This window comes from Acomys minous (assembly GCF_964271855.1).
Source record: "Acomys minous genome assembly, chromosome: 10".
In the NCBI taxonomy this organism is placed as follows: Eukaryota; Metazoa; Chordata; class Mammalia; order Rodentia; family Muridae; genus Acomys; species Acomys minous.
In genome coordinates, this window is record NC_140491.1 from 119772318 (window position 1) to 119844406 (window position 72089).

The window sequence follows — 72089 nt, forward strand, 5'->3', positions numbered from 1 at the left end:
TTGTATGGAAAATAATTTTAAGGTATTTGTCTGAAATTTGCAACAGTTCCAGAGTCAGGTCATGCTACCTACAACAGAAAAAAGATCTACTCTCAAGGCAGTGCTGACTCTGTATTGGATTTTCATGATATCCAATTTCTTTTCTCTCAACGTAGACAGTGTTTTAGGTTTCAGTGTATCCTAAACTTAGGCTATCAAGGTAATTATTTTTATGTGATTCAAGTGTGACAGTAAAATCCAACACTCTATTTTAATTCCACAAGCATGCAGGGCAGGTCCTTATGATACTTTCCCTCTATTGTAACAAAACTATTCCTCTAGTCAATGTCTTAGACGCACAAGGTAGGGAGTACAGAATGTGTTCTATGAATAACTGTTAGATCTGATTCTCAGGCTTATGCAAGGAGAGAAAAAAACCTTATTAAATCCTATCATCAGTTGATATTGAATGATGATGCTTATGGTGTATTGCCTTGTCCCCTGACTAAGGGCTGAAAGATAATGAAAAAAGAAGTAGATACACACGGGTATAGAAAAGCTAGGGTATACTGCATCTTGCTAGCAACCAGAACGTCAGCACTGGGTGAGGGGTAAACTAATCTCAGTAGGAGGGACAATCTCGGGCTTTAAACATCCAGGCAGAGGGAAGTGAAAATAGCAGTTGTGAGTTTTTGTGCGCACTGGTCAGTCTTTGGGAAACACTTGTACTTGGACTAGAAGAATTCTTTGTCAACATAGCACAGCCTATATGGCAACTGGCTTTGTTAATTTCCCAAGGGCCTGGGGTCTCAGTTCTTACCCTGAATGTGTCTCTGTCAACAACGCACATTCACTCAGGGCTTCCCTGACTCAGGCCTTCTTTGACTTTTTATATACCCTTCCGTCAATCCAGCTTGGTGAGGTGCACTTGCCACTCTTTACAATAAGAAAAAATAGGTTCAAACATACAGAGACACACCTGCCTGAGAAGCAAGGGATAACTTGGTCTATAACAAAAACACGTGGCCCATGAACAGGCTGTGTCCAGGAACCAGAGTGAAAGTGGGGAAGTAGAACTTCCAGCAACAACTGTAAATTGACTTTAGGGCATAATAAATGCCTCAAAAACATTTACAATTAATATTATTGATAGGAAAGTGATAAGACAGAAATCCCCTCAGTAGCTACTTTAATTTTTTTCCCTATGAAAGTCATTAGTGAGAGCCTCCATCTCAGGCTTAAAAGCCGTCTTACAATCTTATAGCAAAGCCAGACTACATTCATTACTGTTTATGTTTCTCGAGGATTGGGCTATGCTCCTCCTGTATCCTTAACTACACATGGTTCTGTACGGCCTCTTCCAGGAAATGACAGCCATGGCTTTGTTTCAAGATGTTATGACCATCTTGTTTATTCCTTTGTCTCAGGAAGTTGTTATAACCAACTTGTTATGCCTGTGCTCTGCTTCTGTAACAATTCCGAGCCGGGCTTATTTGCCTGTTAAATTCCCCACTGGCCAACACCTAATCCTGAGCTATAAACACTTTATCTCTCCCATATTCAGTGCTGGCCTCTTGAACCCCGAGTTAGGGACAGACAGCTGTGTATAGAAATAAAGCTTGCTTTAGCTAATTTGGCTGTGATTTGAGTGAGAGGTCTTCTGTTCTTGTCTGGTGGAATGAGGAGGAGATGGGCAAATTCTGTGTGTGCAACAAATTCATATTGCCTTATTATGTTTTGTTTAAAGTTCTGGAGAATTTTAATAAAAAGTCAAATGTGGAATTGTGAATCCCTGAATCATGATGCAATGAAAGAAAACTATGTAACACTGCATAACTAATTTTTAAAAAATAAGCTTTATGGTTGTGCAATATTCAACTAAAATCTATGTTCCTATCATTTTTACCCTTATTTGATTTGGATCATTTTATATATTGCTTTGAATGTTCTCATTGTGTAAATACAAATTGGATTGTTTAAAAAGAATTGGGAATAATTCACTTCAAACAATTCACCTGGCCTTAGATATGGGAAAATATCTGGCAAATTATAGGTTATTTTTACTCAATAGGTGAGATCTAAGTAAATCAGCACTGTTGATGTAAAAACAATAGCTCTCATTGTAAAAAGAAGGGTTTATTCTAGAAAAATTTTGAGTGACTGACTATGGCTTGGGAACACACATTTTGTTATCCCAAATCTATGTTACAAAGTGTTTCATAATTTTTTTTATAGTTTTGTAGACAAATAAAATCATAAACCAAGGCAATTTCAAAATTCATTGCTGAATACACAGGGAGGCAGGTACAATGAGTTGGAGGGAGCTATTCTCTAGGACTAAAATGCTATCTGAAGACATTTTTAGCTTTTGGATTGACAGAAGATAGAGTTTGGCTAAGTGAATAGCTTCTACAGTTCTTACTTATTACAATGTGTTGGGTCACGCAGAGCTGGACAAAGCATGGCTGTTCCAGAAGGCTAAAACTAGCCAAAGATAAAGGAATTACCCTCCAAACCTGCAAGGTTCCAATCTCTCCACAGTACTGAGTTCCAATGGTTCCTAATGTTTCCACAGATAGACTCCCTTAAGGAGTTTCTTCACAGACAGACATGGTTTCTTTACAGAGATTGTTGTTCAGAGTACCATAAGCGTTTCTACTAAAAATAAGAATTCCCTGTTTTTTAAAAAAGAAATCTACATATATTTTGAGTGGTTAATATGGTGAAAACTAAAATTATTTTCATTAAACACACATAACTAATTAGACTGCTTATGAGATAAGGATGAACTAAATCATGGGCTTTATATGTTTATTTTGTGCATTTTAAAGTTAAGAATATCATACCACCAATGATTACATAAAAAGCTATTGTAAAATTGAAATAACCCACAGGAGAAAAATATATCACCACACTTTATAAAGTTAATAAGAGTATACTGAGTACCCTAGTCAGCTGACCTACAGCTCCTCCCTGGAGAAGATTCTTGGTGGAAAGACAAAGAATTTTTTTTTTAATTGAAAAGGCTGATTTTACAATACACCTGGTGCCAGCCAAGGGGTTTTTACAGTGTAACCTTTGGTCTTGCAAATGTTCAGAAAATCTCACTCTTCCAGAGGAGCTAGACTGTTTATTGCACATCAGGATCCTTTCTCAGCAAACAAACAAACAAACAAACAAACAAAAGGATGTCTCTTTTGTGTAAAAACACTTTTTTTTTTCTGAGTAGTTAGGAGTCCTTTGCTTACATTCAGTTGCGGCTTCCAAAGGGAGAAGTTGAGGTGTCAGAGCAGCCTGACTTTTCTTAAGCTATTCCAGCACAAGAACCGAAAACTAAGCAAAAGTCTATTCGTTGTAGCGTTATGCTAAATAAGAATACTACTTAACATGAATGGTAGGCCTACTGTGTTCAGGGAACAGTCAGTTTATTTGCATTTCCTATTTTCCTGACGATAGTAGAAGCACAGACTAGAAGTACAACTCGATGCTACGATGGTTTCATGAGGTTCTGGGTTCAAATTTCAGCACCACTAAGCATAAATTTTTAATCGTTCAATTTCAGTGAATTATGCCAAGACATATCATTGCATTTTTAGAAGAGAAAACAGGGTATAGAAATAGGAAATCACATACGCACGATAACAATTTCTGTTCATAGCAAAACTGCAAAGTAAATTGTTTAGAGTCCAGCTCACAATAGTACACTGGTATAAACAGGCTGTGAATTTCAAGGGATGAGGCACACCAGTGGTCAGTATGGTACAATGTTGCTCATCAAATATTTGGTGTTAAGAGTACTCAGGTGAGGCAGGAATTATTAAGGACTTGCTTACCCTGCCTCACAAATATGTCTGTCAGATATATTGGGCCAGAAGGCTGAAGATGATGCTCCAACGTTAAAGAGAAATTTGGGTGACTATTCAAGTAGCAAACTTTCTCTGTCATTTTTACATGTGGAAAGTTGATTACCTGCACTTAGTTTTACAATTAAGCTAGTTGTTTAGGGATCAAGATGTTTTATGTCTAGATAGACGTTTAAAGTTGATAACGATGAGATATGATAGATATTGATTTACATTCAGAATTTTAGACATACCAAGATAGGAAAGATGTTTCTTCAAGTTGTCAAATGCAAATAGCCAAAACACTAAGTCCTGACTGTGTCATGGTTTTTCTTGCTATAGGTAGTTTTTGCATATATGTGTAATAATATAAATGTATACATAAAAAAACAATAATAAAAGGACTCTGGTAGTTCAGATCTTTTCAGAAGAATAAGGAACAAGGGAGAGGTTGGGAGATACTAACTTAAAACAAACATAATTCTCATGATTAAACTTTAAAATTATTTCTATGTGATTATTTTCATAGCAGATTTATTCACACTAGACAGAATCTGAAAAATACCTAGATGCCCCTCAACAAAAGACTGGATAAAGAAACTTTGGTACATTTATACAATGGAATACTATTCAGGTATCAAAAACAATGAAATCTTGAAATTCACACACAAATGGATGAAATTAGAAAATATCGTCCTGAGTGAGATAACCCAAAACCCAGAAAGACATACATGGTATATACTCACTTATAAGTGGCTGTTAGGCCAATAGCCCAATGTATATGTCCCCTGAGAGACTCCATCCAGTGGGGACAGATACTGAGACTCTCAGCCAGACTCTGACAAGGTGCTGGGAGTTGTATGGAAGAGTTGGGGGATAGAAGGACAGCTGAGGGGGGTGTGAGGAACACCACAAGAGACTATCAAGGATTGCTTATCTGGACCCAGGTGGGCCAGCACAAACTGATGCACCAACCAAGGATTTAACAATAGAGACCCTGGACCTTGTGTTCAGATGTAGCTGACAGGCAGCTCATTCTCCATGTGGAAAGGAAGATGGGAGAGCAGGGGATTGCTTTTGACAGGAACTTTGGTGCCTGTGATTTGGATCATTGTCCCTTGGTGGAGAGGCCATGTGGGAACACAGAGGTAGGGGATACAGGCTATCCAGATGGGAGCTGATAGGCTTCAGTCAGACAGTGGAGGAAGAGGACTCCACCTGTCAGAGGTCTAAGGGAGGGGAGTAGGGTGGAAGACAGAAGGAGAGTGGGTACAGGAGGATAAGAGTGAGGGGATTACAATAGTGATGTAATGTGAGTAAATTATAATAAAATATCATTAAAGAGAAAAAAATATATTTCATACAATTGAACTTAAATCATTCCATATCCCATAGCGTCAATGCAAACTCAACTTTGCAACAGTTTCTTAAAGTAGTATTAATGTTAATCTGAAGGAGATGGAGATATCCCTTGGTTTGTTTCTCTTTTTTCTCCTCGATTTTGATAAATAAAAATAAATGCTACAAAATTCACAAGATTTCTATCATATGCCAATTACTGGAAATTACAGAGTAAAGATGATACATGTCTTATATGCATCTGAGGATTCATCATATAGGTGGGACCTCTGTCTTTTTCCAGCGTTGTGATTGTGGATGGCACACAGTTGAAAGACACCTGAACTTTTGCCCAGTAGTTCTTAAATTATCTGATAGCTAAAGATAACTTTTCTACAATTCTCTTCAGGGCACTTTTTACCTCCTGATTTCTCAAGCTGTAGATCAGTGGGTTTAACATGGGAATCACTACCACATAAAACACAGAAGCAAATTTGTCTGTGTTCAGAGAATGGCTTGACTTGGGCTGCAGGTACATAAAACTAACTGTCCCATAAAATATGGTGATTGAGGTCAGGTGGGATGCACAGGTGGAAAAGGCTTTCCTTCTTCCTTCAGCAGAATGAATCCTCAGGATGGCAAAGACGATGAAGACATAAGAAACAAGCACAATCACCAGGGAGCAAAGGGTGTTGAAGCCAGCAATGACTAGCAACATCATCTCTTTGACATGAGTGTCAGAACAGGCCAGAGCAACTAGAGGAACATCATCACAGTAGAAGTGGTTGACAACATTGGAGCCACAGAAAGATAAGCGGAAGGTCACCACTGCCTGTGCAAGCCCCACGGTGAATCCATAAATGTATGTGCTGGCGATCATCTGAAGACAGAGCTTCCTAGGCATGAGGACTGCATAGAGAAGAGGGTTCCAGATGGCCACATACCGATCATAGGCCATGATTGACAGCAAGTACAGTTCACAAACTACAAATGTGACGAAACAACACAACTGAGTGGCACATGCATAGAAGGTTATGCTTTTAACTTCACGTAGAAAGTTTAACAGAGTGTTTGGGGTGACAGAAGAGGTAAAGCAAAAATCAATAAAAGCCAGATGGGTGAGGAAAAAGTACATGGGAGTATGAAGCTGAGGACTCGTTTGAATTAACACAATCAATCCAATATTACCCACAACACTAGTTAAGTAAATGACTAGAAATACACCAAAGAGGCTGACTTGAAGGTCTGAGTCATCAGTGAGCCCCACAAGGATGAACTCAGACACAGCTGAGTGATTGCTTCTAGCCATTGTAGACAAATGTTATCTGTGCTAAAAGTCTTCAGAGGTTGCAGTGTTGACCTATAGTCAGAAGTCAATTCTGATTCACTTTACAGTAAAAAGTCATAAGAAGAACTTCATATGGCTTCAGCTTTCATAATACCACATGTCACAGGTAGATTTATCAAAATATGGGTTGCTGTGGAATTTGTATAAAAAGAGATTTAAATATTTTTGCCATATTGAACAATCAAACACATGCCTGTATAACTCTTCTAATATATATTGATATATAGATAGAAAAATTGAAATATAGATGAAGAACGATAGGTAGATAGATAGAAAGAAAGATAGACAGATAGATAGATAGATAGATGATAGATAAAGGGAAATATGCTGAGTTATTTGAAAGTACAACAAGCCATTTTTGTAATTACTGGATAGATTTACAGAAAATTATTGTAATTTTATAATATTTTAACTATCTGGTCTAATGAATTATTAAAGCTGAATTCATGAGGGCAATATGTGCCAGATCATTAGGAAAATTTTGGTTACTTATCATCTCTGCACATTATAATCAGACGGTTTTGATTTTCATTTTCATCTTTTGTAAAAAAAAAAAACACAAAAACAAAATAAAACAACAACAACAAAAACTCCATCATTACAGTCCTCTTCATTGTCAGGTGTTTATATGTAAATTATAAAGAGGAAATCATAAAATGCATCATTTTGTTTATTTATTAAACCAATAGGAAATGGTTAAATCATGTTAGAAGTTGATATCTCTAACATTATATGAAGAGAGATTTACAGCTCCTAACCATGTGTTCTACAAACTACCGACTTGCACAGCAGTTTTTCTGTTTATTTTAATTATGCATGAATATTGTAGAGGACCAGAATAGTGTTCTATTTTTAATATATAAAGTTATATTTTGTTTCTGAATTACTTTATGTCTCATATTTTTTCTTATGGATTTTTTCAATTATTGCCAACCGAATACAGGATATGTCAAAAACCCTCTCATATCTGGTTTCTACTAATAACTTCTACTAATAACCACTGCTTTCTTTGTGTTTCTTAAGTAACAGATATTCTGGGAAATTCCCCGGACCTCAGTTCACATTTTGTCTTCACTTTTCAGCCTATTAAGTTCTCATCTTTATCTTTGTTAACATATATTTATTCTAAGTTTGCAACCATTTTTTTTCCTCTCAAATTTCATGAAGTTTCACATTTGACTTATATGAATCAAGAAAAATTTACCATCACCTTCCATGGTTTGTAAAGTCAGCAGAGTCTTTTCACTTTTACTTTCTGCTGTAGCTCCTCTTCTCTAGCCTATATTCAAATCAGTCCTCTTACTTTACTGTTCTTTAATCAATTCATGTTACTCAAGTCCATTATTGGCTGAATTTAATCAAGTCTTTGTGACAGATTTTTTTCACATATTATAAGACAAATGTATAGATCTCTAAGACAAGTATTTTTTTGTAAAATGTGGTTGCATATATGCAATGATCTGTTACAATACTTCAATCAGATATTTTATAGGCAAGCAAATGCATCATAGTGGAAGATGGGATATCAATAAAACTACCCTCTGCTTTATTTACTCACTTTGGAGAATTTTATCCTAATTAAGTGAATTATGCCACCATCTATACAGTTTTCTTCATGACAAAGCTACTAATGTATTTTATACAATCATCCAAGTTCTACCAAGAAACAAGTCTCTTTCTAGGATCCACCACATCTCCTTTATTTAAGCCAGAAATCACAGTTTATGACAATCACTATTATATTGGCTTCCGGTTCACCTCTGTTTCTCTGTAAGTATGGTACTTTGAGTGTACTTTATAAGATGCAAGTCTTAGACCTGGACTATAGCTAAAATTTACTACCATTCTTAAAGTTTTTATTAATATTTTTTCATAGATTATTTGTAGTAGTTACAATATGCTTAACTCAATACACACCACAAACCCTCAATAGTTAGTGTTATACACTATAGTCTTAATGTTATTTAACAAATAGATACAATGTTTCCAGTTCTCTAAACCCCATTACTACTTCAATTACTTGTTTTTCATCCTCATGACTTATTGCTTTTATGAAATCTACAGCAAGCCCCATCCAGTGTACCTTGAAAGAACTGTGTGGAAGCCAACACCATTTAGCGTTGCTTTCATATGTGAGTATATTTTGTATGATCTCTTGGTCCCTCTAGAATATTTCCCTAAATTGCATCATTTAAAGAATTTCTGAACTAAAATATAATGACAGTTTGCAAGTGAAGCAATTACGCTATGGTTGATCTTTTGGGATGTAATTTATTTAATAGGCAACAATAAATACTTGAATGATGATCACTAGGAAGAAAAGGATAGTAAGTATCATTCGTATAAGTAAGGTATAAATAAATAAAGAACAAACCAAAACAAAAATCTTTATCAAGTTGTGATGTGCTTTTAAAGGGTTTGCATATGTGTTATACTTGGAAAATAGGAAAGTTACTTCTCCACATATTATTTCTAAGTAAATTACATGGGCCTCTGAGAATCTATAAATCATTTATTGTTTAATTGTTTGAAGAGTAATACCTCACTTTATTTATTTGCTTACATTTTGAGACAGAGCTTCGCTATGCAGCCCATACTGCATCCCCCTTCAGCCTCTCAAGGGCTGGAATTAGAGACATCTGTATCCATGCCTTGCTTAAAATTTGATTCCTTTTCCCAAATCAAAAACATATTTTCACAATTTCTTTTTTCTTTCTTTTCTTTTTATTAAATACATTTATTTTATTACACATGTATAAAACAAACTACTTAAAGCAGGGAGAACCATGTGACAATCATGACTTCTATAAATGTTACATTCATAGTGGTTTGACTATTTGTATTTGTCCAGGCTGAAGTAAACATCTTTCCTGTCTTGTTGCATCTAAATTTCTGAATGAAATTCAGTATCTATCCTACCTCAACTCTAATAACTTAACTTCTTTATCTTGATCTAAAACGATCTTATCCCCTAATAAACTAAACTTGATTGTAAAACTTTAATATCTGGCCTTCAATGTCCCTCAGAAACTTGAGAAGGAATAAAACTTAAGTTCCTGAGTGAACCAGCAGTACAGGTTAACAGCTTCCAAAATGAACAAATTAACGTAGTTTACTGTCTGAACAGGCCCCCAACACTCTCTACAACGTTGGAGCCTCATCTTTGGCTTTCGGGCCCAATATCTCTGCCAGATTTATTCACAGGGTAAAAACTATTGAGGACTTCTTTACTCTGTCTTGGCATGAGAATGACGTAGAGCAAAGGGTTGCAGATGGCCACATATCTGTCTTAAGCCATCACAGACAGCAGGAAGACCTCACACATAGAAAATGTGGCGAAGAAACACACGTGAGCAGCACATCTGTAAAACGATATGCTTTTACCCTCATGCAAAAAGTTCACCAGAGCATTTGGAGTGACACAGGAGGTATAACAAAAATCAACAAAGGCCAGATGGCTGAGGAAAAAGTACATGGAGGACTGAAGCTGTGGACTGACTTGGATTAACAAGACCAATCCTAGGTTACTCATGACAGAAAACAAGTAGATGATTAGAAGGATCACAAGGAGAATGACCTCAAGTTCAGGATCTTCTGTAAGTCCCAAGAGGATGAACTCTGTCACTGTTGAGTGGTTGCCTTTGGTCATTCAAGACATGCAGGAAACTAAACAACTCTCTACATAATTATACCTGGGTCAGGGAAGAAATAAAGAAATTAAGTACTCTCTGAAATTCCATGAAAATGAATGAACACCATACCCAAATTTGTGGGCTACATTGAAAGCAATGCTAGGATGAAAATAAATAGCACTAAGTGACTTCATAAGAAAATTGGAAACATCCCATAGGGAAAAAAAAAGAAGTAGAAACACACAAGAGGTGTAGATGTCGGGAAATAGTCAAACTCAGGGCTGAAATCAATAAATTAGAAACAAAAGAAGAATTCAAAGAATCAATAAAACTGGTGCTGTTAAAAAAAAAAATCAACAAGACAAATGTTAGCCAAACTAAAAGGAAGAGAGACACTATCCAAATTAACAAAATCAGAAATGAAAAGGGAAATATAACAACAGACACTGAAGAAATACAAAGAATCATAAGATCATACTTCAAAGGCATATATGTCAAAAAATTTGAAAATCTAAGGGAAATTGGCAACGAACAATTCTACTAGCAAAAACTGAATCCAGATCAGATAAACAAATTAAATAATCCTATTTCTCCTACAGAAATAGCAGTCATTAAAAGTCTTCCAAACAAAAATAAGACCAGGGCCAGATGTTTTCAGCTCAGAACTATATCAGACCTTCAAAGAAAAGCTAATACCAATTCTCTTCAAGCTACTTCAAAAGATAGATATGAATGGGACATTACCAAACTCACTTTATGAGGCCACAGTCACTTTGATACCTAAATCTCACAATCAGAAATGTCCTGATGTCGTTATTTATTGCGTCTCTGTATTCTACTTTCTTTTCTTTTCTTTTTTTCTATGTATCAGTTTTTTATTTTCTTTTTTTAAATTTTATTTTATTAATTTATTCATATTACATCTCAATGGTTATCCCATCCCTTGTATCCTCCCATTCTTCCCTCCCTCCCATTTCCCCCTTACTCCCCTCCCCTATGACTGTTCCTGAGGGGGATTACCTCCCCCTGTATATGCTCATAGGGTATCAAGTCTCTTCTTGGTAGCCTGCTATCCTTCCTCTGAGTGCCACCAGGTCTCCCCCTCCAGGGGACATGGTCAAATATGAGGCACCAGAGTTTGTGTGAAAGTCAGACTCCACTCTCCACTCATTTCAATCCCCACTCCCTCTTTCAGGTGAACCCTGATTAGATTTTTCCTGCGGGCTGGGACCCGACATTAGTTTTGTAAGAATCTCTTTCAAATTCTATTAATTATACTTTATTAAACACTTATATTGAATCTTCTAAAAATATCATAAGAAACCTAATGCTTTAACTTAAATTCACAATTCTGTAAGCATGAATTTTGTCTAAAATCTAATTATGGCTTTTGATTTTACAGAGCAAAATTTCGCAGCGGCATTGTGGAAAAAAATTAATTTTATTATGTTTTCTCCCATTTGCTTTGGAGGAAATACTTGATTGCTACAATAGAATAGTGCCCCTTCACGATTCTAGTTAAGTGATTACTTGAAAATGAGGATGTAACTTGTACAGTTTGTCTTACAATGAGGAAAACACAGAAGGAAATTTAATAACTTTAGGATACCTCAGGGAGGTTGAAATCTAGAGTGACTTAGGAAATTATAAATCACCAAGATAGTTTCAGAATGAGCTCACTAGAAGCCAGCTTATTGCTAAGAAGGTAAGTTGGATGGAGTTTGGGTACCAAGATACAATCCATCCTGCTGTGTGCACCCATTTGCTATTAGAACCCTTCTTTGGTGAACTGTTGTATTAGATGAAGTCACATTGTGCTCCCTCTATGCCCTCCCTCCTTTTGTGCCAAATGCCATCTCAGACACATTCCTTGAATGACACCAAGCTAACCAGACTGTTTCCTAGATCTTATCTTCTATTTTTCCATAGTTCTCATAAAAAAGAATTAACATTATGTGATGAATGGAGCAGAGATTTGTGATCAGGCAAGATGTCTGAAATAATTTTATGAGCATCATAGCTTTCATTTAAGTGTCGGTAACCATAACACTATAACACTTTTACTCTTTGGTTTTTCTATTAGCAGTTGAAATATAAAATAATTTATCTTTTTTTTTTTTGGTTCTTATTCAGAGAGAAATCAAGTTTGGACTCAGGGATGTCTCTTTTCTTTATCTTTCTTCCTTAGGTGTTGATAGAAGTTGAAGGTGAAGGTGATAGGTGAAGATAGGTGTTAAAAAGAAAGAAGGGGGAATACACACACACAAACACACACACACACACACAACACACACACACACACACACACACACACACACACACACACACATATATATATATATATATATATATATATATATATATATATATGGATGACAGGTCAAAAAGTAGATATTGAAAGTACTCCTCAACTTAAGGTTTTTACTGTCACTCACCATCAAGGTTATTTTTAATTCATTGGTATAGAATTTTGTATGTTGAAGCAAAATAAGTTTACTTTTTCTACATTGGAATAGAATTCAAATTCAAGATTATTCTTCACACGCATTAAATATAATCTACTCTAATATGAGGTACTATACCCATACAACTCAATTAAATTACGAGGTTTACTTCCAATACTTTGGAAGTGCTATTGCAGGCTGCTTAGGATAATTAAGTAAAGCAAGTGAATTATTAGTTGATGAACTCATGTCAATTACTAGTCTATTTTTATCACAAGAATACACAATCTAGATTTAACAGATAGATATGATCCTATAGATAGATAAGGTAAAATAGATAAGGTCTTCAAAAACCTCAAAGACCTACATAATATGGCATATGAAGATGTTTTTATGGTTTTAAGGATCCCTTGACAATAAGAAGGTTAGCTCCTGGCATCACTCATCCTACCTCAAAGAAGATGATGGGTACCAAAGCACCTCCTTATGGAGATGGCTTCGATGCAGGCAGAGTCAGCAGCCACACTCTGCCAAGAGAGGGTAAGCAAATCTTCAATAGTTCCTGCCTCACAAATATATTGCCAGATATAATGGACCAGAAGGCTGAAGATGATGTTCTAATGTTATAGAGAGTCTTGGGTGACTGTCTAGGCACCAAACTACATCTGTCATTTTCTCATTTGAGAAGTTGCTAACTTACTCTTTTTATTTATTCAGATAATTAATTTTGTCCCCTTTTAAGTCTCTGATAGGGTTGAAGACCAGGCAGTTTAGTATTACTATGAAGCTTAGTTGTTTACAGGTTAAGGTGATTTTATATCTAGAGAGATGTTTTTAGGTTGATAGAGATTAGATATGGTAGATATTGGTTTACATTCAGACTTATAAACTCACCAAGATCAGAAAGATGTTTTCTCCAAGTTTTCCAAATTCAAATAGCCAAACATTTATATAATTCCTGCTTGTTTCGTGGTTCTTGTTGTATGTAGTTTGTTGTAAAAGTAAAAACAAACAAACAAACAAACAAAAGAAATAAAAAGAGAAAACATCAATCCTCTTGGCTACTAGCCTTGGCCTTTGAGTGGTACAATTAGAGGCATATACCACCATATCTGAAAATTTTTAGTACTCAAACAAAGATTGATTCAAATAATAAATTTTGAAATCCAAAGTGAATTAATAAGTTGAACTACCATTTACTGCTATAAGGTCTGTCAAAGTGTTTTTGGTTCTAAAGAAGGCTATAGAGAAATAAGTTTCAACCAAGGACTTTCCATTACGTTTTTATAGCAGTCTGTATGATGTGTACATGTTTGGCTCATGTGTACAGCTGGTGAGAGCTTAATGGGAGACCGAGGTTGATCTTCTGTGCTACACAGTGTCCATAAGTTGTAGCTCAGTTGCTAAGGTCTGGTGAGGAGAAACGGCTGAAAGAGCATTGAAAGATGTCAGTGTGGAGAGTCCTGGAAAATGCCAACAGAGCCCCCAAGAGCACGCAGGAGTAGCAAATAGAGCAGAAAGCATTTGCCTAACTCATTGCTTTCATTCTTTTTTTAAGTTTGTAAATAATTTTTCTGTGCAAAGCATCACGGCTAAATCCAAGGAATCGAAGTTATTGAACAATTGGTTTAAAGAGAAATTTAATTTTCACAGCAAGTATATTTCAAAACTAAATGAACTAATAGAATCTGTAGTGACCAAGAGAGGACAAAGTAAGTGAAGTAGTCAATATTGAAAAAGAAGTTGTAGTTGATCATGTATTTTTAGTGAATGGTGAACTAGTTGTAGAACCAAACAATATTTTCCTCAACTAATACAGTTTAGTAAACACTGAAATTTTCTGTTTATAATATCTGCCAAAAAGGTATTTTTATGTGTCACAATTTAAGAAATGAATGAAATAGAGAATTCTTAGAATTAAAATTCTTAATATAAAATAATTAAATTAATCTCACCTTTCAGTTTTATGAATGACTAAAGCCAAAGTTGACTTATGTTTGACATTTATCTTATTAATATAATTTATACTATATGGCTGATATCTTGAATAAAAGAATTAGTTAAATGTTCTAGTTTTTAGAGAACAAAATGTCTATCTACCTTGGGAACTGGCAGATGGCTCAGGGGCTAAAAGGTCTTGTCAATAAGCTTGACAGTGTGAGTTCAGCCCTTAAGAACCACAAGGTGTAAGGAGAGAGATTTTTGCCATCTGTTATCTCTGAGACATGGGTTTCACACAACATATGAGCACACATGTGAGCACAGATGAAAACAGACCGACAGATGTATTGATAGATACATGTCTACAGGCACATAGATAAAGAGTAAAGTGTCTACTTACAAAAGTAAGTTTGTAAAAGAGAATGTTGGCACATAGATGCATCCCCAAGTCAAAGAAGGCTGAAGCATGTGATTCATGTGTTTGTTGCTAACTTGAGCTGAAAACCAAGTTTCAGGGCAAAGAACAATAAAAGTATGCTGTAAATAGACGAGGCATGGATGAAAAATATAAATTATGTGTGTGAAAGCAGAGAAAGGTGGGTTTTTAAAAATAGAAGGCAGTTGAGAACCATGGGTACTGATTTATTCTGTGGTAATTCAATTTCAAAAAGAAAATAAGGAAGTGGAAATCATTTGTTGTCTTAAAACTATTCTTGTTTCCAAGTTCTGGCTATTATGAATAAGGCAGCTATGAACATGGTTGAGCATATGTCCCTGTTGTGTAGTAGTACATCCTCTGGGTATATTCCAAGGAGTGGAATAGCTGGGTCTTGAGGAAGCCCTATTCCCATTTTTCTGAGAAAGCACCTCTATAGAAGAATGGATAAAGAAACTGTGGTACATTTACACTATGGAATACTACTCAGCTATTAAAAACAAGGAATTTCCAAAATTTGTGGACAAATGGATTGAACTAGAAATTGTCATAATGAGTGAGTTCACACAGAAGCAAAAAGAGCTAAATGGTATATACTCACTTATATCGAGACACTAGTCCAAGGTGTACGTCCCCATGAAAAACTGTACCTACCAGAATAGTGGGTAAGAGGGGAGGACATCCTATTGAAACTTTAAGTGTGAGAAGCCTGGGAGAAAGAGGAAATGGAAGGATCCAATGGGTCCTGGAAAACTACAGGCGAGTCTGGGCCCTGGGGCCCTCCACAAACTGTGGCAACAGCCAAGGAAAAAATAGGCAGTAAAAACCTTGAACCCCTACCCGGACTAGCCGATGGACATTCTCCACTGTTGAGTGGAGAAGGAGATCTAACTTTCACACAAACTCTGGTGCCCCATATTTGAACATGTCCCTTGGACGGAGATGCCTGGTGGCACTCAGAGGAAAGATAATAGGTCACCAAGGAGAGACTTGATACCGTATGAGCATATTCAGGGGGAGGAGGTCCCCCTCAGACACAGACTTAGGGGAGGGGAGGGGAGTAGGGGGGAAGTGGGAGGAAGGGAGGAATGGGAGGATACATGGGATGGGCTAACAACTGAGATGTAATATGTATAAATTAATAAAAATGTATTTAAAAAAAACTATTCTTGTACTCATCGCATTTATCATATCTATGACCTGAACTCCACTGGCCTGATTGAGACCCAACGTGCACTTGTGGAGGAAGAAGTAAATAATGGTTACCCTCTCTCTCCCTCTCTTTCCCTCCCTCCCTCCCTCCCTTTCTCTCTCTCTCTCTCTCTCCCTCCCTCCCTCCCTCTCTCTCTCCCTTATATTTTAACATTCTTTTTCTTACTGAATCCAGAGTCTACTCACTGGTTAATCTGGATAGGCAGGATTCCTCCTGTCGCTGCTTTCCATGTGCTGTGGTTAAACAGGTACAATGGCATGCTGACTTTGCTTTATAATAGGAGTGGTTAGTGTTTGAACTAGAGCCTGCTATGGGCAGAAAGTACATTGCCCACTGATATGTACCTATCTGTCCAGTCCCTTGATATTTAAAAGCAGCACACAAGTTATGTTTTCATTTTCCACCTCATTCATTTCAAAGGAAAGAATATCATTTCCAGCTACTTCACAACTAATTGTTTCACACCTCATTGGAAACAGGCAGAATCAGCCCTTTGTAGGACAACAGAATAATTAAACAAACAGCCTGAAATGTTTTCAAAACTCTTAGTACATTACTACTTCCAGATTATTTACATAGAAAACTTGAAATAGAAGATGAGAGATATTGATCTATTACAATGCAAGACTACATGTGCTTAATATTTTACAGACTTCAGAAAAATACTCAAATTTCATACACTAATATGAATAGATGTAAGAAATATAAATATAAATATGAATAAGAATTATATATAATGTATACACACAATTAATGATGAAGATGTGCTTCACTAATGCTAGAATCAGTTTTGACATAGATATGCATAGATGGCTAATAAAGCTGGTGTACATCATGAGCAAGTCTCTGAGTTTCATGGATTATGTACACACACACACACACACACACACACACACACACACAATGCGAGAGAGAGAGAGAGAGAGAGAGAGAGAGAGAGAGAGAGAGAGAGAGAGAGAGAGAGACAGAGAGAGACAGAGAGAGAGAGAGACAGAGAGAGAGAGAGAGAGAGACAGGCAGACAGACAGACAGACACAAGGACAGAGACAGAGACAGATAGACATGTGCACATATGCATAATTATACACATAAAAACATGAACACACATAAACATGCAAGCACATCCATATACATACACATATTTGCATACACACATGCACACATATATACACATATACATGTACCGATGGCATTCCAATGAGTCATAGAGATCAGCGAGAATAGTAGCTCTATCACTCAGCATGGTTATTTAAATAAGACAACATTAAATATCATCTGTCTACTGCCGAGTATTTTTGCATCAATGGGTGGTCCAAGGCAATTTATCAGTAATTCTCTTCAGGGCACTTTTTACCTCCTGATTTCTCAAGCTGTAGATCAGTGGGTTTAACATGGGAATCACTACCACATAAAACACAGAAGCAAATTTGTCTGTGTTCAGAGAATGGCTTGACTTGGGCTGCAGGTACATAAAAATAATTGTCCCATAAAATATGGTGATTGAGGTCAGGTGGGATGCACAGGTGGAAAAGGCTTTCCTTCTTCCTTCAGCAGAATGAATCCTCAGGATGGCAAAGACGATGAAGACATAAGAAACGAGCACAATCACCAGGGAGCAAAGGGTGTTGAAGCCAGCAATGACTAACAACATCATCTCTTTGACATGAGTGTCAGAACAGGCCAGAGCAACTAGAGGAACATCATCACAGTAGAAGTGGTTGACAACATTGTCGCAGAATGACAAATGGAAAGTTGCTATTGCCTGTGCAAGCCCCACGGTGAATCCATAAATGTATGTGCTGGCGATCATCTGAAGACAGAGCTTCCTAGGCATGAGGACTGCATAGAGAAGAGGGTTCCAGATGGCCACATACCGATCATAGGCCATGATTGACAGCAAGTACACTTCACAAACAGCAAATGTGATGAAAGAGCACACCTGAGTGGCACATGCATAAAATGTAATACTTGCGACTTCTCGAAGAAAATTTATGATTGTGTTCGGAGTAACTGAGGATGTGTAGCAGAAATCAACAAAAGCCAAGTGGCTGAGGAAAAAGTACATGGGTGTGTGAAGCTGAGGGCTGACTTGGATTAATGCAATCATTCCTAGATTACCCATGACTGTAGTTAAGTAGATGACTAGGAACACGGCAAAGAGGATGACCTGAAGCTCTGGGTCATCAGTGAGCCCCACAAGGATGAACTCAGACACAGCTGAGTGATTGCTTCTAGCCATTGTAGACAAATGTTATCTGTGCTAAAAATCTCCAAAAAGCCTTCAGAGGTTACAATGTTGACCTAAAGTCAGAAGTCAATTCTGATTCACTTTACATTAAAAAGTCGTGAGAAGAACTTCAGATGGCTTCAGCTTCCATATTGCCACTTGTCACTGGTAGATTTATCAAAATATGGGATTCTGTGGAATTTGTATAAAAAGAGATTTAATTTTTTGCCAAATAGAACAATCAAACCCTCATTTATACACATATTCTGAAATAGATAGATTGATATATAGATAGATAAATAGAAAAATAGATGAAAGAAAGATAGGTAGTTAGATAGAAAGAAGGAAGCACAAGCTTGGATGCAGGCAGAGTCAAAGGCCAAACTCTGCCAAGACAGGGTAAGCAAGTCCTCAATAGTTCCTCCTACACAAATATGTCTGTCAGACATATTGGGCCAGAAGACCGAAGAAGGTGCTCCAACATTATAGAGTTTTGGGTGTCCATTCAGGTAGAAAACTGTCTCTGTCATCTTTTTATGGAAAGCTACTAACCTGCACTCCTGGTATACTTTTAAAGATTTATTTATTTATTAATATGTATACACTGCTCTGCTTGCATGTACTCCTGCAAGCCAGAAGAGCTCACCATATCACATTACAGATGGTTGTGAGCCACCATGTGGTTGCTGGGAATTGAACTCAGGACCTTTGGAAGAGCAGGCGGCGCTCTTAACCACTGAGCCATCACTCCTGGTATACTTAAGTAATCAAGTTTATTCCTTCTTAAGTCTCTGAGGGAACCGAAGACCAGGTAGCTTAGTTTTACAATGAAGCTTAGTTGTTTAGGGGTTAAGATGTTTTTAGGTCTAGATAGGTGTTCTAAGTTGATAATGACAGCATATGATGGAGATTGATTTACATTCAGAAATTTATATCCACCAAGATAGGAAAGATGTCTTCTTCCAGTCTGTCTATACAAATAGCCAAAGCACTAAGAATGTAACATTTGTATAATTTCTGATTGTATCATGGTTCTTCTTGCTATAGGTAATCTATTGTATATATGTGTAATAATATAAATGTACATGTAAAAAAATAAAAAAATGAAAAAAAAAAGAAAGAATCCTTTATAAGTAAGAGATTTGGGGGAGAAAAGGATGATTTACAGATTATTGGACAGGAAGATGGTTTTGTGTTCAGGGTTTGGGTTGGAATCCCTGGTTGTAGAGGTGGTAATCAGATTCAAATGAGGAAGAACGGACATGGTTAGATTACTATGACAGATACAGTGGAGATCTGCTTTCCAAGCAAGCTCAGTTTCAGTGTGAACTAAATTGATTTGTGAGGCTATTGACTATATACATGTATGGAAATGTAAAGGCCCTGACCCAAAAGAGCCAGTGACAGTCCACTCCTGGCTCTTAGAATAACATTTCTTGGTGGGACCACAGTCTTGGTTGAGGAAATAGAAAATTCTGTCATCACCTGTGGTGGAACTTATAAGGACATATATTTAAATGTTTAGTTCCCTGTAGGTGAGATTTCAGAAGTTCATGCTATCCCAATTGGTTCTCTCCTTGTGTTTTGTGCTTGTGGATCAACGTAAGCTCTCAGCTCCAGCTCCAGTGCCATGCTTCCTGTCCTGATGGTCCAAAACCATAGCCTTCTGGAATGGTGAACCCCAAATGAATTCTTTCTTTTATAAAAGAAAGAAAGATAGATACATAGATGCATAGATGATAAAGGGAAATGTGCTGAGCGTTATTTGAAAGGGCAACAAGCCATTTTTGTAATTACTGAAAAAGTTTACAGAAAATTGTTGTAATTTCATAAAATGTTAATTATCTGGTCTAGTGAAGTCTTAAAGTTGGAATTCATGAGGGCAATATGTGCCAGATCAGGAGGAAAACTTCGGTTACCCATCATTTCTGCACATCACTGTCAGATGGCTTTGATATTCAGTTTCTTCTTTTGTAAAAAAACAAAATAAAAACAAAACAAAACAACAAAAAAACCCACCATCACAGTCCTCTTTCAGGTCAGGAGTAGTATCTGTAAATTAAATATAAAGAGGAAACCATAAAATGCATTATATTGTTTATTGTTTAAACCAATAGGAAATGGTTAAATCATGTTAGAAGTTTATATCTCTGACATTATAGGAAGACAGATTTACAGCTCCTAATCACGTGTTCTACAAACTACCAACTTACACAGCAGTTCTTCCCTTTTATTTTAATTACCCATGGATATGGTAGGTGACCTGAATAGTGTTTTATATTTAGTATGTAAAGTTATAAAGTTATATTTTGTTTCTGTTTTATTTTATATCTCATATTCTTTTCCTATGCATTTTTTGATACTTTTCAACCTAATACAAGATATGGCAAAATGCTTCTCATAGTCTCACCTAGCTTCTCCTAATGACTTTGCCCGCTGCCCCTGATGTCCTCTGTGCTCCTTGAGTAACAGATTCTCTGGGAAATTCCCGGGTCCTCAGTTCACATCTCATCTTAACTTTTCAGCCTACTAATTTCTCATCTTTATCTTTGCTACCATTTGCTACCATTTTCATTCCTCTCAAATCAAGAGAAATTTACCATCACCTTCCATGGTTTGTAAAGTCAGCAGAGTCTTTTCACTTTTACTTTCTGCTGTAGCTCCTCTTCTCTAGCCTATATTCAGATCAATCCTCTTACTTTAATGTTCTTTAATAAATTCACGTTATTCAGGCCCATTATTGGCTGTTTTTAATCAAGTCTTTGTGACAGATTTTTTTCACATATTATAAGACAAATGTATAGATCTCTAAGACAAGTATTTTTTTGTAAAATGTGGTTGCATGTAGGTAATGGTCTGTAACAGTGCTTCAATCAGATATTTTATAGACAAGCAAATGCATCATAGTGGAAGATGGGATATCAATAAAACTACCCTCCACTTTATTTACTCACTTTGGAGAATTTTATCCTAATTAAGTGAATTATGCCACCATCTATACAGTTTTCTTCATGACAAAGCTACTAATGTATTTTATACAATCATCTAAGTTCTACCAAGAAATATGTCTTTTTCTAGCATCCACCACATCTCCCTTATTTAAGCCAGAAATCACAATTTATGACAATCACTATTATATTGGCTTCCGGTTCACCTCTGTCTCTCTGTAAGTATGGTACTTTGAGTGTACTTCCTAAGATGCAATTCTTAGACTTGGACTAAATTTACTACCATTCTTAAAGTTTTTATTAATATTTTTTCATAGATTATTTGTAGTAGTTACAATATGCTTAACTCAATACATACCACTCAATTCTCAATAGTTAAATAAATATTAAATAAATAAATAAATATCTATTTCATAAATAGATAAAATGTTTCCAGTTCTCTAAACCCCATTACTACTTCAATTACTTGTTTTTCATCCTCATGACTTATTGCTTTTACGAAATCTACAGCAAGCCCCATCCAGTGTACCTTGAAAGAACTGTGTGGAAGCCAACACCATTTAGCGTTGCTTTCATATGTGAGTACACTTTGTATGATCTCTTGGTCCCTCTAGAATATTTCCCTAAATTGCATCATTTAAAGAATTTCTGAACTAAAAATATAATGACAGTTTGTAAGTGAAGCAATTACATTATGGTTGATCTTTTGGGATGTAATTTACTTAATAGGCAACAATAAATACTTGAATGATCATCACTAGGAAGAAAAGGATAGAATCATTCATATAAGCAAGGAATAAAAAAAGAAAGAGCAAGCAAAAAAAAAAGAAAAAAAATTTATCTAGTTGTGATGAGCTTGTAAGGGGTTTGAATATGTTTTATTATACTTGGAAAATCGGAAAGTTGCTTTTCTTTCTGTTCTTTCTAAGTAAATTACACGAGCCTCTGAGAATATGTAAATCACTTATTGTTTAATTGTTTGAAGAGGAATGCTTCATTTTGTTCATTTGCTTACATTTTGAGACTGAGCTTTACTATGCAGCCCATACTGCATCCCCCTTCAGCCTCTCAAGTGCTGGAGTTAGAGACATCTGAACCCATGCCTTGCTTAAAATTTGATTCCTTTTCCAAAATAAAAAAATATACTTCACAATTTCTTCATAAAGCTGATTTTATGTTTTTTTTAAATTTTTATTGAAAAATAAAATCATTCGTATTACATCTCATTTGCCATCCCATCCCGTGCATCCTCCCATTCCTCCCTCCCTCCTGCTTTCACCCCATTCCCCTTCCCTATGACTGTGACTGATGGGGACCTCCTCCTCCTGAATATGATGCTAGGGTATCAAGTCTCTTCTTGGAAGTCTGCTATCCTTCCTCCGAGTGCCATCGGGCCTCCCCATCAAGGGGACATGACCAAAAGAGGGGCATCAGAGTACGTGTGAAAGTCAGTCCCTAGTCTCCACTCAACTGTGGAGAATATTCTATCCCTTGGCTAGGTCTGGGTAGGGGTTTGATGATGACTGCATATATTGTCCTTGGCTGATGCCATAGATCGAGCAGAACCCCTGGGCCCAGATCTGCCCATCATAGTGTTCTTCTTGTAGGTTTCTTTGTATCTTATTATATGAAAATAGTTGTTTTGCCTGGGTACATTGCCACGCACCAAGTGCATACAGTGCCCATAGAGGCTGAAAAGGGCTTCGGATCTCCTGGAACTGGGTTGCAGACAGTTATGAGTCACCACATGGGAATCAACTTTTCTGCAGCAGAAGCAGCCTCTCTCTCCTCTTTTCTACCATCTTCTCTAGCCCCGGTCTTGACCTTGGAAGCATTAGAATTCCATATGGGAACAATATTAGTACAGATATCACACGTTGGCCTTGGTAATTAATCTTAGGACAACATAGACCTTTTTTTGTTAGAAAATGCATAACATTTTAACTATACATATATGAGGATATGGAAACTTTATGTGTTCTATTTGAAAATGGTATTCTAAACAATTACAGTGGGTTGGTTGAGTTAATTATTGGTTAAAAGTACCACCATAACCCTATTTTATCTTTTATAACTTTAAACTCTGTCTGACATGATCCATGGTCCAACGTTTAGCGAAGGCCTTGGTAACAAATGACAAAAAGGGAGGGTTGAGTGAGTGCTAGTGTGGTATGGAAAAGTAGATCAATATTTGTCAACAACGCATAAAGGGCTGGGTTCAATTTCCCATAGACATAAAGATCAGTGTGGTGGTCCATATTTAATCCTGGCATTCTGGAGTTAGAGTGGTTCTGAAATTTAAGGTTGCTTCCAGCTGTATAGTTTGTTGAATCCACCCTGGGAAATCAGAAAAAAAATATTACATTTCCACCTCTTTTGCTTATCTGCTTTTTGTCAGGAGCAGAGTCATGCTATACTTTTAGTCAAGGGCATCATGTGGATCTGAGCCAGTTTTCCTGGGGAAAATTATCTTAGGTCAGCTAGTTTAAACGTAGCCCATTAGAGGACACAAACTTATTAGTGGAGCCAGAAAAGGCTTTGCAGCCAGGTCCAGAACAGAAGCTCTGTATGACTCATGACAAATAATAAACTTTGTGTATCATTCTATATTTTTAACTACCTTTGAACTACTTTTATGTCAATATAAAACATATTCACTGGGCAATATGAGAAGATCCTAGCTGTGCATGAGCACAGAGAAGGCTCCCAAATTCCTAAGCAAATCCGAGCTTCTGTGAAGTTTCATGTATGTGCTATATGATGCTTTTGTCTTCAGTAAAGCAAATCCTAAGCCTTTCATGTGACATCATTACTATATAAGTGATACCCACAACAAGATGGTGAGGAGAAGACATCATCAAATCTGTTTCATATTTAAGAATATAATCTGTCTTAATGAAAACCGTAAGTACTAACCATATTGGTAAGTACTGGTGTTTGTATCAGGATCTGCACCTGGAGACCAAGGGGATGAGTTATTTCCTTTTCTTCACAGTGTGGCATCAGGAAGAGGGATGCTTTTAGCAGCAATCGAGATTAGAAGAATAGGCATGTAACTGTCATTCATTATCATTTATGCTTTCATACAGAAGGTTACACCAAAACTGTGCTCCCCACTCCTAGCTAGAATAAAAGAGAGTTGGTTAAGGAAAGAAATAAGTGTGATCTCTCTCTCTTTTGCATTAATGACTTGTGGAGGAGCCCGTGCTTTAAGCTTCAAAAGCTTACAAATCATTGATCTAGTTCACATGGAAGAAAGTTTCTCCGAGGACACAGAAGTGTCATTATTAAGAGCCATGGCTGCTGCATGCATGCCTTTTATTCCTTTGACTAGTAAGTCAGATAACAAAGAAGATTATTATGTTGGTCAGATAACCAACCCAGTCACATGAAGAACTGATGTTTCTACCATATAATGTGGACAATAATTTTCCAATTATATGTTATAGGATTCACTGTAGCATGTCATAATATTTGCAAAACCACAGATATCCACTAGTTGGCATTTTCATAAAGAAATAACACCATAAAGGGAGAAAATGTCAGAAGATATAATATAGGCCTAGTGTACTCCACCAGAAAAATCTAACAGCTTTACAGAAATGTGGCCTGAGGATGAGGCAAGTCAGCATGGAGTTAATCAGTAGATAGATTAATAATAACAGTTCTACCTGTGAAGGATACTGTGTCGCTAGATTTCTTCATGCTCTGAGGATCATCCATGATTTGCATGCTTCTCTGTACCTTGAATAGAGACATTTCTGTGAGGAGCAACTAATTCTCTACACTTTTATGCAGCTGTCTATAGTATACTATAGCATATAGTACAGAGGCTAGAACTATATATTTTCCCCTGTTCTATTCCATTTTCTTCTCAGTATTTATTTTTCTATTATTTTACGTCCACCTAAAAATTAGATACTTCAGCTTTAAATTTTTGTTAATTGTAATTGCTCCTCAGCCAAGAGGAAAGAAACAATTTTTGAAAGAGAGAGGAAAAAAAAATGGAGCCGAAGAGATAGCTCAGGGTTAAGAGTACTGGTTACTATTTTGGTGGAGTCTAGTTTGATTCCCAATATCCCCATGTTGGTCACAAGCTTTTCTAATTTCAGTTCCAGGTTATTCAAAATTCTTTTCATGATTCTGCAGGCACCAGACACATTTGTGGTGCATAGACATATAGCAAGACAAGTCACTTCCATACACATAAAATTGTCTTCTTTTAATATAGAGAGAATTAGGGGAAATTCTGAAAATGGAAGAAGCTACAAGGAAGAAATATAACTTAGCTTATTATTTTTTCATTTCCATGTTTCTAAGCAAAAGCTGAACTATACAGTTCAGATTTTTTACAGATTATAAAATACACAAAATGCTTTATGTGCAGATAAAAATATACATCAGAGTCATGAAGTACCTTCAAGAATACACACACACACACACACACACACACACACACACACACACACACAGACATACTGGGATTAAATAAAATAAAAAAAAATTCTACCAAATCAGAAACATAGTAAGCATTCAGTAGAGCTTAGTTCTTACTATTTGTAAAAGTTTTAACAAACAAACAATTCCCATTGACAATACAATCTTGAAAGTTCAGGTAATTTAAAAAATTTTTTGAGGTTCTAATGTTTTTATTATAGTTTATTAATTTATTCATATTACATCTCAATGGTTATCCCATCCCTTGTATCCTCCCATTCTTCCCTCCCTCTCATTTTCCCCTTATTCCCCTCCCAATGACTGTTCCTGAGGGGGATTACCTCCCCCTGTATATGCTCATAGGGTATCAAGTCTCTTCTTGGTAGCCTGTTATCCTTCCTCTGATTGCCACCAGGCCTTCCCATCCAGGGAATGTGGTCAAATATGGGGCACCAGAGTTTGTGTGAAAGTCAGACCCCACTCTTCACTCAACTGGGAAGAGTGTCCTGTCCATTGGGTAGATCTGGGTAGGGGTTCGAAGTTTACTGCATGTATTGTCCTTGGCTGGTGCCATAGTTTGAGTTTTGTTTTCATAAAATACATTGCTTTTTCATTTTAAGTGTTATGAAAGGTAGAGCTGATAAAAATTGAGCAAATCTGCTCTTTCCCTAGTATGGAAATACTTTCATATTGATTGTTCAAAGCATTGGTGCTTATTATATTTTAAATGGTGGCTATAAAACTATTCATCCTTATACCAGTAATTTTGCATTATTTAAAGCAATTATTTTGACACTCACTTAACAAGGGTATAGAAGCAGAATAAGTTTGGGTGTCATTTTATAAAGAATCAAATGCTTTCATATACAAGATTTTAAAAAAATTTTAAACACCAGTTTTCTAACAAAGTTGAAGCATGTGGAGTGCCGGAAATGATGTAAATACAGTGTATACAGGTATGAAATTCTCAACGGGTTTGTATCCTCCCATCACAGCATTTAAAAGTAACTGTGAGACCATATTATAAATATACAACTGAGAAACTAAGCCCAAGGCAATGTGCTTCTGTCTCTTTCCCCCCAGTGCATATTATCACTCTGATCTCAAAAAAATTTAGACACAACTTTATTTTTTAGTGCTTCAGCTCTTTCACTGGCAACTTGGATCATTTACTAATATTAAGAGGAATCTTTTCTATACTTCTCCTAAATGCATTCTTAACTTCTTTATTCCTTAAGCTATAAATTAATGGGTTTAGCATCGGGATCACTACTACATAGAAAACAGCAGCAAATTTGTCTGTATTTAGGGAATGGCTTGATTCAGGTTGTAAATACATAAAAATGATCGTCCCATAGTAAATGGCAATAGAAGACAAGTGAGAAGCACAGGTGGAGAAGACTTTTTGCCTCCCTTCCCCGGAATGCTTCCTTAGGATTGCAGAGACGATGAAAAGGTAGGAGATCAGGACAATGAGGAGAGAGCAGCACACGTTGAACCCAGCCATGCTCAGCAGCATCAGCTCCTTGACCTGAGTGCTGGAGCAAGCTAGGGCCAGAAGAGGAATGTCCTCACAGAAGAACTGGTTCACTAGGTTGGAGTCACAGAATGACAAAAGGAATGTCGTCACTGTTTGAACAAGTGCTGTGACAAGTGCATAAACGTATGTGATAGTAGCTATTTGAAAGCAGAGTCTCCTTGGCATGAGAACAACATAGAGCAAAGGGTTGCAGATGGCCACATATCTGTCATAGGCCATCACAGACAGCAGGAAGACCTCACACACAGAAAATGTGGTGAAGAAACACACTTGAGCGGCACATCCGTAAAACGATATGCTTTTAACCTCACGCAGAAAGTTCACCAGAGCATTTGGAGTGACACAGGAGGTATAACAAAAATCAACGAAGGCCAGATGGCTGAGGAAAAAGTACATGGGGGACTGAAGCTGTGGACTGACTTGGATTAACAAGACCAATCCTAGGTTACTCATGACAGAAAACAAGTAGATGATTAGAAGGATCACAAAGAGAATGACCTCAAGTTCAGGGTCTTCTGTAAGTCCCAAGAGGATGAACTCTGTCACTGTTGAGTGGTTGCCTTTGGCCATTCAGGACATGCAGGAAGTGTTTTAAGCAGCCACACCAGATGATGGCTTCTGAGTGATCTCAGTTCTCCAGGAAACAATCAAAGTTTCTATTAAAAGGCAAGAATGAAATATATTACCGTATCTCAAAAAATTAGTCTGGTTTGCACTTAGTGCATAGAGTTTTACTTGCATGGTAATTGTGATTTGGTTTAAGTAGGAACTCAAATTTGAGAAAATCTTCAAGGAGTAAAACATAAGTGCAAAACTTTGTTTACTGATTCAGGACTACTGGGAAGAACAATCCTGCACTAGCTGGGCAGTGGTGGTATATGCCTATAAACCCAGCACTTGGGAGGCAGAAGCAGGTGGATCTCTGTAAATGTGAGGCCAGGCTGGCCTACACATGCAGTTTGAGGTCATCCAAGGCTATACAGAGAAATTGTGTCTCAAGAAAACTAAACGAAACAAAAAATAATCCTGCATTAATGTGTTCAAATTAAACTTGAAGAAGCATATCTATGAAGAAAATACCATTTCACAAAGCTTGTAGGTAATACCTTGAAAAATAAATTAAATATTTATGTGCATAAAATACTTACTACTAATAAATAGTTGTGTATAAAGAATGCCTTGAGACCATGTATTTTACTAGGGCTTGTAATTAGGGACATTTACATAATTTCTTTCTTTCTTTCTTTCTTTCTTTCTTTCTTTCTTTCCTTTTTCTTTCTTTTTAATATTTAAGAGCTCTGTATTTTTTCTTATATGAAGTATTTATAAATTTCAAAAAAGAAGAAAAAAACTTCAACGATGGATTGAAAACCATAGAGCCAATATCCATAGATGTGCACACACACATATAAATGTATGTGAAGAGTTTTCATGTAACAGATAAATAATATGATTTACTGATTATATTTTAGTTATATAAAATTCAACAATATTTCTTTATCCTAATCCTTCAAGAATTCAGTATCAGAAGGAACAAAATAAACTCAATGTTTTTAGATTCTAGATTGCTCTCTGGTTATTGAAATGATGGAAGACTAAAATGTTTCCTTTGGCTCCAGTTAGGAGATGCTGCTTTCTCTTATCTGACACTCAGCATCATTAGTCTTCTCTCCAGCCTTCTAGATTGACATTGCATATAGTAGGTTTACTTATTGATGTAAAATCTGCTATGCTTAATATGGAAATACTATGTGATCCTCCTACCAGAAATCATAACCAATACTACCTTAGATCCCTGTCAATAACTGAGGGAAGCAAATGCTGATTCCTTCATAATAAAGGGAATTACAACCTAGGATGATAACTGAAAAGTTTCTGAAAGGCTCAGTACTATATCCAAAACACAGAGACTGAATTTTTAAAAAAGTAATGGCAAGCTAAATGGGAATTGCTTGGGAAGCTAAAGAGCTCTTGATGCTTCATATGATCCGAGAGCTAGAGCAGCTTTCCTAGTAACTGAATGGTGAGCCTGCATTGCTTCATTCCCTAGCCGCTTTTTAAGGCCAACACACACACACGCAAACACACACGCAAGCACACACACACACACTCACACGCAAGTAAACACACACACGCATGCAAGCACACACGAATGCACACTCACACACTCACATATTGTAGGTTTATGTACAAACATACTCATACTCACACACTCACATATTGTGATTTTAGTGTCATACACGTACACAAACACGCAAACACAAATGCACTCACATATGTTGTAGGTTTAAAGCATAGGTGTGATGGCCAACCTTGTATCTCCCCTACGCTAAAGATTGTACATAAAGTTCTAAAGATACCACTAAGTTAAAAGCCTCTATTTATTTATTTAACCCTTCTATTTTGAAATTATAATGTAATTACAACATCCATTCCCTTTTCTCTCCTTTTTATTCTCTCTCAAATTTATGTATGTTTTTCCCTGTGTTATTGCATATATATATATTCCTAAATATAACCTGTTCAGTCTGTATAATGTATTTGTTTGCATTTTTAAATATTTATTTATTTATTTATTATGTATACATTGCTCTGCCTGCTTGTACCCCTGCCCACCAGAAGAGGGCATCAGATCTCATTACAGATGGCTGTGAGCCACCATGTGGTTGCTGGGAATTGAACTCAGGACCTCTGGAAGAGCAGACAGTGCTTTTCACCTCTGAGCCATTTATCCAGCCCACCTGCTTGCATTTTTAAGGACTGACCTAATTGCGACACTCTCCATGCCAGTGAGAAAAAATTATGATCCTGATTTTGTGTTCTCTTTACATATTTTCTATGTAATAATATTCATGAATGATTTTATTTATTAGTTTTGTCATTATATATGAACAACTTTATAGAAATTAAATCATTTTCTTTTGGTCAAATATCCAAGTGTCACTTTAAGTGCTTCATTAGATTCATTCATATTCTTGATATTATTGTTACCAAGCACCAAGACTTGTACATGGCAGATCCTCATGCTGTTTTTCAATGAACCTAGTAGATTACTGCTTCACAGGAAGTTTCTTCCCTCTGCTGGGTTTGATTCTAGGATGATCATCAATATGTTTTATAATTTCTTCACATCTATGAAAATCATCAAACACTTGTTGTAACCCCAATATATATATATATATATATATATATATATATGTGTGTGTGTGTGTGTGTGTGTGTGTGTGTGTGTGTGTGTGTGTGTGTGTGCATGTATATATGTATATATATGTGTGTGTAAGTCTAAATAATAAATGGGCTAATATTTGATAAATAGATGAAAAACAGATGAATAGATGATAAAATGATGAGAGATAGTATGTTGATAGATATATGATAGATAGATAGATAGATAGATAGAAAGATGATAGACAGATAGATAGATGACAGATTCATTCTTGGAAACATTAAAAATCTATATACTTTCCAGATAATTATTATTGTCTCATCTTACTCCAGTCAAGAATAGCAGACCACGTAAACACAAAATTTAAAAGTTTAAATGACTGCTAAGACTGGTAATAATTTTGAAATTAATGAAATAGTACAAATTAAAAAGTTTGAAGCTAGCCTATCAGAGAGCAACACCTACTATCAAACTGAAGGAATCATTTGGAGATCATTTCTTTGAAGATGTACAAGTGAAAGAGTTGACAGTGTTCGTAGGGTGTGAAGTTCCAGCGATATCTCTAGGAGCAATGGACCATGATGGTCTCCCTTCTGGATGTCTCCTGTGTACTGAGAGAACAGCCTCTGATTAAGTTGGGTCTCACAGATTTAACACATTCCCCAACAGGAGTTATAGCTTTCACAGTAAGAGATTTGAAAATAAATCACTACTCCTCAATTCTGTTAGAGGCTCCGATTTCCAAAAGATAGCACAATTTAAAATATCTGCTTTCTCTGTCAAGTGAGTACCAAATCACACATTCAATATAAATGTCTGGAAACACATAAATAAAAGACCATTCATTGTTCAATGCAATTCAAAACATATCTAATCTCTTTCCACTAAAATATCTATAGAGGGTTCACATCATATTTTAGACACATAGGAGGAAGTTCATTAATCTCTCAGCCACTCACTTAGTATAAAGCCATAAAAATTCTTGTGAATCAAATATTACGACAAAACGCTAAATATCATTAGTGTACTTCATATTAAGTAAGAATTGTACTAACGAAAGAAGAAATTCTACTGTTAAGTAGGAAGTGAAATGTGCAAATGCTACGTGCAGTTTAATAGTCATAGCATATTCGTCAACCTTTGAAATTTCTTTTGATCTAGCTATATGGAATGTATTGCTTCTCCTTTAAAAGTTATGGAAGTTGATTCTGATAATGACTTACATCTTACTGTTCTATGTAGTTCTTAAAACATGTCGGCTAATTCAGAGGAATACCTGATACAAACTACCAAATCAACAAGGAAAGGCTCCAAATCCAGTTCTTCTGGTTTGGTTGTGCCCTCTGCACATAGAGCCTGTATCTCACAGCATGTCTGTAAAGCCTCAGAATCTGTAGAAGATGTAAGTACATATGAATGCTCATTAAAACCCTGATGGGAATTGCAGTTGATGTAATTATGACCTGGGAGGAAAGGAGTAATCTTTTTCCTTAGACAATTATTTTTATTTCTGAGAGTATAGTTTCTGACTAGGTATTAGGCCCTTAGAGAGATTGAGAACTTAGGCACATGGTAATACGTTGTTTGTGATACACAAGGTTTGCGTTCTGAGCTGGATGTTTTCTGAGTCATGGACCATCAGAGTTTTACACAGTTGCACACCACTACTCAGTCACCCTGGTCTTGGGTTTGACCTGAAGACATGATGATGTGACTCAAAATTTCAATTTCTATGACATAAGTTTTCTTCATATGAAGAAAAAAGGAAAAATGCTTTAGTCTATTATGAAGACATTTTCACACATTATGTATGTGCTGCCAAGAGAGTGTGGCAGTAGTAAATTTAGAAATGAGAAGTTTACTGTTATGTATTTTAAAAGTCAGATATCTCCCTCCCTCCCCGCCCCTCTGTCCTGTCTGTCTTGGCAAATGTTGAACATGTTTTCTTGCATATAGCCCATTGTAAAAGATACATGTTGCATCAGCTCAGAGTCTTTGGCTGTAACTTCACTGTTTGTGTAGTAACTAAGCTTGTTTGGTTCAGTATAAATGCTCCAGGGACTTTTCAATGCAATGAAAATCGGAGTGATTTCAGGGCTCATGCTGACAAATGTTATAACTAATTCATGTCTTCAGGACTCTTATGACTCCTGTATTCATTAAACTGTACTAGAATAACTTTTAAAATCTGAAATATATGGTAGAACTTTATAGTTTTATAAGTTATTTCCCCTTTTTGGTGATAGAAGAAGAATGCTGATAGATACATGATGCTCGTTCACAAAGCTATATTACGTTTTGATGTACTATCTATGCTATATGTCATATATAGGAAATGGCTGCATATAGAGCAAATGGCTGATTCACCTGAGTATGATGATTCTTACTCCTGTTTACATGGTCTATATTAATTCAACTATAATGAGTACATTTACATAACATATGAAGTCCTTCCCTAGGAATTCTATCCTCAAACTATATTTTTAAAAGATAGAATAGAAAATATATAGCATGTGCTAGGAGCCATATTAAAACTTTTTTTTTCTTAAAGAATTACTTTGTAAAGACAAATCAAGACATCTACGGCAATAGAAAGTCAGGCCAAATCCTTCACATGTATGGAATTAGAATGTAGTAATACCAACATTAGTAAGTACAATTTGTTAAATTTATAAAGACAAGACAATTTTAGAGTTTTAAGCAACCTAGATGTCCGTCAACCAAAATATGGATAAAGAAATTGTTGTGCATTTATGCAATGGTATCCTACTCAGATATTAAAAACAAAGAAATCATAAAATTGCCATAACATGTATGGAAATAGAAAAGATCATCGTGAGCGAGGTAACTCAAACATGGAAAGACAGGCATGGTATATACTCACTTATATGCAGATATTAGCTATATAATCTGTATTATAAAGCTAGCTGTACTACAACTTACATATCTAAATAAGCTAAATAACAAGGAGTATCCCATGGGTGATGCTTAATTCTCATTCAGAGGGGCAAACAGAACAGACACAAGAAGCAGCTTAAAAGAGGGAAGAGCAAGGGAGCCTACCATAGATGTCCTCTGAAAGACTCCACCCAGCAGGGAATTGAAGCAGATGCTGAGACTCACTGCCAAAATTTGGGCAGAGTGCAGGGAGTCTTATGGAGGAGTTGGGGGATAGAAGGACGTGGAGAGAACAGGAGCTGCACAAGGAGATAAACAGAGCCAACAAACCTAGGCCCAGGGGCTGCCTGTAGAGACTGATGCACCAGTCAAGGACAGTGGATGGAGAGGACGTAGGCCCCTGCCCACACAGTCAGCTCAGTTTACATGTGGGTCCCCTAACATGGGGAGCAGGCGCTAACTCTGAAATCATCATTTCCCGCCTTGAAAAGCAGCCTTGCCAGGCCACGTGGGAAGAGAATACAGGCAGGCAGTCCTGATGAAATTTGATAGGGTGTGGTCAAATAGAAAGGGAGGAGGACTCCCCCTTTCTGACGACTAGAGGCAGGGCAAGAGGAAATGTGAGGCTGGAAGGAGAAGAGGAAATGGGCTATAATTGGGATATAAAGTGAATAAATTTAAGAAATTAGAAAACAGGAAACACAGGTAAAACTTAAAGTATTGAAGTAAGTGGGAGAAATAGTTGAACATTTCTCTGAGTTCTACCTATAAGCATAGAAACATTAATACTCATGAAGAAAAGAATATTAAGGTACAAATGATTTGATCAGGTGTTGGGAAAAGGGTGGGTTCTTTAAAGACATACGAGGAGTTGAATATAAAATATGGCTAAAAGGGGATAAGGGAAATATAAGTGATTATACGGGGGGATGAAAAAATGTAAATATCATTAGGGGTGGTGATAGAGTTAAATACAGAAGGAGATAGGCAGGTAAAATAACAGTGGGGTGTCTTAAAAAGTCACAAGGAAACATACCATTAACTACTTAGCTAAAAAATCGATTATATACATATTTGTATAAATTTTCTCAACTGGACTGAAAGTGTTCTCTTCAAGAGCCAAAAATCACTTGACCATAAGTTTGAAGGAATACCCAGGAAGCTGTCTTTTAGTTATTAGGCAGGGCTGTCTTTGAGACTCCTCAAACACAGAGCCTATTGCTGTTGCTTCTGGTTGCTCTGGAGATATTATAAATACGTCTCTATTGCTGGTGACACTATACACAGAACTCAAAGACCCTTGAGCTGGAACTTACCTGAATATTCCCTTTCATAGTACTAGAAAGCACCATGCAAGTTCTCAAAGGGAGGAAGGCAACTAATAGGCTAATCCAGCTATGGTGCCTATGAACCAATGACCAGCACGGCACAATAGCCCTAAGGGTGCAGTAGTGGAGCTCAGTCCCAAACACTCCTGCACCTAAATCTTGGGGAACGTTGTGGAAGAAGAGAAGAGGGAACAGAAAGATTGGGAGAGCTGGAGGGTCAGGGAGTTTACTATGAGATTGTGTCTTCAAGTAATACCAAAATACACACCCACAGAATCTCACAGGCATCACTGCCTGAACATGGGCTGAGCAAGGATGATACCAACGAACATGCCAAAGCAGATGGAGAAAAGCCTATGAGGCTTCAACCTTATGGAAGGAACTAAGGGCAATGGAGGAAAGCTGGGGGCAGGAGAGGTGATCTTTTCCAGAGAAGAACATACTATTATTATCCAGAGTACAGACTCATCCCTGAAACATACAGACAAGTAGCATTACATGGACTAAGTAGGATATATCTACACACACACACACACACACACACACACACACACACACACACACACACACACACATACACACACACACAGAGACATACACACTAGCAATTAGTAATTAGTAAAAAGGACGACATGAATTTGAACAAGAAATCCAAAGGGTATAAGAAAGAGTTTGGATGGAGGAAATAGAAGTAAGAAATGTTACAATTACATTATAATCTCAAATTTATACTTAAAAACAAAAATGAAAAGACTGCTAATTAAATATTTTGTTTTCTCTTGGGCAAGGAGTATTTGGCATAAATTCTTGTTACCCAAATAATTTTTTTGTTGTACATATTCCATTTCAGGAATAGAAGAACAAGTTTCCAATTATTACATCTAGTTTTATAAATCAAATCATATTCTACAGTGAACATTTCTCTGTGTAGGAAAGTAACTTTTCTATATGTAATATATTAACAGTAGATATGTTAATATTCTTTCATTAGAAAAACACACATAATCTATTAATTAAGAATGTATTTTTAATTTCATGACATAAATGTTTGATTCCAACTGATAATTAATTTCTTCAAGGCATCCTTCACTTCCTTGTTCCTTAGGCTGTAGATTAAGGGGTTCAACATTGGGATGATCACTGTGTAGAAGACAGAAGCCATTTTGTCTGTGTCTAGAGAGTGGTTAGAACTGGGCTGCAAGTACATAAAAATGAGGGTTCCATAGAAAATGGTCACTGCCAGCATGTGAGAACCACAGGTGGAGAAAGCCTTGCGTCTTCCCTCAGCTGAGCGCATCCTCAGGATGGCAGAAATAATGAATGTATAGGATACAAAAACAATGAGAAGAGAGGAAATGAACATGATGCCAGCACAGGCAAAGATCCATAGCTGTTTGGAATGAGTGTCTGAACAAGTTAGCCTTAGCAGAGGCATGTCATCGCAGTAGAAGTGGTTGATAACGTTGGAGTGACAATAGCAGAGGCGAAAGGTGAGGATGGCATGGAACAGTGCTACCAGGAAGCTGTAACTATAGGGAGCAGCTACAAGCTGAAGGCAGATTCCTGGGGACATGAGGACCATATACAGTAGAGGGTTACAAATGGCCACATACCTGTCATAGGCCATGGAAGCCAGTAGCAAACACTCAGCTGTCATGAAAGCTAGGAAGCAGCCTAACTGGGCAGCACATGCGTTGAAGGATATCACATTTTGTTTGTACAGGAAATTGCCAAGCATCTTGGGTGTGATGACAGAGGAGTAGCAGAAGTCGACAAAAGCCAGGTTGCTGAGGAAGAAATACATGGGTGTGTTGAGTCTTGCATCTGTTCTGATGACCAGAATCAAACCCAGGTTGCCAACTGCTGTAAAAAGATAGATGGAAAAGAACACTAGGAAGAGGGGCAGCTTCAACTCCTGGCGATCTGTGAGACCCACAAGAATGAACTCTGTCACCTGCGTGCAGTTTATCTGAGCCATGAGTCTTCCTGAAATCTATACACAAGTCAACAGAAAAGATTGTAACCAACATTTTACAGGATGTTTATCTTAATGTAATGAAAAGCATTGCATTGTTAACATAAAAGTTATAGTTGAATTTTAAAATAATTAACCCTTTTGGAGTCAGAACATGAAATGATTATGAGGAGGTATTTTCTTCAAAACATTTCTCTTCCTCTAACTTGATAAAGGATAAGAGCCAGTTCACTGATTTAGTCTTTTCTAGAAATTGCCATTTATTATTTACCACTCAACACTAATCTTAAGAAACCCTCTCCCGAAAGATAAAAATAAATCAATAAATATATAAATAAATAAAATATTTAAAACAAACATTTATCAGAAAATGTTGACATAGATTTAAAAATGAATCTATTCAAATGGCGTCACCATACCTACTAACATAAACTACATTTTGCCTCCATGGAAGCGTACAGAATCTTCTTCAGTTGTGTATCTTCTACATACCGTAGATAAATGATGATAGCTAATTACATGTTGGAAGTCAGGCAAACGTGCATTCTATGAGGCCCTAATCAATGGACAAAGGAAACTTTAGCATTGTGTCCTTGTCCAGAAGCAAACTTGGCAAAGCTACCCTGGGCCTGGAGTTAATGCCTAGAAGTCAAGGTTGCAGTTTCTGGGAAAATGACTCTTTCCTCCAGTTTGTGGTTATCAGTCAGCCCTGAGGTCACCATGTCTGAAGTATTCTGTGCTCTCTTTGTCAACTTGTCTGATTTAGCCTTGTGCTGGACCTGGCTTATTCCTCCCTCTGCAAATAGTACGTAGGATGCTGTAATTCTTAAGAAGCTTGCTTAGAATAAGTCATCAGCTTATACAAGACCCCCTCAGTCCATATACTGTTTTGTCTTCTTTATGCCTCATTCCTAAATCTTCCCACTGGACACCTTAGTGTTTAGGGCCCTTATCTTATGAGTTCTAGTCACTTCCATATGTTTATAATGATCTTAGAAATGTGCACAGGTCGCATGATAACAGAAACAATAATGTGTTTTATTGCATATTTATTCCTTTTTTGTTGAAAATAATCTGTTGTAAAATATCTATTATACAAATGAAAGAGAAGATTCTCAGAAAGGTTCAGTATCTGAAGTAGGTTTAGAATCAAAAGCTTGGGCTTTTAAACAAGGCCCTGGGCATCTCATGATTACATCCTCATTACGGCTTCATATCTCTCTTCAGCAGAGTTCATCCTAAAGATGACATCAGTGATGTACACACAGGAGAAGAGAAGAGTCAGAATCAAGGATCTCAGTGTGGTGCTGCATGCCTGTAATCTTAGAATTGTGAGAGGTGGAGGCACCAGAAAGCAAAAATTCAAAGTCACCCTCATTTGTGGATAGAAAGTCCAGTCTGGGCTCCTTGAGACTCTGTCTCAACACACAAAATAATAATAACAAGAAGGAAAATATAAACAACGAAAAAGATAACCAGAAGGGAGGGAATGAATATAACAGCACAGGCGATAATCAGAAAGGATGTAAGGTGTCTGCACTGGTCATTCTAGACTTTGCATAGCTAAGGTGTTCCCTCACTTTTTTGTGTGTGACGGTTACAAAAAAATCTTCATATGTAAGATGAATTACATGTTTACACTCAATGCATTTACCCATATTTAAAAATAACTTTAATTAAAAAGTGCCATCAGCTGTGTGTGGTGGCACTGGCCTTGAATCTCAGGCTTTGGGAGGCAGAGGCAGGCAGCTTTCTGTGAGTTCCAGGGCAGCCTGGTCTACAAAGTGAGTCCAGTGACAGCCAAAGCTAGCATAGAGAAACCCTGTCTCAAAAGAAAAAAAAGTGCTATCACATCCCAAGTGATGAACCAATTTACTTAGGTCTTGTTACTTTTTAGGTGACTAATATACAGAAGCACATGCATGCGCGCGAGCACACACACACACACACACACAAACACACACACACACAGAGAGAGAGAGAGAGAAAGAGAGAGAGACACACAATATCAACTTTGTTTTGTCAATCTATATTCCTACTCACAAAATAACATAACATATGCAACTATTCTTGCTACCAAATCTTCTAATAATTTAATATCTTTCTCTCTTTGAAAAATTAAGATCAAATTCGATAAAGTTTAAGTGCTGTTAAAAGAATCACTTTGGGTAAAATATGCAAACAACTTTCAGTTCCTGTTTCTCTTTCTGTCGAACACACTTAAGTATCTCAAAATGGTTTCATATGATAAGAAACCTTTGGTTTTGTTTTCATTTGAGATGTTTGTAGGGCAAGAACTACATGCTAGGTAAGGGTTTTCAAAATTTTCTGTTTCAATTTATTTCATACTAAGGAATTGTATTACAGGGCTTCTGGAGACCACTTGGTGACTAAAGTATTTGCTGTGTGAGCAAGTGGATGGGTTGGGGTTCATATCCCCATCTCCCACTTTAGATCCAGGCATGTGGAGATATGTATCTGTAAGCCTAGTACTGGGGTCACAGTCCCAGAAAGATGCTTGATCAGTGGCCAGTCAAGTCAATCTAACTCAAACTGAGAAATCTGTCTCAAAATAAGGTGAAAAAAAATTTAAGTTGAGATCATTGACTTTCACAATTATATTCACAGGTGCATTTGCAAACATGTTCACATACAATGTCACACACACACACAGAAGCACTTCATTCTATTTCATCTTTAAGCACAGACATACAAAAATTTAAATGCATGGCAAGCAACACAGAACAAGGAAAATTTAAGTCTAATGTTTTACTTTGATATGAGGAAATGATCAGTCTTCAGCTGACGGAAACAATTTCAAATTAGGAAAAGAAAAAAATCTGCTTTTGTTTGTAAATCCATTTGACAGTGGCATAAGGATATTTTTAACTATGATCAAGTGTTGGAAATATGTTAAAATGATCACAGAACATGTGAAAATATCCAAAATTATATCCTCATATATAAATATGTAAATGTCTAAATATCAATAGGTTACTGCACTATTTTTTCCTTTGATAAAAAAATACCCATTTCAACAAAACTGCAGCATGTTCACCATCTCATACAGTCTCAATGTATATGCTTAATTTTTCCCTTTCCTCCACCCAGAACCTGTCAGTCATGCCACCAACTCTAGAAACACAAACACTCATGCCTTCTCTTTAACCATTTTCTGGTTTCTTGGGATAATATATTTTATTCATTTTCTGAATTACTGTACCACTTTTCCTTACACCCAGAATTTTCATCAACAATTTTAACTTATATACCTGTGAAAAAGAAACATTTATGTGAAAGTACTAACAATATATATTTGCTTGAGCATCATGTTCTTTTAGTATTGGATCAAAACCATAATAAAATCTATTATCTTCAGAGAAAGTTTTTAAAAAGCACTTTTTTTTTCTAGAATTTCCACAACACATATACTCAGTAGTTCCACACACAATGCATATAGGTTGGACAAATCTCTGATCCTGAGTCTACAACAATAGGTGTAGGGTTTCTTGACACTTCGACTCTCCTACAAAACAATAAGCTCATTTATTATTTATTTGTAGAATTATAATACTATGATATTATTTCAGATTTCTCACTTCCGTTTCTTCCTCCAACACCTCCTCTATAATGTTCCTTGCTCTTTTTCAAATTCATGGCTTCTCTTTTCATTAAGTATTGTTATATGCACGGGCGCACACACACACACATACACACACACACACACACACACACACACACACACATTCCTAAATGCATACAATTGGCTGAGTCTGTATAACTGTATAATTATATATTTGTTTTCAAGGATGACCATTTGTTTTTGGATAAACAATTTGTGTGATGTCCCTGGGGAGTCTATTTCTCCCACTCTCAGCATTACTTAGTTGACTGTAGTTCTTTGTGTAGAGTTGAGGCACTGTTGGATTTCCTGTGTCCAGGTTGTAATATATGCTGTGTGCTAGCATGATATTTAAAATTGAGGCTAGTAATTAAATTATGGCAATGCCATGACTAGTAACTTTGTTGCTTATTCAAAACTATGTAGCTTATTTACTGAAGTACAAAATAGCTCTTCTGGGTTGAATACTCATGTTATTTTATCAAAGATGAAAAAATGTGGTGGAGTTTTAAGTCTAGGCATAGGTTTTGCTTTCCTAATATACAGTTGCTCTTCTAACGGAAAAATTGCTACCAAAAGAACAGAATTTTAAAAAGTGATGATTTGACATAGATTAAAATCTTTTCTTTAAAAGTCAACCCCTTCCAAAATAATCTAATAAATTTTATAGTTCTCAACTCAATCTAATTATATATTTTATATACTATTAAGTGAATATACAACTAAAATAAAAAGAGAAAACACTTGAATTAGCATTAGATTAGAAATAGTTATTGAACGTTTCAGTCTGAACCCTATTATGCTCTTCAATTTTACAATATTCATTTTTTTCAATAATGTCAGAATCCGTTCATTGAACTTACTTGGAAAACATGAGTTCTATTTCTTCTACAAGTAATGGTTAGGGAGAAACAAAACAGGGGATTTTATCAGTGTCTCTATCCCAAAGGGTCTACTTAAAATAATGACGTAAAAAAGATGTTCAAGAAAAATTATAGTCTATGCTCCATAGCCACCCAAAGGCAGGTGTGAGATAATTAATATAATCCATTGGTTTATGGAAATCACAGATCTTAAACTCTATTTTATCACATAATTGCTCTAATATTCTGATTTTATAATTGACATTTGTCTCTGATTTTAATTGCCATATTATTAGTTGCTTAGTAACAATGCTTATATTTATTGTTGCAAAAATATGTACAAACTACCTTAAGATAATTCTTGCAATTTGCATAAAATTTGTAAGAACTAATTCCCATGAACCCATTTCAGAGGATGGTAGAACATAATGCTCCATATTTTTGTGTTTTTAAAATTCTGGACTGTTGGCTTTTTTATATTGATTTACTTTCTTGACTATATGATTTAAAGCTATATGATTTAAAGCATAATGTTATAGATTGTTTTTAATCTTTTTATTATGTTTCTTTTTAAATATATACGTTTATACACATGAATAAAATAAACTACATACAGCAGGAAGAACCACGAGACAATCAGGAATTATATAAATGTTACATTCATCATGATTTGGCTATTTGTATTTGGCAAAATTGAAGGAAACATCTTTCCTAGCTCGTTGGGTCTAAATTTCTGAATGAAGATCAGTATCTATCATATCTCATCTCTATTAACTTAAGACATATATCTTGATCTAAAAATATCTTAACCCCTAACCCACTAAGCTTAATTTTAAGACTAAACTATCTGGTCTTTAACCTCATCAGTGATTAGAGAAGGAATAAAACTTAAATACGTGAGTGAACCAGAAGTGCAGGTTAGCAGCTTTCAAAATGAAAAAATGGCTGAGACAGTTCACTGCCTGAAAAGTCACCATTGTTTTATTGGCCAGCCCTTGACCACACCAGGGAAATCATATGCTTTTAAAAATATACTAGGAAACAATGATCCTCCAATGGGCAGACTCTTATCTTCTAAAGACCATGTATTAAAACTTCACTCCTTAATAAAATAGCATTTTAAGGTGGTGCCTGTGAAATGAAATTAAGATGAGCAGACATCGTGGAGGTGATAGAATTAGTATCCTTCTAAGAAGTGACTGCCCAGAGCATGTTTTCAATCAGTTTCTCTGTGTTTATCTCCCCCACACTGCTTCTTTCTCTTCAAAAAGATAAGGTTCTCCACAAGCCAGAAGAGAGCTCTGTCTTTAACAAAATTAGGTAGAATCTTTATCATGGTTAGACAACTGGATTCTACAGTCGTGAGAAAGCCTATTTTTATTATTCAGTATGCAATTTTATGGTGTTTTTGTTGTAGCCCAAAGTGAAGAAAAAACAACTCAAAGAAGAGAAAACATTTTTTTTTTTCAAATCAAAAGCCTTCATGGGATGTGAGGAAAGGATATTCAAAGCCTGTTGTCTATCTTTTCAGATGAAATACTTTTGAGACTTCAATATTTTAGGAAGGCCAATAATATCTGCAGATAGACAAGATCCCTAGATATATCTTATCTTTCAAAGATGAAGGGTACAAATAAATGCTAGTTAGCTTTCTTTTAGAGACCTTAAAATTGCTAAGTGATAAGACCAGTTAAATCTTTGGCATAAGGAAGATAATTCCCTCGTTTCTCAGTTTTGATAGGAAGTTAGAAACCCAAATTATATTGACTTGATTTGTGCCAAACTGTGAACTTACTTCAGTAATAAGCATATGTCATGTGATTTTTATATTTTACATTATACATTAATAAATTAGCCAATAGAGTTAGTGCCCAGTTACCAGAGTAATTGAGGGTGAGATTTATGTGCAATATGCTGTTGTCAATACACTTGTTTCATTTTGATACTATATGTACTGGGAAGTAACTGCCTATACCCAGTGAAGAATGCAAATATTCCTACAGAACATCATAATTCTAGTCTAAGACTAGAATTTCTGCAATTTATTTCAAATATATATATAGAAAGAGAGGGATCAGCTATTTATATAACTAGTCTGATAAGCTGAACATACACACTAGTGGCTCAAAAGCAGAAATGAATGGTTAGGTCAAATTTAAATGTCAATATAATTTTAAATATAGTTACTCAAACACATGAGTAACATTAAGCCGAGGAGGGCTCCCATTACTATGGACTAGGGGAGGGAGGGGAAGGGGATGAGGGAGGGGGTGGGATCAGGAGGTGATGAGGGAGGAGGCTTCAATCGAGATGTAAAGAATTCAAACTGCAGAACAAGCAGGTAACTAATATTGCTAATCCCACTACATGGGGATGGCTCTGAGACTGGCTGAGATACGAAGGTTTATGCCTAGACAAGGCTTCGTGTTGGTCACAGATTGTCTATGATTTATAATTAGAGGCCAATCTTAGTATGGCATGAAGGAAGATTTGTAGATGTCTTACTTCTGCAAATGGATAAAGGAAGATTTGTAGATGTCTTACTTCTGCTCATAAAATGATCAGAGAACCATCCTTAATTGCTCTTTTCATCCTGCACACCTCATACCATCACAATGTTAGATCTGTATAATGCTTGTGAGAAATTATGTTTTCAGAGCAAAAGAACTGGATCAGACCTGACAGGATTCATTCCTCTCGGCAAGCTGGATGCAGACATCCTGCATCCTTCACCTTCCAGCCCCAGGTGTCTGTCCTTGTCATAACTTCAGATTTATGTTTGATTTCTTGTGCTTCAGAAGTGATAGTATCTTCTGGGTTTGCAGTGGTAGGTTAGCTCATTTCCACTGTTGTCTTATTGCCCTGGGTTTTGTTACTTTTGTTTTTCTACTGACCTTTAGCTATCTGGTTGTCTCTGTTGTTAGCAAATTTGGTGGTCCCTCTGGGCCTTGTCCCAGATGAGTCTGGCAGATCCTGGAGTCAGCATTAGAGAGAGCACTAAGTTGAATGTTGCTGGGCACAACATAGGCCTTCTTGGGATGGTGGACAGCAGAGGTTGGGTCCAACAAAAAGCTCACCTTTGCTGGTTCTTCTGACTCTGTTCTGTGTATATCCCAAGTGGGTCAGCCATATGGAGTCATCAGTGGAGAGGGCTCTAAGCTGAGTATTGCTCAGGCCACATACAGGCCTCCTTAGGATGGAGGATGATGAATGTTGGTCCCTGCAGGAGGAAGATCACCACAGTTTTTAAAAAACTAAATCGTCATGGTGCTTATTTGCCCTTTGAATATTTGTCTCAATACCCACAGACAAATATTACTTCCATCCTAATCAGAGGACCTTCTCTTTGCAATGAATGGTAGCAATTGCAGTGACTCATTATTGCTAAGGATGCTGAGATTGGGAGAAGATCAAGTACTAAACAGGACATTTATATTAATATCACTAAGGCTCAGAGATCATCATGGAAAAGGGAGTAGAAAGAAATCAAGAGGCAGAAGACACGGAAGAAAGGTGAGATTAACTTATTGACTGTCTACAAGAAACACAGTTCATCTTAAAGTCCCAAAACAGGTGGAAGCAAACAGATGGAATACATTTCACTGAAAATTACCTGCTTGGGTACTTGAGTCAGAATAAAAAGACATGCTAAAGAAAGAACACAGATGAAAATAATAATAATAATAATAAAAACCTCTGATAGGGTTTTATAAGACAAGGACAAAGATGCCGCGGTATTCATTTTCTGTTTGTTATCTGTGACTGGGCATGTATCCTGTCTTTAAGGGTGATTTGTTTCTTCAGTGAGACGGCCTTGGAAAAAAATAAATTTTTATTTGCAAGTGGTTTGTTAGTTAGAGATAGCTTCCAGGTTAGACATAGGGTGTCTGTATACTTTTTCCTTCAGCTTTAGGACCCCATCTGATGAAGACACATGCAGATCTTGTGCATACGGCCTCAGCCTCTGCAAGCTGATATGTGTGCCAGCTCTGCTGTATCTAGAAGGCCTTGTCTCCTTGATATTCTCCATCCTTTCTGGTTGCTACCCTCTTTCTGCCTTCTCTTCTTTAAAATGCCCTGAGTCCTGACAACAGGGTTTGATAGAGACATTATTTTTATTGTTTATTTTAATTTAATATACTCTTTGTGATTCTTTTTCTTTACACCACATGTTTTGCGTACATGTCATAGCTTCCAGTTTTGTGGGATTTTTTTATGGGGTTTCTGAGCATGAGAGAATGAGTGAGTCTCTACATCTATTTTATTTCTTGTGCTCTTTTCCTTATGTTCGTTTGTTTTATCTTATTTTGCTTTTCTTTTATATTATTTTATTATTATTTCTTAGTTGCCTATTTGTTTTCTAACGAGAAACGGAAAGGGGGTTATTTTAAATGGAAGGGTATGTGGGGAAGAACTGATAAGAGTCAAGGGAGGGGAAACTATTATCAAAATATATTTTATGAAAAATTATCTATTTCAATAAAAGATTAAAATAGTAAAGAAAGACACAGAACTGTTTGATTTTATAATGAACATATCTCTATTAAATAGCAACTAAGTTTAAGATATTACAGTCATTTCACTAATGTTGGGGTAAAAAACTAAGAAAGAAAATGTATGCTTGTTTATTGAAATCATTTTCTTAGTTCTCCAAACACAGAGGTCTGGTTTCTACTGCCTATGACTTTCTTTAGGGCATCTTTCACATCCTTGTTCCTGAGGCTGTAGATTAAAGGGTTCAGCATAGGAATGATCACTGTGTAGAAGACAGAGGCCATCTTATCTGTATCAAGGGAGTGGTCAGAACTGGGCTGTAAGTACATAAAAATAAGAGTTCCATAGAATATGCTCACAGCTATCATGTGGGAACTGCAGGTGGAAAAGGCTTTGCGTCTTCCTTCAGCTGAGCGCATCCTCAGAATAGCAGAAATAATGAACACGTAGGAGACAGAAACAATCAGTACAGAAGAAATGAACGTGATTCCAGCACAAGCCAAAATAGACAGCTGCTTGTAGCGAGTGTCTGAGCAAGTGAGCCTGAGAAGAGGCATGTCATCACAGTAGAAGTGATTGATGACATTGGCGTGGCAATAGGACAGCCGGAAGGTTATAAGAGTGTGAACCAATGCCATCAGAAAACTATAGCTATAGGGCACAACTACAAGCTGAATGCAGATTCCGGGGGACATTGTGACCATATACAGTAGAGGGTTACAAATGGCTGCGTATCTGTCATAGGCCATGGAAGCCAGTAGCAAGCACTCTGATACCATGAATGTGAGAAAGCATCCTAACTGGGCAGCACATGCGTTGAAGGATATCACATTCTGTTTGTACAAGAAGTTCCCAAGCATCTTAGGTGTGATGACAGAGGAGTAGCAGAAGTCAACGAAAGCCAGGTTGCTGAGGAAAAAGTACATGGGTGTGCTGAGTCTGACATCTGTCCGAATGACCAGGATCAGTCCCAGGTTGCCGACTGCTGTGAAAAGGTAGATGCATAAGAACACCACGAAGAGGGGCATCTTCAACTCCGGGCGGTTTGTGAGGCCCACAAGAACAAACTCCGTCACCTGGGTGCAGTTTGTCTGAGCCATGAGTCTTCAGGACATCTGTCATAGGAGTAAAGGAAAATTCAAACGAGGCATCTATACTTCATATAATACAAATGGTACTTGAAGTAGTACTGTATTATCACCTAAAGAGAGATTTTTGTCCTTATTTTTTTCACTATTAAAGGGGAAAAGTACCCATCCATATGCTTAAAGCTCCATTGTTGGATTAAATACAGTTTTGTATTTTTCTTTATACTAACAATTTATTTTATGTAAGTATTATCTTGAATATCTTCATAATGAAGAAACTGAAAATAGCTAAGATCATGGAAGGCACAGCAAAGGTGTTCATTTGTCTCATTTCATTTTACCAAGTCTTAATGTAAATATTTTATTTTGAGTATTTTAAAACTGAAAACTCCAAAATAAGATATATTCAAGTGAAATAATGTCAAACAATTGTTTTGAGTATTCTCATGTTTAAAAAAAATTTTTTTTACTTAAAATGCACTTCTTATTCTTTTCTCAATTGAATAAAATATGTGTTTTTCCCCTCTTGGAAGCCCAAAATGTCACCAGTTTTATTTGTATAGAACAATTCACATCTCTATCTACTCTTTCTTTTTATTTTATTTTTCCAGTTTCTTATGAGAGACGGTCTTGCTATTTAGCCCATGCTGGTCTCAACCCTGACTCTGTAGGTCATAGCCTCCCAAGTGCTAGGACCATACGCCATGACCATTAAATGTGATTTCTAAAGGACCAGACCAGGGAATAGCCAGAGAAAATGTCTATGCTTGGGAGATTCTTGGAAGAACATTTGTATTTGTTTTCTAAGAGATTTGGATATTTCATTGCCAACCCACTTACAAGAGATGTGCTTTTGTATGTTTTTTAAAGTCCTATATTAAAAATATTTGAGATGTACTGTGAACTTATTTTCCTGTTGCATTTGAAGTTGAAAAAATCTTTGTTTTCCTTATCATCATTGCCTAACTTTCCTCAACAACATTGCCTAAATTTCTTAATTGAAATTTCGCATATCTAAATAATATAACATATCATTTTTGCTACTTCTCATTTTTATCCCTCATATTCTCTTTCTCTATTAGCTTTTTATTTCATCTATATTATCTCAAAATGACATTTTATGAAAAACTACAAATTATTTAACTCTTGCAAAAGTTACTCTATAAAAATAAATATATTAGTAAAACAAGTCTGTGTTTTAATTCTTCTTTAAGAGTATACAAATACTTTTGTGTGCTAACAGCTGTTATTCAATTCAATGGAATACACACTGATCATTTTAAATTAGTATATGCGTCAAGCAATTAGTGTCTTCACTAAGGTGTCTGTTGTTGTAAAAATGTCATAACTAAAAGTCAACTTGTGTGGAGAGGGTTTATTTCATCATCTGTGTCCAGATTATAGTCCACTATGAAGGAAGATCAAGGCAGGAATCCAGAGACTGGAACTGGGACAGAGGCCACGGGGGGACTTCTGCACACTGGCCTGTATAGTGGTTCTATACTACTATTCACTTTACCCATAGTTTTCTCAGCCTGCTGTGTGATACCATCCAGAACATCCTGCCTAGGTATGACACATCCACACTCACATGGCTACTCACACATCAGTGATCAACAAAAACCATAACAGAGAAGAAGACAACAAAGAAGAAGAAGAAGAAGAAGAAGAAGAAGAAGAAGAAGAAGAAGAAGAAGAAGAAGAAGTTCAGAACTTACCTATAGGTTAGTCCTATGAAGCCATTTTCTCATTTAAGAGAAAATTTCTATCTTCTAAGATGATCCTCTTTAGTCCAGTTACATAAAAACTAGCTAGCACATGTAAGCTGATTTGAACCAATCAAGTTTTTTTTTTTTATTTTCAGTGACAGAAGCCAAGATATTATTAGGAAGTAATGCCCTTGGTACATGTATTTTCTCTGTTATATGTTTTTTTTTTAAGTAATTTGAACCATAGGAAACAAACAGATAAAAACAAAAGTAAAATAAAAATACCTTTGTTAGTCTTCTCAGTGTTAATTATTTTTATGACAAATTAAAGGAATAAGTATTGTTACAATATGCTGTAAGATTAATAACTTTATCCAAAATAATAATAGTCTCATTTTCTGAGCTTGCAAGCTGTTTTGCAATCTACTATACAATTCTGTATTTAATTTAAATACCATCAGTTGAGGTCCCAGCAATTGAGTTCATGATATACTACTAGCAGATATAAGCAAATTTTCAAAATGTGTACTCTGTCTAACTTTAAATCATACATACATACATACATACATACATACATACATACATACATACATTTTTATTTAATCCATTGGGTAAGCAACTTGTCTGGAAAGAGCTCTGAATACTTCCATTGTGCTTTGTAACCACATTTCTAAAGCGTCTGTGACTTTTATTTTTCTTATATTAACACTAGGGGTAGAAGGTTTACATTATAGCTTTTTACTTAATGTTATATGCTAAAATGTTATTAATTTTCAGAAGAATATGTAACTTTAAGGAAGATCAAGAGAAGACAGCATAGCCCAGGCCAGAGATAACAAGATACTTTATCTACCTGTACTTGTGGCATCTTTTCCTTGTCATTTGTATTTCTTCACTTTTGATACTTTAAAATATTTAATTCTTCACATAAAATATGTGTAAATTTATATTTTAAATATATATATAGCAATAATAATTAAAGAATAAGGCAATTGGTTTGAGTGGAAATGGGCCTGTGAGGTGTCAGAGGGACGTCATGAGGGAGAACAAAGTGATATAGTTACAATACTAATATATGAACTTATCAAAAGTGACTTTTAATTCACTGTACCTATGGGCCAAATGTATGAATCCAAACTTTGATTTTATAACTTTCTGTTTGTCAATAACATTTTCTTTGTCTTGAATTCTTTTTTTTCTTATAATATATAGTTCTCTTCAGAAAGCAAATAAACAAGCAAACATCCCCATTGCCAAAAAGAAAAAACATGGATATCGAAAGGAATAATCATCATTTATCTATTGTCTATTTCAAAATATACCTTAGGATAATCTACCTGGATTCTCACCTTCATGATGAGTACCTTCTTTTTATTTTTTTAAATAGAAAACTTGTTGACATCTCATTTGCATTTCTCCCTTACCATTTGTTCCCACACTTTTCCCTGTGTTCAACTTTAGACACTTTTTATTTGAGAGTAATACAATTTTAATTAATTTCTTAATATAACTGCTTCTAGGTATATAGTGGAGGAAATGAAAATGAATTTTACTACAAGTATTTGATTAGTTCTTTCCTGTACTTTTAAGGCATATTCCTTTCTTTGTGATGTATATTTAGGGGAACATTAGTGACATTTGTGTAGTTCATTTATCACTAATTTTAAGCAAAATCTATAGGTACTACAAAGATGAAAGACAATGTGCACATGAATTAGATTTTGATTAATCGAGACCTTGGTTTTCCCTAACTTTGTAGCCGGTAAACTGGGTGATTTATTTGATGAATTTATACTTGTTTCATATTATAACTTCTAACCATTTATAAAAACTAAACAAACCACAGAAAACACTCTTGTTATTATCTAACAAAGTGAATCTCAGTTTTATTCCAAACCAATGTATTGTATTGTAGTTACTTTCATCTTAAAACACTGTAGTAGCTTTCTAACTCACACAGATACTCTTTTAACCTACCCAGAATGGATGCTCTTCTGTGTCTCCTCATAATGGGTGCCCAGAGTAGCTGGCTGCATGTTTTTGTTATTGTCTCTGTCCCAGAGGCTCTTACTCCAGAGAATATGAAAATGAGGTTATCAGAGCAGTGGGATTCTGTACTCCAGTGGGAGATATATTAGAAGTCCCTGTTTCTCTAGTCTGTATCTATAGCTTTGCCTTTATTGTAGTGTTTTTACCAAGATTCTGATAACTTTTAATAGTGACACTGTAATTAGCTAATGTCACTATGTTTTTCTGTGTTGAATTATTTTGAGACAGGGTTTCTCTGTGTAGCCTTGGCTGTCCTGGACTCACTTTGTAGACAAGGCTGGCCTCAAACTCACAGTAATCCACCTGCCTCTGCCTCCTGAGTGCTGGGATTACAGGAGTGCGCCACCATGTCCAGCTTTACTTTGTTTTTGATTAGCATTTAATACTGATAGTTATTAATGTGATTAAATAGTGTTTAATATATGTACAAAATACACTAACTACAGCCTCCTATTATAACTTTTCTATGTTATGCTCCTTAACATCTAGTAATTAGTTTTCTACTTTTAGTGGAACCAGAAATTGCCAGCGGCCAGGGACTTTCGGGAGCTTTTGCTTCAGTTCCTGAAATCCCAACTCTTCCTACCCTAAGAGGCTATGGTTTTTAGTCCAAAGGTATTGTGTGCTTGGTTTTGATACTCTTGAGATTGTACTATAACAGGCCAATGGAAAATCACCCAGGCTCTGGCCTGACCCAAGCTTGGAGTCTTAGAAATCCCTGACCTCCGGGACTGAGCACTAATAATGTATCAAGAGTACATGGCTAACCAACACTTTTTGCTGCACTGTACTTTTCTGCTTGCTCACTGTGCATGCTTTAACCCCTGGAGGGGGAGACCTGGTGGCACTCAGAGGAAGGACAGCAGGATACCAAGAAGAGACTTGATACCCTATGAACATATACAGGGGGAGGTAATCCCCCTCAGGAACAGTCATAGGGGAGGGGAATAAGGGGAAAATGGGAGGGAGGGAAGAATGGGAGGATACAAGGGATGGGATAACCATTGAGATGTAACAAGAATAAATTAATAAAGGAGAAAAAAATGAAAAAAAAAGGCCCAGGAATAGACTACTGCTCCCCCAACCCCTCTTCTGTCTCTCTTCCCTTTCAGAGGAGGCCTCCATTCTCTGTCTCTCTCTAATAAATCTCTTGTGTGAGGTTTGTTGCATGGTGTAACTTTGTGGTAGCCCTTGGCGTCTGACTGACACGTGGCCCTTGCACCTGGAAAAGCCCTTATGGAGATAGGCTGTGTTCCCCTTGTGGAACATTGGTGATCTTCCTACTGACATTGTCCATTGTATGATGCATTTTTGTTGGTTCTGTCCCAATTTTCTACTGCAAATTGTATGTAACATGTTGTACTTCTTAATAAACACACTTGGCATAAGATATCAACTTGTGCTAGAGTTCTAACCCCAGTTTTATGTCCTCTTACCTTCGCATTTAGGAATCTCCCACTTAGTACCCTGTCACTGAAGACTGACCTGCTGGTTCAGGTCACTTTTGTTTATAATTTCATTGTAAGAGCTTAAATAAATACTTTGTACACATTAAACACTGAAGCAATTTTACAGTAGTTTAGGATGAAAATAACCTAGAGGCTGTTTTTTTGTTTTTTGTGGTTCTTTTGGTAGCAAAAAAGGACTTTGTCTTTGAAAAATATTTATTTATGTGTATGGGTACTTTGCCTAGTGTCTGCCTGTATGTAGGTATGTATGTGTGTGTAATATCCACAGATTGCAGAATGAGGCACCCAATCCCCGTAGAATTAGAGTTACACATGGTTTGAGCCCCTATGTGGGTGGTGGGAACTGAACCCACGTCTTAGGGAGGAGCAGCAAGTTCTCTTAACTACTTAGCTCCTCCTCCAGCCCCTGAAGTACTTTTTATAACGTAAATGAGAGAACTAAATCAATGACCTGTGTTCACTCACCAGTTTCATCTAGGATATAGCTGCTAAAATTTTATTACTCTAAATTTTAGATAAAGCTTCATGGCTTAATTTTATAATAAGAAATTTTGCTGTTAGATTTGTTGCAATTATGCAATAGCATTAATAGTAATTTACTAAATGCAAAAAATTAAGCAGTACTCCTCTTGCTTTTAAAATATAACAACCTTGATAGTCTTCTTGTGGAGCTCCTGACAACCACCCCGCCCCACCCCCGCCCCACCCCCGCCCCACCCCCGCCCCACCCCCGCCATCCCTTCATCCCTCAACTCTTCCATACAGCTTGCAGCTCTTAGCTCAGAGTCCCGCTGCACATCCCTGTGTCTGTCACGATCCTCCGCTGGGTATAGTTTCTCAGAGTACATCAATTGCTGGACATCCCAGTATCTGTCTACATCCCCCCTGGCTGTAGTCTTTCAGAGGACATCTGTGATGGTCTAAAATCCCCTTATAATTGAGTATGGCCCCAGGCAGCCTGTATAAACTGATGCACCAACCAAGGACAATGCAAGCAGAGGACCTAGACACCCTGCTTAGATGTAGCTAATGGACAGCTCGTTCACCACATAGGGAGGCAGGGGGGAAGGAGTGACTGCTTCTGACAAGCTCTCTGGGGCCCTTTCATCACTGCCCTTTAGCGGAGAGGAAGGGGATGCAGACCATCCAGATGTGACCTGACAGGCTGTGGTCCAAAGGTGGTGGAGGAGGACCTTATCTGTCAGAGGTCTAGGGGAGGGGAATAGATGGGAAGAGGGAGAGCAGAAGATAAGAGCTAGGGGGTTACATCCAGATGTAATGTGAATAATTTATAGTAATAAAAAATGTAACAGCTTTTATTTCGTATGAAAGTTCTACAAAAATGTTTCAATGACTTTGAATATCTTTATTTTTCAAAAAATAAGGGTTTAGGGAGGTCTTAAATCTGAGATATGAAAGCTTGAGATATGTGCCTATCTGTGGTGATATCTTCTTTGAAAAGTGAAATGCATGCTTTATTTCTTGTTACAGTATAATGATGAAATTATCAGAATTAACTTTGGCATAAAGGATGATATTTCAGTGCACGGAGTAGATTTGACTCATGCACCTAGTAATCACTTAAATGACATCTGTTCCTACACCACGTCATTGACGCGCAAAGTTTTAATGGGGTCTGCCCAAGTGTATTAGTTACTTTCCTTTTGTTGTGGATAAAACATCACGATAAAAAACCACTTAGAAAAGGAAGAGTGTTGGACCCTCACGCCCAGCTCGGGAAGGAGGTCGCCGTAAGAGACCACTCGAGACACAATGCACTGATGCAAAAGCAAAGGTTTGTTGCTGACGTGCCAGGATCCCTCAGCACTCGAGAGGCCAAGGACCGCCAGTGACTGTTACAGGCTAGTTTTAAAGGCTAAAACCGCAAAGCAGGTGGGGTTGCTTATCAAGTTAGACCATATGGACATTAGGACATCTGGCGTTGGGAGACTCCTTGTGGGGACTTGGGTGTGGGTCCCTAGGGCGGTTACTGGAAACCATATGGGACGTCTGATATTTGGGAGCTCACATTCTGGGAACTATGGTGGAACTCCTGAGGTTAGCAGTAATGAGAACTAGGAGAAGCCTCTGGGCAGGCAGGGCAAACAAGTGTCTTACATTTTATAATTTTACAGTTTCTCAAGAGTTTGTTTGGACTTATGGCTCCAGAGCACTGTGACTCCATTATGGAAGGAAGGGACTGGTAGACAGATGGTTGCAAGAATGAAGGCTGAGAGTTTATGTTTTCCAAGATCAGCACAAAGCAGGGAGAACAAAGTGGTAGCAGCACAGGGCTTTTAAAACCAAAGGCTCGCCCCAGTTACTTACCCCCTCTTGCATAGCTCGAAACAGTGTCACTAAATGGGGACCAGGTGTTGAAATGCCTAAGAATAGGGAGAAATTCTCATTCAAATCACCTCTCCAGGACACTGAATCCGGCATCCTGTATAAGCACAGAGACGTTGTTCTTGGTCTTTTACAATGAACAGCAGAGTTCATCCACCTTAGAGGAGATTCTGTATTTACTCTACAGTTCTTACATTTTTATTTTGCACAATTTACATTTATAAAGTTTACTTATCTGAGTTCTAATTATCAAGTTCTTAAAATAAGACATGTCTTTTCCCACTGGCTGTGCTAAATTGCAAAGGGACACTGTTATTAATATGTTATTCCCTTCCGAGTTATTACAAGAGATTGACATGTGAAAAACTGATAGTCCCATTTGAATAAAGCCGTAATGTAAGGTAGCTTAGAGATTTTATAACTGTAGAAAATTATAAGGCCATCAATGAAATATGCATTTAGTACAACTCCAAATCTGTTTATCTTAACAAAAGTATACATCAGGTAAATCACTGAAAAATAAACAATAAAAGACAAAATGATGTCTAGAAAAAGAGTATGCATCCATCCATATAGCTAAGAAATGTAAATTTTGTGGTTTTAAATTTCTGACAGACAAAATTATTTTCATTTTAGTGATACAATTTACAATCTGAGGACTGATGAGTAATTCTGGTCAATAAATGGCCACAAATTTGATATATATGCAGGCTTCAATTTTTTCTTGTACAAGGCTGGGCCACACTTTTGACTTCTTGTTATAGAATTCCAAGCTTAAGGATTAGAAATGTGAGCTATTATGACAGGTGGTCTGAACTTTCAATGAGTGTCAATCATCTGTAAAGTGTCCTGTGTACGTTTGTATTTTCTGAGGGTGTATGTGTGTATGTGTGGGGATGTTGTTTATACACATGTGCATTGTTATGTGAGTGATGACTTTACACTACCTGTTTCATATATATATATATATATATATATATATATATATATATATTTGTTTTTTGTTTGTTTTAATGTGGTGTTGTATTGGCAGCAGCCTCACCTGAGAAAGAAACACATTCTGTTTACAAATCTTATTTCACAAATTACTTTAAACACTCAAGGCAGGTCCAAGGAGCTAAACATATGGCTTCATGCATAAGAGAAAAGCACTTCACAAGCTCAGTGGCATTTTCAGCTCCCATATTTTATTTTAAAATAGAAGTTCAATTGGTGACACAGCTTCTCTATGTTTTATGGCTATTTGTAGGGGGGGATATTCTGGAGAATGTTTTCTGTAGTAATCTTCTATTGGGCATCTTCTCAATTTTTCTCATCATTGAATTAAGTTATAGGTGTAGATTAAGAAATAAAAGCAGTGAGTTTTTAATCTTGTTCACATCATGAAGGAGCCCATTCTAGGGTGGACTGATTGCTGGTAGTGTTAATCTATTTTCTAGCTGAATTAGTGTTTGCCATTTTCTCCACTCTAATGCTGCACCTTTACTTTGAATATTGTACTATTTAGAAGGAAAGCACTGTGATAAAATCACACAAAAAGAATTATTGGCCCAGTCCCAAAGGGCTGAATAGAATTCTCCATTATGGGACAATTGCTTGTTTTTCATTACTTATAATTCATGTAAACATTTATTTAAAATATTGTGGAATCTTATCTTTTAGGTATTAAAGTGCTTTAATTAGCATGTACATATGTAAATTTTTCAACTAAAATTGTTTTGGCTTTATCTGTTGGAAACCCTGTTAGTGGCTTCCTGTACTATTTTTATCACTCGCACTAATATTTTCTCTCATGTTCTCATTCCCTCTCTCTGTCTCTGCCTCTGTCTGTCTGTCTGTCTGTCTCTGCTTCTCTTCCTCTCTTTTCTTTCCTTACTCCTTATCATCTTTCTTTTTTCTCTGCTACCATCTTTTTTTCATTATTATATTCCCTTCTTCCTGTCTGTCTTTTCCTCTCTTCCTCTCTAGCATTAATATTTACTTAACAAAAAATTCAATGTATAATCAGTATGTTATAAACATTAATTAATTGAAAGAGAAAAAAGAGAATACAGTGCATGGGAAAGATGGTTCAATAGGAGCTGTTATGAAAAACTGGAACAGATATAATCTAAATACAACATAAATTATCAATGAATAATTTTTTAAAAAGATGAACATCTTCATGTTCTTGGAAATGTTCCTTCCAAATTAGCTATCAGATTGCTCCTGGATAGTTAGTGACAGCAATGTCTTTAATTTATTGTCCCAACCAGAAGAGCTTCTGGTTATTTTGTAACTCAGTTCTGCTTCAATCCTGTGCCCTTTGCTTGCCCAGGACTGGCTTCAAACCTGTAAGCCAGCCTTCTCTAACTTTTTATTATGCAATGTGGGGCTATCATAAGCATGTCTTTATTAACCAAGAGGGTCTTACAGTTACAGTGCTTTGAAAGAATCACATGGACTTGTCACTAGTCTCTTTAAAGCAGCCTTCACATCCTTGTTCCTCAGGCTGTAGATCATGGGGTTCAGCATCGGGATCACCAATGTATAAAACACAGAGGCCATCTTATCAGTATCTAGTGAGTGGTTAGTTTGAGGTTGCAAATACATAAATAGCAGTGTCCCATAGAAAACGGTGACAGCCATCATGTGGGAAGCACAGGTGGAAAAGGCTTTTTTCCTTCCTTCTGATGAACGGATCCTTAGGATAGACAACACAATGTTGAAATAAGATACTAACACTATACTCATGGAAAAAAACAAGTTTGTAGCTGCAGATATAAAGACTACAGTTTCGGGTAGGTAGGTGTCAGAACAGGACAGTGCTAAGAGAGGAACATTGTCACAGTAAAAATGGTTGATTTTTTTTGAGGAGCAATAAGACACAGAGAACACACAGGATGAAACAACAATAGCTGTGCAAAAGCCATAGAAGTATGTGAGGGACACCAGCAGAAGGCAGACCCGCCGAGACACCACAACCATGTACATCAGAGGGTTGCAGATGGCCACGTAGCGGTCATAGGCCATCACAGCCAACATGAAGATCTCTGCTACAATGAAAACCAGGAATCCTCCCAGCTGGGTGGCACATTCGTAGTATAAGGTGGTTTTCTCGGCGACTAAGAAGTTGACCAGCATTTTAGGGGCAATGACAGTGGAGTTACCAAAGTTGATGACTGCCAGGTGTCTGAGGAAGAAGTACATGGGAGTTTGCAGTCGCGAGTCCACGGTGGTGAGGGTGATGATGCCCAGGTTCCCTGCTGCGGTCAGCATGTAGATGATGAAGAAGAGAAAGAAAAGGGGTAGCTGCAGCTCTGGACGGTCAGAAACACCGACAAGAATGAACTCAGTGACATGAGATATATTTCTAGAAGCCATGTAAATGTTGTGAGGTCGTCTGGAAATGAAAAGAAAGACATACAAAGTTATGGAAGTATTTTCTACCATTGCCGTTAGATAGAAGAGCAGTCCTGAGGGGGAGGTTTTCTTGAATTATGAATGAGTTACAATTCAACTGTTGAACTCAAGGTTTTCTGCCTAAATTTGTGCTGAAGTAATGTGAGGAAATATCTAATTATATAGGAGGTGCTGCGATTGGTAAGAGCTGTGGGCCTCTTTACCTTCATACGGAAGGATAGTCACACTGTTAAATGGCAGAATTTGAAGCTATGATTCATATATTATATATTGTTGAGTAAGAGAAAGGCATGAGGATTTGTATGATCTTTAATAATTCAAATATCATTAAACTGAGACTTGTTATATATGACACATACATGTTTACAGCAAGCATCCTTCCCATTTTCTATAGGATATCATATAAAGTCATTAGATGGAAATTTAACTTAATTTTCTTATCACCACACCTGTTAACTTTTTGTTAATTTTCTGCTTTATTAACTAATGCAGAATTGCATGAAACTATGTCCTTAGGCATATTTTTAAGGATGTTGAAATCTTTCCACCTTAGAAAGGGTTATATCAAAATGTTAATGTTTCTGTAACAACTTGACATTATACATAGGACATCCTAACTTTTAACTACACTTTCTATTCTTGTCCTAAAGCCTCATATCCCTTTCATTATGTTTTAATGAATAATAATCTTCTTAAATTTTGAATATTTTATAATGCATAAAATGAACTCTGAATTTAATCATTTACATGAATCTTTTAATATTTTAATTATTACTATAATACTGGACACATTTATTTATATATTCCTAAGATAATAATATGCATATTCATTATAGAATTTTGTGTCATTTTCACATGATCAGTATATTACTAGAGCTGTTTAAAGATGACCATTTGTCCTAACTAGACAGCTGACATGCCTTTAGCATTCACAACTGATGGCACTTGACCCAGTAAATCACACAGTCATCCTTCATCTACAAATTTGCATGTAAAGTTTGGAGTGTCAGGTCATAATTAGTTTTTCTAAAATTTCCAATAAGATACAAGAGCTCTTGATACGTTCCCTCTTTCTAAAATGGAAAGAAAAAAAAAACTTAGACCCAAGCTGCAGCTAGAAAAGAGAATTTAAAAGGAACAATGGAAAATGAAATCAGTTATATGAAACTCAAGTAAATCTTAACATTACGTGGCAGCTGATGCCTTTGTCTGTGACGACAAATATCACTCTGTTCTTTCGGTTTCTTTGTATCATTTTTTTTAATATGTTAAGTATTTATCTGAAATTTTGCTCTTACAAAACAATTTGAAGCTTCAGATAAATCATGTGATTTGTCTTTCTTCATCTGATGTTTGAAGTACAGGCCCAGTAAACAAAATTTGTGAGATGAACGTGTGAACATGATCAGTGCAGTAGGCACCAGGTGTGATTAGTAAATACATTTAGGGTTTCACTGAGACAACCAAGGAGAGTAATTTGGCATGGAATAATTGGGTGCTTCTGTCAAAGCAACATTTGAATTCAAGCTTAAATAGACAACGGAAAATAATTATGTAAAGAATCAGAGAGAGTAGAATTTTCCAGGATTCTGAGGCATAAGAAATATGGGAGAAACACTGTTCTCTTCAATAAAATATGAGTTATTACAATGTTTCTATATATGGGAAGGAGAGATCAGAGGGGAGTGTGTAACTGGGATTTTTTAAATTCAGGAATTGGGGAATTAGTAGTATCATGTCTGATATTACATTCAGAGCTATAACACTATATGGATTTTGTACTTGCTTTCCTTATTTGTGAATCATGGGGAAATTTTAAGAGGCAAATTAACGAGATTAACTTGATTCGAAGCATATTATGTTTTGCTGTCATGAGGATTAAGGATTATAGGGTTTGAAAAAGGCTAGAGGTCCAACTTAAAGGGGAATCCTAGACCATAGAAAAACCATGTTATCAGTTTTTAATGTGCTTTTTGGAGTGACATAGAGCTAGGTAGGCCAAAGTGTAGAAGATGAGTTTGAAAGATAAATTTCACAGCCAGAAGAATAGTAAGATGATATATTCAATGCATTGAATCATATATGGGGCACGAAATGCCAGATTATGCATATCATGTAGATTGTTGGGGATACTTGGGAATCAGGTCAATGTCCATTAATTGTTTGAATGATCATAGGAAGTGATTTAAAATGTACTAATTCAGGTTCTATTTTCACTATAGGGTGACTTTCATGCTTGTAAAGTACTTATTACACATTTAGTGACTCAAATATTAGGGGTGTCTGTGTTACAGGTACTTGAGATACTATGACAAATATAGGGGTATAATATTAAGCCATTTATCATAAGACATTTGTGTCTTTGATTTAAAACAAAAGTTGGCATGCTGCTCACCCAATACCCGTCACTGACTTTAAGTGTAGAAAACCCAGCTTAATATTAAAAGAAAATGTTGTAGGTTTAATGGTTGGCACTACTATCTCAGTACACCGACAGCTGGGAGGATGGTGAGTTATGTCAGTGTCCAGCCGAGTACCAGGTGCATAGCAAGGCACTACTTCATAAAGAGAGAGGAGAAGGTGCTGTGGTGCAGCTCCATAACCTCAGGACAAGAACACGCCAAGGCAGGGTTATGGGGCATCTAAGATCGTCCAGAGCCTAGCTTTCAAACACAGCGGAAGGAGGCAGAGAAGTTTATTTTGAATTTCCTATATTAGGTAAATGAACTAAGTGCAAATTTTAGAAAGCATGTTTGCTCTTTAGGAATGTTACCCATAAATATGAAACAGGCTTCAATAAACTGGGAAGGCTGTATATGATGCTCCAGTGTGATAGAGTTGTGGGTGACTGCTCAGGCAGCAAGCAGTCTCTGTCATTTTCTCGTTTTGGAAGCCGCTAACTTGCACTTCCAGTTCACTCAGGTAATTAATTTTATTCCTTCTCAAGCCTCCGGTAGGGTTGAGGACCAGATAGTTTAGTTTTACAATTAAGCTTAGTTGTTTAGAGTTAAGATGTTTTTAGGCTCAAATAGAGGTTTTAAGTTGATAGAGACGAGATATAATAGTTATTGATTTATATTCAGAATTTTAGACAAACCAAGGTAGGAAAATGTTTACTTCAAGCTGGTAAATTCAAATAGCCAAAACACTATGAATGTAACATTTTTATAATTCCTGAATGTTTCATGTTATTTTTTGCTTTAGACAATTTATTGTCTCTGTATATGTAATAATATAAATGTATACGTAAAAGTAATGATACAAAAAAAAAAATAAACTGGGGTTCTGGTATTCCAGTAGGTAAAGTCCTCTGTTTCAGCAGATACTCCTCTCAAATGGAAACCCAGTACTATTCTACATGATTAAAGTGTTCACTTTAACAGACTCTAAACTAAAATGGAAGCAGGTTCATTTTACTGTCTGATGGATGGCCTTAGTAAGTGTGCTCCACTTTTTAATTGATTGTATATTTTAAAACACTATATTTGTATGCATATGTGGCATATGTGATACTTTTAAGTGTCTTTATAAGGCAGTCTTACTTTGCAGTGTTGACTGATCTGTAACTGACTATGTTAGCCATGTTCTGTTTGCTCCAACCATCTAGAAACTTGGATTATGACTGTGTACTCCCACACATGCATATAGTTACATTTAACATACTGTTTCAAAAAATTTGCATTCTTGAGGGGGTGTAGTTTGTTTAGAGCACTGTATCTTTTAATAAGATAATAATGAAAACATAAGATTTTCTTTTTTGATAATATAAATGAAATGACAAAATCATTTCACTGAGAAAAATGCAATTTCAGGGCTACGTTACTTAATACATGAGACACAATGATAATTCAATTTAAAAACATGAATGTCTAATCACTACTCCACCCTGTGTTAATAAAAATAGTTGCAATCTGCTGAAAAAAATTTAGTTTGAATATTTTACTACTTGATTATCAGCTGTTCATACTCTTCTAAAATTAAAAGGGGGCACAGTTTGCTTTAAGACATAATTCAATTTTTAAAGTCTTTATACGATAATACAAAATATTCAACCCACCTGGAATGGATATTAGACTTTATGTTCTTAGGCACAAATCTCTACATGGCTGCATCTATGAGTTGATTCAGCTCTATGAAGCTTTGAGAGCCAAACTGTGAAGAATTGTGATGCAAGGATCCATAAATAGTCTTCTGTGTCCTTTGGGAAGATGCCACAAGGACTGGTTCCTTAACAAGACTCCCCTCTAGGATTTAATCCAGTCATAAACAGGTTTTTTCTGTCCTCCTTCCCTTCTTTCTTTTATAAGACAAGGTCCCACAGCATATCGCTAGGATACATGGGAACTCGCTACCCTCCCATGTGCTGTAGTCTGATCCTGTATTACTGAACTTGATTACGCAAACTCTATATATGTAAATTCTAATCCTAATATCTAAAAATAGCAATGTATTTAGAAATTGGAAATTAAAAGTGAGGTGATTGGTAAAAATAGACTCCTGTCTATTTGCATTATATATTATAGACACTTGTATTTGAACATTGCACGGCAATATATACTTTTAAAAAAAAAGGATTGTGAGAAACAACGAAGATAAAAATTAGGGTGTGGTAATTTACTGCTAATGGTGGTTGGATAAAGAAACTAGCATAAGGCCAGGTGTGGTGGCACATGCCTTTAGTCTCTTCACTCAGAAGGCAGAGGCAGGCAGATCTCTGTAAATTAGAGACCACTCTGGACTATGTAGGGAGTATAGGATACCCATAGCTAGACATAGATAAACACTATCAAAACATAGATGGACACTATAAGCAAAAAAATAAAAAGTATACGTGGTATATTAGTTACTGGGGGTGTACACAAAAATTAACCACAGACAAGGAGGCTTGTATAATGAAATGATATTTTGTTGTTGCACAAGCTCAGAGACCAAGGTGTCACTGATTTACACTATTCTTGCTTAGAGCTACCTTTGCACTATGTCCTCATATCCTCTTATTTGAATTAATTATGTGTTGGGTATATTTATTATCTCTATCCTAATTTTCTGAAATGTAGTAATATTTTAATTAAAATAAAACCAAACAAAAAGAAATGGACTTGGACTTTCATTAACACTCTAACAACCCTTCATTTTTTTTTTCTTTACTGGAAGATAAATTACTGTTGAAATTTTATTGAGTAAATTTTACACATACATTATGGAATATTATTTTTTACTTTTTTCTTTAGTGTTGAGATATAATTCAATTATATATTTTCCCTTCTCTTTCCACCATCCAAGCCCTCACATATAATCCTCTTTGTTTTTTTTAAATTGATGGTCACTTTTTCCATTAATTTTCATTGCATGCACATGTGTATATGTATATATATTCCTAATGCTGATCAGACTGTATAATGCTATCTGTAGGTATATTTTCAGAGCTGACCATTTGGCATAACAAATTGCTGTGATCTTTCTTGGACATTCTCCTACCCTTCGCATTCTTTAACTGCCTGTAGTTCATTGTACAGGGTGCAGGCCTCAGTCTTTCTCTCATGAACTTCAGCATGTCTACTGATTTCCTGATTCAGTTCACATTTAGATATGTTACTGAGGCTTTGTAGGTACGCCTTATGATGTCTCTGAGAGACAGATCCTCACAGAAAACTCTCTGGTCATCCTTAGGATATAGAATCGTTTAGCTTTCTCTTCCAGAATGTTTTGTGAGCCTTTGGTGCTGGATAGTTCTCTGGTGTGTCCATGAGACCACAGCCTACAACTGTGTATTTTGATTGTGATTTTTATTTCTAATCATCTTTCTGTGTTGCAAAGAGTAGTTTCTTTGATGAGAGGTGAGGGCTTATATTTATCTGTGGCTGTAAAAAAAAACATATTTAGATTGTTGTTAGAGACTGTGCTAGTTAAGTAAAACGGTAGTTGTGGACTTTCTCCAAGATCTGTGATGTCATGATCCCTGAGTATCTAGCTAGACTTCCAGACCCAGGATGGTTTCCTGCCTGTTGAAGGGACCTAATCTGATTAGAGAGTTACTGGTTTCCACCAGTGTGTGTGCACTGCTACCACACTGTTAGGGTTATCCTTTCATGTTGTTTGCAGTGTGGTTCACATGTATTAATGCTGGCTGGTTCTTGCCTTTGGAAGGTTGCAAGGTGCCTACTAGTACCGTGAAAGCTAATCCTCCGGGAGGAATTATTCAGGTTGGTTACAGTTAATGAACTTAGGGATGGTATTTCTGAAGTATCTGATGGCTTCTGCAATAAGGGCATGCCTTCCACCTCTCAGGAACATCCAAGAACAATAGCAGTAGGCTGGATAGTTTGTGAGTCCCTTGGAAAGTCTTACCAACTATGTATATGATTGCGTTATTTTTAGATAAATAGTTAATAGTGTGATTCCCTTATGATTCCTTATGATGTTCTCCCTCCTTAAAAATTTTGAGAGTAAGTTACATACATATAACTTGGTATGTTGTTTTGTCTTTTAATTTTCTTTTACTTTATTTTAACTTTCACCATAGAAAACATACATCATTTTATTACATCAGTCTAGAGATGAACACAAATTCATGCCAGACACATCTTGGGTACTCATAGCAACTATAACAGCATTTATAAGACTTGTGTAAGCCTAAGACAGACAAACTACTAGCAAGAAAAAGAGATGGAAACCAAGTTCTATTAGACACCATCTCTATTAGAGGAGCTATTTAGGCCTGTTATCTCCAGTAGAGGAAGGATCAATTTTCTCTAAAAGTGTGAGTTTTGGTAAGTCAGTGATGATCCAGGGAAAGGCTACATATGCAAGACTATTGGAACAGAAAAAAGTAGCCTTAAAGTAAGTAAAAGAGACTCAGTGTTTGCTGGAAGGGATGGTAGGTAAATATGGGAAGAGTTAAAGGGGGAGGGAAAATATGATATAAATCTAATATACAAAATATCAAAAAACTAATGAAAAAGCATATACAAAAATACCTAGTGTACACTGATGACATTTGAAAATACATTTCCAGGCCTGAAGAGGGAGGGAGGGTGGGAACGGGAAGGTAAAAGTGAGGAGATAACAATTGAGATGTAATGTGAATAAATTATAATAAATAAAAAAAATTTTAAAGAAAAACATTTTCCAAGAAATAGAATATTAAATCATCCAAAACTCACTCCTAGTGTTTCTTCACAATAAATTCTTTCAAATCATAATCCATGAAATAATAGATAATTTAATTGTTTTACAAATTAATCTAAATATTCCATGCTGCTTATTTAGTGCTACTGGTTTTTAACTGTATTACTTAATGCATAGATAATTTCATTGTGTTTCACTTTTGAGTAGTAATTCATGTTATGAATATGTCTTAATTAATATTTTAATGTTATTTTAAGTATACCTACTTGTAACTTATTTTATTCTAGCCCCAGTGAAACAGATCCATACAAGTACACAAATGTAGGCATATCAGGCATGATTTAATAATTTACACTTCTTAGATAACTCACGGATCCTCTATACATACATACATTTTGAAATATCTATTTCTTAACATTATTGTGTCTCTTTTATATTATTAGCTCTTGTGTAATGATGTTTTAGTATATTTGTGAATCCTTTGATTTTTCTTTAACTAAGAATGTTTTTAATTTTGTGAATCTTTTCTCTACTCTAGAGAAGCAGCATAAATCTTCCCTGAGATACTCTGATTTGATTCTGTGTCGACATCTGTGGTAGTAATTTTTAAAAATAATTAAAACTTCACATACGGTAGAAAATAAACATTTGAAATTGTACTTTGATTTCAAACACATTTTGTTGAATTAAAGAATGAACCATATTAATAGTTAGGCTAAAATCTTAGTAGGGTTTCTTTGCCTAGCCATTTTTGCTTAGCAGTTTAATACTAAATAGCTTCCTATTTTCTGCAGAAAATTAGACATCTTTGAAAAATGTATCAAGAAGGCAATATATTAATATATGATTAAAGAAACTGTGAGATACAAGCTGCAGCTGTCTATAACAGAGTATGTGGAAGTCATTAGGCTCATGATATTTTAAGAACATAATAGAACTACAGTGTTTCAGAATCCATGACATTTTACGTAAGCTTTCAATCGAAACAATACACACAATGGCTCCTGCACTAACAGTTATCTTCACTGTATAATCACTAGTATATATTTTATAAAATGTTTCATAGTAAAGCAGTATTTGGACAGATGATCATAATTCATTTGAAGTCTTAATTGCACCATGATTTATCACCTTGCACAAAAGCTAAAGTTCAGGTAGAGTAAAGACATCAACATAAAGGCAGACACATGAAATTCGTTAGAAGAAAAAGTTGGGAAGAGCCTAGAACTCACTGGCACAGGAGACAACTTCTTAAACAGAATACCAACAGCTCATTCTCTAAGATCAATAATAAATAAATGAGGCCTTGTGAAACTGATAAGCTGCTGTAAGGCCAAGACACTGTCAACAGAACAAAACAACAGGCTACAGACTGAGAAAAGATCCTTATCAGCAAAGGGCTAATATGCAAAATATATAAAGAACTTAAGAAACTAAACACCATCACCAAATAATCCAATTAAAAAATGGGGTACAGAGCTAAGCAGAGAATTTTCAACAGAGGAATATCGAATGACTTGGAAGCACTTAAAGAAATGTTCAATGTCCTTAGTCATCAGGGAAATGCAAATCAAAATATCTCTGAGATTCCATCTTATAGCTGTCAGAATAGGTAAGATAAAAAACCCAAGTGACAGCACATGCTGGCAAGGATGTGGAGAAAGGTAACACTCCTTCATTGCTGATGGTAGTACAACCTTGTACAACCACTTTGCAAATCAATCTGGCGGTTTCTCAGAAACCTGGTAACAGTGCTACCTCACGCCCCAGCCAAACTTCTCCTGGCCATATACCTGAAGGATGCTCCTCTATACAAAGACATGTGCTTAACTTTGTTCATAGCAGCCTCATCCATAATAGCCAGGATCTGGAAGCAACCTAGATGTCCATAAACAAAGAAACTGTGTTACAATTACACAATATAATACAATTCAGTTACTAAAAACAAGGAAGTCTTGAAATATTCAGGAATCCTGAGTGAGGTAACGCAGACCAAGAAAGACAGTCATGGTATATACTCACTTATAAGTGGATATGAGCCAAATGATACAGGATAACCACACTACAAGGCACAGACATAAAACAAACAAACAAACAAACAAAAACCCTAAATAACAAGGGGGACCCTAGGGAGAGTGCTTAATTCTCATTCAGAAGGACAAATAGAATAGACACCAGAAGCTGTTGAAGAGGAAGAACAAGAAGGAGGCATACCATGGAGGTACTAATGCCAGGTCACAGAGGAAGAGGATACAGGTAGTTCAGATGAGACTTGATAGCCTGAGGTCACATGATGGGTCAGGAGATCTCCTCCTTTCTTAGGTCTATGGAAAGGGGTGAAGAGAGAGGGGGAGGGGGGGATGGAGGGTTTGGCTGTGTGTCAACCAGGGAGGGTGAGGCAAAGTGAACACATTAAAAATAAAAAATAAAGATAAAGTATTGCAACATGATGCTATAAGCAGAAACTTACCCACGATCACTCTCTATGTTCTCCAATTTAAAAACAGATTTCTGAATGTACAATTTATCCTTGATATATGAACTATTATTTCAAGTTGATTATAACTTCATTATAAGGTCTAATCCTTTAAATTTTACTTTAGATTATTTTTTACATTTTTTTGTAACTATATATCTTTTTTCCTCCCCTCTAGGTTAGGTGACATATTTTTCCTGGTATCATCTGTCATAATTTTAATATCTAGTGACTACTTTATAATATAGATTACTAATTTTATAGTTTGCATTGATTAAATTTAATTAAGATTTATTTTTCCTTTTTCAAGACTAAGTTTGAACAAAAGCTGCATTTTTTCATATTAAGAACTAGTTTTCAATGTAGTCTTGAATGTCATTTGAATATTTTATTTTTTAGTAGTATTTGTTTTTATTCTTTTGAGTTGGAAAAAACAGGTTTGCATAGAGAGAATTCTTTACGAAGACTGAAAGACTTAAGTTTGCTGCACATTTCCATTGTTTGATAAGTTCATGTGTCTCATAGTCTGACTTTGTATTAAAGCTGTGTTGAACGTTAAGGTGTTAAATGGGAATTCTGCATCCATGAGTAAAAGTTCTCTTAAGGGCCTCTTTCACTTCTTTGTTTCTTAGGCTGTAGATCAATGGATTGAGCATAGGAATGACTAGTGTATAAAACACAGAGGCCATTTTATCAATATCAAAGGTGTGGCTAGATTTGGGTTGCAGGTAAATAAAGAGCAGTGTTCCATAGAATACAACCACCACTGTCAGATGAGAGCTGCACGTGGAGAAGGCTTTGGACCTGCCCTCCTTTGAATTCATCCTGAGAATTGCCACAAAGATGAACACGTAAGATATGAGGACAATCAAGAGGGAGGAGAGCAAATTGCAGCCCGAGAAAATTAAGATAATCAGTTCCAATTCATGAGTGTCGGAGCAGAGCAGAGATATCAGAGGAACGCAGTCACAGTAAAAATAGCTGATGACATTAGAGCCACAGAAGGACAGTGTAAATAACTTAACTGTAAGAAGTAGGGACACAAATATACTGTAGAGGTAGGGTACCAGGACCAGGCCCCAACGCACTTTTCCTGCCATGATGATCACGTACAGAAGAGGTTTGCAAATGGCTACATAGCGATCGTAGGCCATGGCTGAGAGGATAAACAGCTCAGTGATGATGAAGACCTCAAAGAATGTTAGCTGCACAGCACACCCTATGTACGAAATCGTGTTCTGTTGCATAATAAAATTTACCATCATCTTTGGACCAATAACTGTGGAGTAGCCAAGATCAGTGATTGATAAATGTCTCAGGAAAAAGTACATAGGAGTATGAAGCTTAGAGTCTAAATGAGTCAGAATAACCATGCCCAGATTGCCCATCAGCGTGACCAAGTATATGATTAAAAATATTCCAAGGAGTGTTGCCTTGAGATCTGGGTTGTTGGTGAGTCCCAAGAGAATGAATTCAGTAACCTGGGTCCTGGCAGTGTGATTGGATTTCTCCATTTGTTTCAAAAGTGGAAACCTGTGCAGGGAGTAAATTTAACGTAAGTTATTTTTGAAATGCCATATGTCAGGGAACTTATAAGTAAGACACAGCTTGTAATCTGAAATCACCAGTTTTGCTCTATTTCAGGAGAAGTAGAGAAGACAACATTTATATTCCACAAAACTGTGGTACAGTGGACTTTAAAGGGGTCAGAAAAATAAAACAGCGTTAGAATGGTTGTGGTTGTGTTGCCATGTTTTGTTCTCTGTTTTGAGACTGGGTCTAACTGTCTAGCTCTGAGTGGCTGGAATTTGTGTCTCTGCATAAATAGCATCTTCTGTAGCTCTTTCTGACTTCAAATTAACTATGATGCTAAGGACAACCTAGAACTTCTGATCTAGCTGCTTCTAGCTGCTTCTAGCTGGGATTATAGACATTTGACATCACATGCAGGTATGAGTAGCCATTTTGATAAAAGAACTAATACCTTCTTAATTTGTTGCCAAGTTTTTTGAATAATGTAAAATCTTCTTATTTTATTATTTCTTTTTAAAATTTCAAGTTTTAGAGCACACACGCATGCATTCACAAACATTCTCCATCTCTCTCTCTCTCTCTCTCTCTCTCTCTCTCTCTCTCTCTCACTCTCTCACTCTCTCTCTCTCTCTCTCTCTCTCTCTATATATATATATATATATATATATATAAATTTCTTTTTCCTTCTTATCAAGTCAGACATATGTTTAAAGAAGAAATTGTAAATACTTTATACATTATTGATGATAGTCACGCAATAGTTAGGCCATCTTGGGCCATGGATGAACTTTTTCAGTACATATCAGCTTGTTTACTAAAATTCAGAACCTAAATCTAAAGGCTGATTTCTGAGTATCCTAATATTTCTACCACTTGTCTGTTTTTCATGATGATTCACTATTTCTAATGATCTCTGAAGATCCAGACTGTTCTTAAACATCTGTAGAGAATTATGGAAAGAGGTTCAGGAAAATGAATATAAATTTCCAGACAAAGAAAGAGGAAAAACACTATGTCTTGGTTATACTTCTAAGCTCTCCATGGATCTGAGCTCATGCGATCTTCACAGTACACTAATAAGTAGGTAGTCAGCTCTTCTATACTCCTATAGCACATAAGCACTGGGGCTTAGAAACTGCAGTCCTTAATAAAAGATCACTCAAATCTAAGTGGTAAAGTCAAGATCGAAATACCTCATCCAACATATGAAGATAGTCTTATAAACACTGTACCATACCACCTCTCCAGGAAAGTCATCCTGAGTAAACAGGATGAGGCAGAGGTAAAACCAGATGGGTAATGATATAAAAAGATTCTTGTTAAAATGAATAATTGAGGAGCAAGGCAGGACATTTAATATGAGCATTGTGAATAATGAGCACAGACTATGAGAGACTTCAGAAAAGATATACACTGAGCATTAATACAATTAATATTTAGATCCTTGGTAATAATAAGGTTTAAGTACACCTTTAAGTGCTGTGAAAGCCCACATTTCCTTCTTACCTGTGTGGAGACCTTGCTGAGGAATCCTTCTGCTTTGGTTTTCTTAGTTTGTAACTGAACGGATTTAAGTTCTGTTCTAGTCCCATGGGACTCACTGTATTACATGCAGTTCACCTGCAAATGGATAAACTAATTGTACATGATTTCCTGAGGGATGCTAGAGTGTCCTGCACATCTCCTAATTGTTCTTTGATACAATTTTAGGAAAAGCAAGGTAGTTCATTCTGTAGTCTAATGGAATATATGGCCCACTCAATATCATTGATTGATGAAAATAAATAGACTTTTATGTGAATCCGTGACCTATAACAAGATAGCATTGCTAATTGCACTACCCTTTTAAAACCCAGAAATAAAAGAAACAATATATTAATGTTTTATAGATATATAAATATAAGTTGATATGGAAAACACCTTGTGAGATATGTTTCTAATTTAAAAATCCATAGTGAATATAGGTGAATCATTGTGAATATATTTATAACATATTTAGTCTATGACTGATTCCCAGAAAATAGGTTTTGATGCACCTCCCTGTATGTTCACTTATATAACCCTTCCTGAAATTATTTCTTTTGAAAAATACATTGAAAAAAAACCCAACTCTCATTTCTTTCCATGTTATTCTGTCTTACATACATATCTTCTTTTCACTAGGATTGACATAAATTAAACTTGTGTTAGGGACACTGCTTTGTTCTTCAGATTACCGAGCTTATTTCTGTGGTTTTTAGCTACTGAGTTTTCAGTGAAGACATAACCCATAAAAACTCAGACCCCAATCTGCTTCTGAGAGGCAAAGACATGATAATACTTAGACATTCACAGGCAAGATAGCTTGGCATATGCAGCAATGAACATAAAAATATGGTCAATAAAAATGGCCATAAAAATACCATATCTTAAATAAAAGGAAAGGCAAGGAAGGACACCCAAGATTTTCTTGTGATCTACATGTGAATCTTGTGATAAATGCATCCATAGAATGTTTTATTCATGCTTATATTCACACACACTCACAATGGTAAGAAACTAATCAAAATGTCATCATTATTCTTTTTCATTTTTATTTGCCATATTAAAATAGTTTAACTATTAATGATATTCAGTGTTACATACCAATTAATGGTGGTCAAATCCATAGCTCTTTATTAAAACGAAACTGTAAAATTTAATATAATGCATAGTGTTTGGTTATGGGTGGTAATGTGTCATTTGGAAAGGACATTGTTTTGTGTTTTATTTTATTTTTTTATTTAACTTACTAAAAAGAAGCATCTGGGCTTATTATGTTATTCAGTTTGCATTTACAGTAATAAATTAAATATGCATCATTACTTATTAGTTTCTCAGTGTCTATTATTGAAGATAAAAACAAATCAAGTGATTTTTAAAAGCACATATTACACATATAGTCACATCAGAATCTGTTATATTTTACTTTATATTAGTCAACAATTTCAAAACAATAATATTTTGCTAGAAATGTAATATTGCCATTAGGGTTAATTAGATACTGATCTTGAACAAGAAGGGAATACTTTCGTGGTCTGATAATCCTGTCCTCCTGAGGTAAAAGAAGGTTTTATAGCAATTAGGCACCAGGATTGTGACAGTATTAGCAAAGAGGTTGGGTGTGGCTATCTTCTTGTATCTGAAAAGAGATATCACATCTCACACTCCTATTAGCTTACCTTTTATCTCCAGAACAT

The 72089-nt window shown here is 36.2% G+C and overlaps 6 protein-coding genes across 6 annotated transcripts; all 6 read right to left on the minus strand.

Moving 5' to 3' along the window:
• Positions 1–5526: 5526 nt before the first annotated feature.
• LOC311606819 (olfactory receptor 5AL1-like) lies at positions 5527–6468 on the minus strand (the record flags this gene model as incomplete). The annotated part of the gene is made up of 1 exon (XM_084798229.1): positions 5527–6468. The coding sequence occupies one exon, from the start codon at positions 6466–6468 to the stop codon at positions 5527–5529; it is 942 nt and encodes a 313-aa protein (XP_084654355.1).
• Positions 6469–17473: 11005 nt separating this feature from the next.
• Positions 17474–18412, minus strand: LOC311606827 (olfactory receptor 5AL1-like; the record flags this gene model as incomplete). Its single annotated transcript, XM_084798236.1, has 1 exon — positions 17474–18412. The coding sequence occupies one exon, from the start codon at positions 18410–18412 to the stop codon at positions 17474–17476; it is 939 nt and encodes a 312-aa protein (XP_084654362.1).
• Positions 18413–26950: 8538 nt separating this feature from the next.
• On the minus strand, positions 26951–27895 carry LOC311606811 (olfactory receptor 5AL1-like; the record flags this gene model as incomplete). The annotated part of the gene is made up of 1 exon (XM_084798221.1): positions 26951–27895. The coding sequence occupies one exon, from the start codon at positions 27893–27895 to the stop codon at positions 26951–26953; it is 945 nt and encodes a 314-aa protein (XP_084654347.1).
• A 7855-nt stretch (positions 27896–35750) lies between these two features.
• On the minus strand, positions 35751–36695 carry LOC311607351 (olfactory receptor 8U9; the record flags this gene model as incomplete). The annotated part of the gene is made up of 1 exon (XM_084799003.1): positions 35751–36695. One exon carries the CDS (start codon positions 36693–36695, stop codon positions 35751–35753), a length of 945 nt encoding a protein of 314 aa, XP_084655129.1.
• Positions 36696–45811: 9116 nt separating this feature from the next.
• LOC311606792 (olfactory receptor 8U8) lies at positions 45812–46771 on the minus strand (the record flags this gene model as incomplete). The annotated part of the gene is made up of 1 exon (XM_084798204.1): positions 45812–46771. One exon carries the CDS (start codon positions 46769–46771, stop codon positions 45812–45814), a length of 960 nt encoding a protein of 319 aa, XP_084654330.1.
• A 9976-nt stretch (positions 46772–56747) lies between these two features.
• On the minus strand, positions 56748–68852 carry LOC311607352 (uncharacterized protein; the record flags this gene model as incomplete). The annotated part of the gene is made up of 2 exons (XM_084799004.1): positions 56748–57714; positions 67906–68852. The coding sequence occupies 2 exons, from the start codon at positions 68850–68852 to the stop codon at positions 56748–56750; spliced, it is 1914 nt and encodes a 637-aa protein (XP_084655130.1).
• Between the last annotated feature and the right edge of the window lie 3237 nt (positions 68853–72089).